Below are 51,940 nucleotides of genomic sequence, written 5' to 3'. Positions count from 1 at the left end.
TTTTGTAACACAAAAATACTATAGCATATATTAATGACTTATTTTTGTTTGAAGTTATTTTGTATTATAGTCTAGCCAAATAACTTCAGACACAAATTAAAAATTTTCAGATATAGTTAAAAATTTCATATTAAAATTTTTAAATAGTTTATCGAAATTTTAGACCGATTTTATTTTGTAAAAGATTATAAAAATTAAATTAGAGTACAAAATAATTTTAAAAAAATAGTTCAATTAAAGTTATTAGTTAATCCACTATAAGTTTATATTATTAGTATTGAGTATTCACTTGAAGAAAAAATCGCTTGATAAACATTTTGATGCTATTAATTTAGACCAAAACAAAGAATTGTATCATGTTCTTCTTGATCATGACTAGAAATAAGCTTTTCGATGCTATTAATTTAGATTAGTACTTCACAAACACAACAAATATATTATGTTTTCGCTTAAAAACTGGTTATAATTTTAGCTTATAAAAACCTATATTATATATTTCTACTTTACATGAGCATGGAACATAGTAGAAGAGTAGCTCTCTTTCGTGTCATTAGAATGTTATATATATAAATAATTTATGTTAATAATATATAACAATATCAACGACAAATGGCAAGTATATAGTGTACCTATGCCATGCAACGCCTCATCTCTTGCTATTTGACACGTACGCGTGCAATTCCACGTACACTCAATCTAAAAAGGTAAATTTCAGGTTCTATTCATCATATTGGATATTAATTAAAATTTACGTCGGTCGTATTTCAAAATAATATCGGTTTTTGTCACTCTACCAAAAATATTTTTATTTCTTTTGTTTTCTTTTTTCTCACTTATCTCTTTTGGTTCACTCTCTCTCACCTCAACGACTCTACAATCACACTAGATTTTGCATTTCAAATAGATCTGAGCATAATTTTTAATTTTTTTTTGCAATTTTTTTTTTCAGATCTAAAATTATGAAACCTACAGAACATTGACATTGCTCATTGGTGGTTCGATGGGACCTTCAAAATCAAAATTTTCATGAAAAAAAATAACTTTGCACGATGGTAGTTCGATGGTGCTCAATGCCACACTAGCGAGCTCTCTATTTAAGAGCCTTAAAAAATTATGTTTTTTAGCGAGTCCTAAAAGAATATTTTTAGGGCTCGCATTGCAAGTCTTGAAAAGTTTTATTTTTAGTTTTTAAAAAATTAGTTGGTAGGTTTTGAAGCCCAAAGCACAGTGGTGGTCACAGGCCGAGACCACGACAGAGCTTAGGCAACGGCTGCAGTGCCACCATTTAAAGGTGGTGGTTCGGAAAACAGACTATTGAGTTTTAAAGCCCAAACTAAGAAAAATGTCGTGGTGGCGGTGATTTAGTTTGAAATGACTCAGAATATCTCGGATCTACGCTTGAAGGTTCGAAAATCACCATGGATTCCGATGAACATTGACTCCCAACTCCAGTGACCATTGAGTCTGATTCTTTAGTATACTTTGAAGCCCAATAAGCAAGGAGTATGGTGGTGGTGGTAGTTCAACTCGTAGTGGCTCGAGGTGGGGTCGGAAAGTGCTCGGAAAGTTTGGGGGAAACCCAAAATCGCATAATTTCAAGTGCCCCGCTGAGGCCCTTAGGCCGCACATCAAATGGTGGTCTTTGAGGGTTGGGGGTTTTGGGGGAAGGCGCATTGACTAGGCTGGTGCGTGGCAGTGGCCGGCAATGGGAGGGCAACTGTTCGACCCTGGGAGAGACGACGCATGGAGAGAGAGAGAGAGAAAGGGAACTTCAAGAAAGAGAGAGATCTAAGGAGAGAGAGAAAAATGAGCTAAGTGATTTTTTTTTTAATTTAGTTATTAATAAAACTGTAATTTTTTTTCTTTTCTGATTTAATATACAATAAAACTTTTGTTAAAAAAATTATTCAAACTTTTAGGACACACATAAGTTTGTAGGGCTCGCCTTGCGTGTCCTAAAAGAAATTCTTTAAGGACTCTCAAAGAGTGTCCTAAAAAGTCTGGGAACTTTTGTTAAAAAAAATCAAATTTTTAGGACACACATCAATTTTTAGGGCTCGCATATAAGTAAGTACCCTAAAAAAAAATCCTAAAAGCCTGTTTTTGTAGTAGTGCTAGCTCAATGGACTCGATGCAATTATTGCAAAAAACATAATTTTTCACTCGGGTGTCTGTTTGGGGGTTTTTTTATTTTTATTTTGGGTATTTTTTCAAGCTCTACATGTTTGATATGTTCATATGCATATTTGTGAAGTGTAACACTTGAAAAAAATATAAAGTTTAAACATACCTCATGTTTAAGACATGTTTTGGTATGTTTTCAAGTGTTACACTTCACAAATATGCATATCACTATGTCAAACGTGTAGATCTTGAAAAAATACTAAAAATAAAAAAAAATCACCCCAAACGGACACTCGAGTGAAGAATTATATCTCTTATAAGAATTGCATCGAGTTCATTGTGCTGTCATCGAGCACCATCTAACCACCATCGAGCAAAGTTATTTTTTTTATGAAATTCTTGATTTTTGAAGAGGCATTGTGCACCATTGAACCACTATCGAGCAACGTCGATTTTCTGTATATTTTAAAGTTTTAGATCTGAAAAAAATTACAAAAAAAAAATAAAAAACCATGCTCAAATATGTTCGAAATACAATATTTAATATGGTAGTAGTGTTGTAAGGTAAGAGAGAGAGAAGAGAAAGAGAAGAAAAAAGTGAGAAGAGATAAAAGGGAAGAAATGTATGTATTTTTAGTAAAGTACCATTAACATTGTTTTAAAATCTTTTAACATGCCTCGCATATATTTTAATTATCGGCCAATATTAAGCATAAAATAAAATGTGAAATTTCACATCAGTCATTAGTAATTCGCATGGATATTTAGTATGTACATATCAATTGTCTTTATCATGTTAACCCCTTTTATAAGATTAAATCTCCACCGCTCATCACAACCCTTAAACGAAACCGTAAAACATGCAACAAGCAAAGGAGCTCCACGCAACCACCGCCATGGCCACCAAGCACAAGTACTCTTCGGAAGCTCAAGGACGACTTAGAGATAAGAAGGTGAAGGACTTGGTCGACAACAAGCGTAGGCTAGTGGAGGTGCCGTACACGGCATCCCTGGCTCACACTATGAACACACTGCTGGTCAACCGGGTGGTGGCGGTCCCAGTTGCGGCGCCGCCCGGACACTGGATCGGAGCCGGCGGGTCCATGATCTTGGATACTGACAAACAAACAGGTACTGTACGGAAACATTACATAGGGATGGTGACCATGCTTGATATCTTAGCTCAAATTGCTGATGCTGATGATGATCTTGATAAGAAATTGTTGTCTGTCGAGGTGTCATCGATCATAGGGCATTGTCCCGAGGGGCTCAGTCTTTGGAATTTGAACCCAAACTCTAGGTGAGTATCTGTTTCATCATTTTTCTTAAATTCACGCACGCTGAAAGTTGAGTATATCTGGTAGAATATATATGGTATTTTATGTTTCTCCGAATTTTTATGCAAAATATCATGCAGATCAAGCGATCATATAACCTTATATATTTTTTTTAAAGTTCTACATTCCACAACGTATGACGATCAGACAAACCAGAGTTAAGATTTTTTAATCCTTATTACCGAGAAGATTTTGTTAGTAAATTTTAATTAATTTTTCTAAAATATTCGTATAAAAAATTAAATTAAATAGAAATAAAACAAAACAACATAATACATTTAACAAAAATTACAATTGAAAATTCAAAACATAATAACATTTAGTTTCTGGTAAAAACAATTTGGCTAATTAATATTCTTATTTGGCAGCATACTGGAGTGTATGGAACTATTCAGTAAAGGAATACACCGTGCGATGGTACCACTCGACAGCCAAATGAACAACGCATCTGGTGTAGAGCTTGTAGAGTCGGCATCATCCTACAAAATGCTCACACAAATGGACGTGTTAAGGTTTTTAAAGCAACACGACATGGAGCTGAAGAGCATTACATCAAAATCCATCAAAGAATTGGGAGCAATCACTGAGAGTGTTTTTGCAATATCAGATCGCACCAAAGTTATAGACGCCATCAAGTCTATGCGAGTGGGTTTGCTCAATGCTGTTCCCATAATCAAAGCCCTGGATATCCCCGAAGAATATCACAAGCAGCTTATAAATGTAAATATTTTGTCACCTAAAAGCTCTGTTTTTGTATAACAATAATGTCATATTTAGCTATCCTAGTTATATATTGCATTGCAGGGCAGAGGTGGAAAGGTTATAGGAACGTTTTCAGCGATCGATCTGAAAGGGTGTAACTTGTCTGTACTGCAGACATGGCTGCCACTGCGCGCTCTAGAATTCACGACGGCTATCTCGACCAACCCCTTGTTCGCAGGGCATCAGTCGAATACAGAGCCCCAAAAAAGGGAACTTGTGGTTTGTTGGACTGAATCCACTCTTGCCCAAGTTATCGACAAGGCAGTCACTAACTATGTCCACCGGGTTTGGGTGGTGGATTCCCATGGTTTACTTCTTGGACTTGTTTCTCTCACTGACATAATCAGGGTGGTGAGGCACTCGCTCTTGTCCCAGCTAGTACTAGAATAAAATTGCTATGTTCTTGTGGTGTAGATTTAGAGTTGTTTTGTGTTGTTTTTCAGGTCACATGCTTTGTTCAAGTGCTTGTTATTAGGTACATTACGTCAATAGCAAAGTTCAGATTTTGTGCTCATAATTTTCCATGGCTCTGTTATAGGCAGCAGAGAATAACTAACATAACAATAAACTGAAAGTAACACAAAAAAGGGCCATAACTAACAGCATATTCTAACAATTAATGTAATATTACTGTAGACCAAACTAACTAAGCCTATATGAATTCAATATCTTTAGTTCGGTACATATCTTAATCTGTACAATAAATGAAAGAATATTTTTAGCATTTTCATTGTCCCGCGGCTCTAAAATTTTCCAAGTAAATGATCTATTTACAGGAAATACTTACTTAACATTTGTTCCAATAATTTGCTTCTCATTTTCTTTCTTCGAAGGATGTTTACCCCATTGGTAGTATGAGTTGCAGTATTAGTCTCATTCTAGGCTGGCTTTGGAATTTGAAAATTGAAAATCAACAAAATTGGCTTTGATAGTACACACTTTGAATATAGTCTTTTTCTAAACATTTCAATTAATTTTGGTGTGAATTTAATACTGTTAGTACTAGCTTAACGACAAAAACAAATAATAGATACGATGGAATTCACAGGCTATGGCAGATTCATGTTTAAGTTTGATTGAGATTGTGAAAAATTGTAGTGTTAAAATGAAGCTACTCTTTAATACTACTTTTTTGGTGTAAAATTATACAACTGGATGTAAAAGTGGGCACATATAGTTGTGAAAAAAGCTTAAAAACCATGCCAACTTCTTATACTAATTATATAAGAGAAGATGACAATATAAAAGAAGAGAGAGAATATATATTAAAAAATATATATATTAATATTAACGTACCAAAGGGTAGAAACCGTAATAAAAAGATTGGGAAAAAAAATCTGCTGTCCCAATTCTCTGTCTCCTCCATGTCCCACCAATTATTTTAAGACAACACATTTATGTATATTATTTTAAGATAACACATTTATGTATAGTTGAGAAAAGAGAAAATTGTAAATAATTTAAATATATATTAAATAAATAAATGAGGTGTCTTGGTGGGGCATGGAGGAGATAGGAAAATTGGGGACTGGTGATTTTTTTTTTCTCTCCATCGCGAGCAGAACCCCAGAGTCCTATCCATCGCGATGTTTCCGAGCTCGTGCATGGTCGCTTCGAGAAATAGCCTACATTCAACCTCCTTGGCCGTCGTTGAGGGAGGTGATCATCTGGGTTAGATTCCCCTCAAGAAGTAGAACGAAGCACAATCATCGATTTGATTCAGGAGCAGCTGGAAGCCGCTGCACAACGTGTAAAACACAAGATCAACTCTGAAGGCTATTGACATGGTTTTTTTTATTATTATTGATGGTGATGGAGACAGTGTTCTTCGATGTAAATTATGCATGTTGTGCTTGTGTTCTTCGCGACGCATGCCTTCTTTACATCAACTTCTCTGTTTTGATGCTCTTATTTGGTTTGGCTCTGATTTGGAATTATTTTGCTCTGTTTTGACTATTAAATTATATATATGTATATATATGAATCTATGTCTCCAAAAGATAATCGTAAGAGACCATGTTTCTGGTATACCCATCAACTTCTTCGAATCAATTGGACTGGGAAGCATCATTGGATTATTTGAAGACCGATGAACCTTTTGGCCCATTTATCTCTATACCCATAAATGAGACCATTGAAGATGAAGATCTAAAGTAAAATAAAGATGACATATGAATACTTAAAATATATATATATACATATATTTATTGGGAATTTTCGTACAAGTGGCCTTCACTTCTATGGGTGTGAATTTCATTATTCTCAACCTTTAAATAATTTTTGTTGTGATTTTCTTTTATGATCGTGTTTTTAAAATATTCTACAAATTTTTAAAAAATTTCGAATAGTTTACATTACTGAAAATTAAGTTCAAATATATTGTTGTACGCATAGTTTACAATACTGAAAATTAAGTTCAAATATGTTATTGCACGGACGTGGTTAATTATTTTGAATGCGTGTACAAAACAATATGTTTAAATCTAGTTTTTGGTACGGTAAACTATTCAAAATTTTCTGAAAATTTACAGATGCTCTAAATAGCTATAATATATACGGTCATAAAAAAAATTACACAAAAAATTACTCATGGGTTAAGAAATACTGAGATTTCCACCCATAAAACTTGAAGTAAAGTTTCTATAAAAAAAAAATTGTGCTATATTTATATTTATATGAACAAAGAAAATGATAAGTCATTCTACTTAGAGCACTCTCATCCGGTGCTCTACTTCATCTTTTAAAATACATCTCCAAAACATACCTTTTTTTATTTTACCTCTAAATTTTACATTTTACCATACATCAGATTCTCTATTTTTTTTTCTCTATATCATTTAAATATTATATTTTCAAATATTTTTTATTTATTTAAAATATTTTCTATAACTATCAATAATATCTTTATATATTTTAATGTTTACAATATCTACCCATATGTAATATCACATAATTATATTATAATTTAAATTTATCCAAATTTATAAGATAGACTAAAATATCAATTATTCTAAAAAAAATTACAAATAAGAAATTTTATTATTCTCAAAATATATTTTGTGAGTTTTCATTGGAAATATTAAAATATAATATAATATTGTAAATATAATATAAAATTAATAATATATTAGAATGAAGGATGAACAGTATACCATAGATATAGCTTTTTACTGTAGATTTAGCAAAAAAAATTTGTAAAATACCTCATCCGATATACACTTATTTTTCTTAGTTGGAGCTACTTTTTACAGTTTTTATTCATTTAACTCACCGGATGTGAGTGCTCTTACACGGTAAACCTTCCTTTTGTTTAGCAAAATAGAGAAAAAAATGTATAGTGACTATTTTTTTTATAAAAGAGAAGTGACTCTTTTTGGGGAAGGAAAAAATAAATAGAGGGTTTTATAAAAAAAATAATAGTAAATAGTGTCAGTTTCATCCATGTAAGAAGCCAGATGGCTCGTGTTGGAATTCTATCGGGATCTTTAGTATTTTTACAATAAAGTTGATATTTGGTATTTTAAGTTGTCCAACATTGACATGAGGTACCGCCTCATAACCTCATAATTAGTTAGTAATATATCATAATTTTTATTAAATTCAAATAAGTAGAATCTGATATTAGATTACTCAATAACAATATATTATATGATGTTGGGTACCAATAATGTTCCTTAACAATGTTAAAATGGTTAATCAGCTGTCCTAATTCTATTGGCCGGACAGAGAGAAGACAGGAAATTGAGAGACTATTTGAGTCCCTGTTTTACTAGTATTAATTTTTTGCTTAGCTGAATAAGAGTATACAACTCAATGACATAAATTCAGCTCTATTACTTATAATAGAAACTTAATCGGAATTTTTTTTCGCCTTTCTGTATAATCAGAATGATAAAATATCTTCTTACCAAAAAAAGTATCTGTAATTAATATTTTGGATGAATTCTTTTTATTGATGAACATATTAAAAATAAAAGGGAAATATTGGATTTTTTAATATACCAACATAAAGATTCTTTCTACTAATGTGTCCCCTACTATACTCTGGACAAAAATACCCCTGACATTAAAATATTCCTTCCCTCTCAGTTCGAACTCTTTCTTTAATGTCTCTCATTCTCTTGAAATACCATCGTTATGACCAAAATTCAAATTTTCATGATTGCATTCCAAAAGTATCGAAACATCATCGATTCTGTATCGAAAAACACCGTTTTTGGCCAAAAAAATCAAGTTTCATGATTGCATCGCAAGATTATCGAAACATCATCGATTTTGCATCGAAAAAAACATCTTTTTGGCCAAAAATCAAGTTTTCATGATTACATCGCAAAAACATTGAAACACTATCAATTTTGCATCGAAACACTATCGATTTTGCATCGAAAAGCATCATTTTGGCCAAAAAAATAAGTTTTAATGATTGCATCGCAAAAATATCGAAACACCATCGATTTTGCATCGGAAAAGCATAGTTTTCGATGCTCTTGCGATGCAATCATGAAAACTTGATTTTTTTTTGGCAAAACGATGTTTTTTCGATGCAAAATCGATGGTGTTTCAATGCTCTTGCGATGCAATCATGAAACTTAATTTTTGTCCAAAACGATGTTTTTTTATGCAAAATCAATGGTGTTTCGATGCAAAATTGATGGTGTTTCGATGTTTTTGCTATGCAATCATGAATTTTTTTTTTTGGGGCCAGGATGATGCTTTTTCAATGCTAAATCGATGATGTTTCGATGGTTTTGCGATGCAATTATGAAAACTTGATTTTTAGCAAAACTATGCTTTTTCGATGCAAAATCGATGCTATTTCACTACACTGAAATTTGACAAAAGCTATTTGGATGTTCATATTTCACTAAAATGTTCGTTTTCGATGATTTTTTTTATAAATACTTTCGGTTTTTTTTTTCGAGATCTACAATATTAGAATGAGAGAGAAAGTGAGAATGTGAGAGACCTTAGGAAGAGAAGGAATTCAGACTGAGAGAAAAAAGAGTGTTTAAATGTTTTGGAAATTTTTATGTAGAAAATTAAAGTTATAGTATATTTGGAGTAGAGACTTGACATTTTAAAAAATAGAGAATTTACTCATTTGGTACCTTATGTTTTTGCAAAATATCATTTTGGTACTTTCTGTTTTCAATAATGCTAATATGGTACCCTGTATTTTAAAAGTGTACATATTTGGTACCCTAAACTCAGATTTGACTGATAAAATTTTGTTAATATGATCAAACTGTCATTAATTATATGTAATTAAATTTAAATTTGTAACTTACATAATTGACAGCACTTTGATTAAATTGGTAAAATTTTATTAATTAAATTTGAATTTAGGGTACTGAATATGTACGATTTTAAAATATAGGGTACCGTATAAACATTATTGAAAACTGAGAGTACCATAATGATACTTTCAAAAAACATAAGGTACCAAATGGTTACCTACCCTAAAAAATATATTATAAGCTTGAATTTTCCCGAATAAAAAAACAATTCTATTGCTGCTCCGAATGATGGTGATTTTTTTAATTTTATATTCTTAGTATCATAGATCTACACTTTTAAAGGATGATGGTAAGAAAGTCAACTTTCACATGTTTTGCCTACTACATCACACGTGCATGTCAAGGTAATTTTTCCACTTTTGTCATTTAAACGAGTAGTCTGAAAAAAATAAAATTTGATTACAATAATCAATGTAACCAATCCAGACACACAAATCATTATTATTATTTTTATTTATAAATAATTACTTAGACTTTTTTTGAGTAAAAATAATTACTTAGATTTTAATCATTAGATACTTTATCTAAAAATTATAATAAGTGGGATAATTGCTCAAAAAATGATAAAGTATACTTAGTATTCAATGATTATTATTATTTAAAAAAAATAACTATTATGAGCTTGTATAATTGATTTCGTTTCCCATATTTACATAAGTAGAGCAGTCTATAAATGGAATATTTTGTAAAAATTGATTTACTTATAAATATATTAAATAATAAAGTGCAAGTTGTGTTTCTTAGTAATGCTACACACATTTTTTTATGAATAATTTGTAAATATAATGATGGAGCAAATTTGACAAGTTTTTTTCTTTCTAAACTTTGGACTATATAATTTACTATAGGTAGTTAAAAATATTGACACAATATTGTGATATTTGTGATTCGTTATTAGGGATGCATTTTTTTTTCCATAGGAATAGGTATATGCACAGACTTCCTTATGGGGCACGAATTCTTTATCTAAATGAAAAAAAAAGGTGGGGATGGGGATAATTTTTCATTCTCGAATGTTAACAGGGTAGGGATAGAGATGATACTCCCTGCCCCGATGCGACAGTGACCCCGTTCAATATTTTATTTATTAGTATCTTTTTTAAAAAATTATATTTTATTTGAGACAATATTTAGTATTTTAAATTATTAATATTGTGTAATATATATTTTATATAATTTATTATAAAATTTTAATCTAAAATGTATTTTTTAAATAAATCAATTTTATGTGGAGATTCTCCGTCAAGTCTCGACAAAGAATAAAAAAAAGGTATAGCCATGAAAGAGATCTATCGCTCAGCTGCTTTGTGTGTTATGACAACTATATTTATTGCCCGAAAGCGGAATGTTGCAAGAACGTAGGTGAGTGGCAAGCGTAGGAGGTGCGCCCGAAGGGCAGCAACAGAAGTATTGTTTCAGATGCCGTCACTAAATTTAGTGAGATTTGGAAGGTGGTGGTGTAATGCCCCAGATTCCCTAATGTGGTTTAGCGGCTGGATTTGTAGGCTGGGAGGGCCATAATTGCTTAATTACGCCATTAAATGTGTTTATGCATGTTTATGAGAATTATATTATAATATAATGTTACTTGTATGCATATCGATGTTATGTGTTGAGACCACATTATGATGTGGGTTTGCTCGAGCTATTCGACATGAGACGATCGTAGATTATTGATTAGCGGTTTAGTCACAACGGGATTAAGCGTCGGGACTTGGGTTGAGTCTCGGGGTGGTTTTGATGATTAGAGCGTTACCGGGAGATAAATGGTAACAGGATGTGAATTATTGGTGTTTGAGATTATTGAGAATAGCGGGAATTGAAGAGCGTTAATTATGATTAACGAGTTAGGAGGAAAGTACCAAAAATGCCCTTAGGAGCCTTTAGAAAGTATTAAATGACCTAGGGGTAAAATGGACATTTCACCCCTAGGATAGATATAACCCTTGATAGCTGAGAAAAGTGATGGAAAAACAGAGTACACTTTAGAGTTCTCCCGTACCTTCTTCTCCTCACTGTTATTTGTGGTTTTTGAACCAATTTTGAGGATTCAAGCTTAGGAAGCAAGCCTTGGGAGTTTGGGAGTGTGTTCCATCATTGAAGGCCATCATAAGCCAAGCTTTGGGTAAGTTTTTAACCATGGTTTTCTCTAGTTTGCTCTGTTTTGGTTTGTTTTGCAGCTGAGATTACTAGGATGGATTCATGGTTTTTGTTGGGAGTTTTGGCTAGGGTTCCCATGCTTGTGATGTTTGGGGTGTGTTAGGGTGGTTTTTGGGTTTATTTGGCATCAAGAATAGGCTTTGGAAGCTTGGAAATCGAGTTAGAATCAAAGGAGATGAAGAAGGTCGGTTCAGGGGTGTTTGGGCCTCGAGGTAGCGCTACAGCGCCCACCCTAGGGCGCTATAGCGCTCCTCAGGAGGCTTTCTGGCGCTTGGGAGGTTCTGTGTAGAGCGCTGTGGCGCTAGGGGTTGAGCGCTGTAGCGCTACCTTGTTCCTTCTAAGTCCTGTTTTGAGTGTTTTTAAGGGTTTTTGACTTGGGGTTTCAATCCTTAAGGCCCAGGATCGAATCTACTCACCGTGTGGGCATGTTTCAGGGTCCCGAGGGTGCTGCTTAGGTTAAGACCCTATTATTGTGGATTCTCATTAATGGAGGTTATAATTGGTTGTGATTAGGTAACCGCTAAGGAACTAAAAGGTCGATCGTTCTCAGGGGTCGTCTTTATCATATTTCTCGCTCGAACTTGAGGTAAGAAAACAGTGTATGAATACAGTTGCACCCTGTACAGGTATATGACATGCATGGTTTGATATTGAGGCGTGTTGGTTGATATATATGAACGTGGATTTCATATTAAATGCTAATGAATGCTGATTACCTATTTCAGACACTGACTAGTCAGGGACCAACTCTAAAGTCGATGATCACGCATTGAATGGCCCTATGGCATTAATGCGGGACCGACCCTAAGGTCGAAGAACTTATAAGTGCTTGCATGGTCTACGACCAGATGTCTATAGCCAAGGTATACGGCCCCGGTGACCGTTAGTCACGCGGCTAAGGGACGTTGTCCATAGTTACGACTCCAGAGTCGTGAGGAAGGTTATGTTGGTGACTAATCACCATACACCTATCTTGATCAATTTATGAGAGGATCACTTATCAGTTAAGCCCTGGTGACCCTATCGTCACATGGCTAGAGGGAGCGCTGCTCGTTATTGTGACTGTTGGCTATTGTCACCTATTTGTTGGGCTGATAGTCCTGGATGATTACTATGATCGTTGTTGACATTATATCATGTTTTATTTGTGTTTTCTTGTTGGGCCTTGGCTCATGGGTGCTTTGTGGTGCAGGTAAAGGAAAGGAAAAGCTTGGCCAGCCTTGAGCGGAGAGCTTGGGCGATGTGATGTACATACAGGGCCGCTTGACCGCCACGGTCAAGGAGTTCTCAGAGGGACTATGGGTTTACCCTATTTTTGCCGCTTAGGCCGGCGGGGATTGTAAATTTGGAACTGTAGCGACTCTTTTGTATTACGAACTACTTGTAGACATTTTGAAAGGCTCATGAGCAGTTTGTTTACTTAATAAAATGCACCATTTCCTTTTTGTTGGTTTTTCACCTTAACCTGATATTAACACTTAGATCACGTTTTTAACCAAAGGACTCGGGTAGCGGGTCAAATTTCCGGTTCACCGTTTACTGTAACTGTTCTGGGGTAACCAGGGCGTTACAGGTGGGGACTTTGACTATCTTGTATATTGGGTGAAGAGAAGGGGGTAGTAGGCTTAGCAAGGCTCAAACCTAAAATAAAAGGGTTATGAGCAATACGTTTCAATAAATTAAGCTATAGGCCCCTACAGATCTCTACATGCAATTTGCTCACTTCCTGAAGAGCCTTCCCCATATGGTGTTCGGAACCCAAAGACAATTGTTGAGTGAACTGTATCCTCTTTGTGTTAGTTGACCTAAGCCGCACCATTACTGCTGGGTAGGGATCAGCCTCCAAGGCATCCTTACCAATTTCTCGTCAGAGTGCATTCCTATTTGTCACTCTATAATAGCAAAATGGTATGTGCACTCAAAATATGTCACATCATTATATAATATTTGATTGCATATTTTAGGGTGATGTCTAAAATATAAGCATATAAATAAATATCTTCCATGAAACATATAAATATTTATGATGATCATATCACCGTCCAAAAAAGGAAGAAAAAATCATCAATCAAACGGCTGTTATGTCACATGCCCTACTCCCTTCCCTACTACAACAACATATTCAGCGGCGACCACATAAGGATTAAGGAGAGAGAATACAATTTTCAATTTTTTGCTGTCCTTTCTCTTTCTCTGGACATCAAAATATCGACTCATGTATACTCTGTGGCTGAAATTGAAATGAATAAATAAAAAACAGAGAAATACATGAGCTAACAATAATAATATTAATATATTCGTGACCCATATTAAATGCAGAATCTTCTTCCAACGTGTCAGACGTATGAGTTTCAAAGTGTACTCGTGACACCAGATTATTCTGACTCAACCTTCCCACTCAGGAGTCAGGACTCAGTAGAGTAGACTCAGGAGTCTGAACCACGTCAGTCAGTGGAGCCCTCTTTATGTTATCATATTTCCAACGCCACCCACTTTTTCTTCGGAAACTCCGTCCCAACCCCCATTTTCCTCATATTTATATCATTCTCACCCTTCCTTTCCCTTCCCATTGATTCCACCATTTTATACTTATATAAACTCGCATTCACTCCATCTCCATTCCCCATGAACGGCGTCGTATCGAACCCCTCCTCCGTCACACTCCTCACCCTCAACAACAGGCGACCGCGCCCCCAATCCGACGACGGACCCGACATGGGAATGGCTAAGAAGGGACAGGCTGTCCTCAATGCCAAGCCCTCTTTCATGACCTGGACCGCCGATGACTTCCTCCACGTGGCCAGGTTTCATTGGCTGCCATGCGTCTTCGCCGCGGGGCTCTTGTTCTTCATGGCCGTGGAATACACGCTCCGAATGGTCCCCTCCTCATCGCCGCCTTTCGATCTGGGATTCGTCGCCACTCGCCCACTTCATCGGTTGCTTTCTTCCTCGCCTCAACTCAATACTGTCTTAGCTGCCCTCAATACGGTACCGTTTTTTAGATTCAAAATCTAAATATAACCAATAATGACATTTGGATTATGATGTTTTTTTTTCTTCGAACAAGTTTGGTTTCGATGTTTTCAATAGTGAAAACATTAATGAATTTATTTCTAATCAAAAGATTTAATTTTTTTCTTAATCAAATGAAAATGAAGTATTGGAGTTTATGTGGTTTTGGTATATATTTAGGTGTTTGTGGGGATGCAAACGACATATATATTATGGTCGTTTTTAGTAGAAGGGCGTCCAAGAGCTACAATTTCAGCTCTTTTCATGTTCACTTGCCGGGGAATTTTGGGTTACTCAACCCAGCTTCCATTGCCTCAGGTAATAATATTTTTCAATTATTAATTTAATTGAATTTTTATTACCCATTAATATTATTAATCAAAGCAGGGATTTTTGGGATCTGGGGTTGATTTTCCGGTGGGGAACGTGTCGTTTTTCCTGTTCTACTCCGGCCACGTGGCCGGGTCGGTGATTGCCTCCCTTGACATGAGACGGATGAAGAGGTGGGAAATGGCGCGTACGTTCGACGCTCTCAACGTGCTCCAAGCCGTGAGGTTGCTCGGCACTAGGGGTCATTACACCATTGACTTGGTCGTTGGAGTCGGCGCCGGTATGCTCTTTGACTCACTCGCCGGAAAATATGTCGAAAGCAAGAGAAAATTGTCAACAACTACTACTACTACTAGTAATGGCAAAGAAGCTTCCTTTACTTGAAGGATCAGGAAAGAGAATTTGGAGTATTTGACTGATAGCTGTCTACTTTCTTTAATCAGATGACAAGAACAGTAGTCATGAAAAAAAAATTGTACAAAGAATTAGGCAAAAGCTTTAAGCTTTTAGTTTGCTTCACCACTTTTTATTGGTTGTTATTTCTCGTTGTAGAGACCTTCATCTGATTTGATTTGATTATAAGTTTTGGTTATCTACTTCAATATTTAATATCAGTATAGATATAGAATATTTTAATAGAAGAAAATAGGAACTTAACTTCTTGGGTGCTTCATATTTTTCATCTTTTATGTTTGAAAGAAATTTACTCGTGGGGTCTTTCCAGCTCTGTGAAGGGAATTCTCTGTCACAATTAGGACAGCTTTTATCAGATTATTGTTCAAGAAACGAAATTTCAAAATTTTCAACTGATCTGTCACTTTCATTTGTGATAATGAGGAAATTTACAAACTATCCTTGTTACAATTTTGAATCATTTCGACCAATCAGGAATGGTTTTTATTTCTGAAATTGGATGTAGAAGTGGTGAAGGGGGATGAGAAAAGTTAAAAAACTAGTTGTCTTTACGTTTGGTAGACGAGTATCCACTTTAACTTGGCTTCAAGTTCTAATATGTCATTGTCTAGCCTCTTATAAACTTCTAAATGGCATTCTCTTTAGTTTTATTAGATAACTAACGATAGGATTGTAAAACTAAAATCCCTTCTATGAACATCTTGGTGCAAACTCTAAGGGGCCGGAGACACATCCCGGATTGGAACATGTGGCAGCTTTCCCACCACATTTATGAGCATCTAAATTGGTTTATTTAGTGTAACTTTTATTGTTTTAGTCGGAATGACAATGTGTAAGCAGACAGATTGGCTAAAGATGCTAGAGTTAATGGCATCAATTTTGTTGTTCACCAAAGGGAGGAACCCCCTTCTGTGGTTCCAGCCATGTTGCTGTAGTTTCAAGGAACCCCCTCCTCGACATATTATACAAGTAATACTTTATTAGCAGTTACGTATATGATGATAAATAGCATTGTTCTTTCTTTCCCCTATACATATATGGCCAATCGAGAGACCAATACAAGAATTGCTAGCAATAGTATAATGACAACTACCAGGAGCTAGACAGTGCTTAGTACAAGGTATTGGAATGTTCAAGTGAAATTTCTGTGTATGAATTCAGCAAGGAAAAAGCTGCAAAATACTACTCTGAGTCTGAATCAATAGGGCAAGTTCCATCATCTACATTGGCAAAAGGGTCGTACGTTGGCGAACTAGGGTCTGTGCATCCCAGTACAAGATTTAGGTCGCAACGATCGCCCTGCAATCACATTTCGATTCGAAAAACTAAGTTCGAGTTTCTTATGATGCCTGGTCTAGAGGGACAAAATAACACCGAGATGTTGAACATGATAAGAGTTTTTCTTACCCCTTCAGCTGACAAATTCCCAATCATAGCACATCTTGTTACGATTATGCTTGTGTCTGGAAATATTGCTCTGTCACATGCACCTTCCTTGCTCAACTCCTCTGCTAGACCCTGTCATTAGATAGATCATCATTCAGTTAAAGTTTTTTCAGTTGAAAAGTCTAACCCTCGTCAATTTTGTTTTGGCATAAAATCAAGCAACCGATTTCTCCAATGAAATTCCAAGTTTTTCAAAATTTCATATTGTAATCTTGTCTTGTTCAAGGGATAAGTCATATTTCTAGAGGTTTGGTTTGCTGACTTTTCAACTATACTATCTACAACATCTTCTGTTTCCAATTTTCTTTGAGTGGCATACTGTTAACTGTCTTAAGGTTAGGTAGATGTATTCTGAATTATGTGAGAATGTTGTAGAATTACCTCATTAAAGAATTCAATAGGCTTGTTTCGCCAAGATTTGGGAACCTGAAATTGGAGTCTGTAAGGACCATCCCAATCAACTCCATTTGTGAATGAAAAGATCAAGTTCATAGCTGCAAAAAGATGGAAAATCAGTTGGAAACAAATTTCGATATCTAAGGTATGAAAACTTGTTAAATGGTACTCACCATGCTTAGGAACGCATATTTGGATACTGTATAATGGAGAATCAGCTTTTCCTCTAAGTTTCTTTTGCATCGCCCTTGGCTCCCCACCACACATTATAGGCTGGTTAAAACCTCCTGCAAATTGAAAATTTTGCTTACGAACCAGTTTAGTAACTGTAACAGTAGTGTCAAAATAAGTCATCAAAGTGAGATAATATATTTCAAGTCTCTCTAACCATTAAATGCAACACCGAATTCTTGGCTTGGAACGAGCTTAGTTGCGTCTGGATTGTAGAAGATCTTTACTCTTTCTCCCTGTCAAATTTTTGAATGCTATTACTAAGAGATGATGACTACAAAATATACAATATATTCTTAGAAGTGAGCAGAAAAGGCCATACAGCAGTGGGAAGAAGACCATTCATTGTCTTCCAATATACAGGAGCCTTCCCAAGTTCAAACATAGCCCAGCTTGGCAAAGTGAACCTGTAAACGAATGAAACCAGGTTAAACATATGAACAAGTGAATACTATCAAGGAGAATAGTATATGGTTTCTCAATCCTGCTTAAGAACTGTTGTGTGTTTCACTTTGAAAATAAGAAGTAGAGCTATGCTCAATGTCAATGCAGGCCCTATCTGGATTTTACAACGCAAAAAGAAGAGTAAAATAACAATAATAGAAAGAGAGAATTGTAAATCATACTCTTTGATTTCCTCCACAGGGTTTGTGGCTACAGTTGCAGCAGCATACACTTTCCCACTGGTTCTGACAAATTTCTTCTTCTCAGGGATACTTCTTGACAGTGAAGAACCCATAAAATTGCTAGCTGCATCAAGACATGTCCTATGCTAAGTACATGAAATGATGAAATTCTTCTTAAATCAACCAAAAACCAATTCTAATTCGCTTAGATCTCCAACTACATACGAGTTTTAGCTACATGAATCTCTCTCTCTCCCTGGCTTCATTTTTATGTAAACAAAGAGAAACCAGTTTATGATGATTGTATCCAACCAAATCATTACACTTCTTCTAACAATATTGTCTGTAACTTTTTTCCATTAATAAATAGTATCATGTTCTTCTCTTTAACTTGATTGAAGGAAAAAAACTCTTACAGCATCGTTCTAATTGGCACAAATTACAAGTAGCAATCGAAGTATCCTCAATTGACAAGATAAAAAAAATTAACCAAAAACATCAAAATCTGGTTAGAGGGTACTAAGGACGGTGGCATACCTAGTGGGTTTGGAACAAGTTGACTGCCCTTATTGGCAGAAAGAGAACAAACGGCCGAAAAGGTTTGGGCGGAAGTTGCAAAGATTGACCCATTCGCTGTCGCCATGAATCACACTCACTCAAGAAATCAAGGCACAGAAAAGTGAAGAAAGAAATGGGGTTAAACCTCTACACTAGGCACTAGTCTTTATTGTTTAAAGAGAAGATGAGCAACAACCAGAGACACAAAATTAGGGAGAAATATCTATCTTATATTCATTAACAGACAAAAATCTCAAGTGAATATTATCTTCAAGGATAAAAAATATCTGGATCTTATTACCTCACTATCTGAACACAACTCTAAAAGGACAAAAAGCCAACTGCCTTATCTCAAATCTCAGCCTTTTGTCTCTTTCTTATATATTACCGAATTCAACAATTTATGAAATTTGACAAACCTACAAAAACCACATAAACTTTTTCCCGCAATTTGACAAGAACCCCACCAAGAATTCGAGCTTATATATCACACACAATATTAAACATTTGATACAAAAGACATAAACAAGCTTCTCCCTCCATGGCTTTGCTCACCTCTCCACCGTCCAAGCCCAAAGCCCACATTTTTGTTCCTCTCAGCCGCTCAAGTCACCAGCATAGAGGGAATGTAGCTTCTCTCCGGCCAGTACCCCAGCTTTCTATTTTTCCAAAGTTTGGTACAATTAACGAGTCAAAGCCTGAAAAACTATTGAGAAATACAAAACTTTTAAGGAATTTTCATGTCAATAATGATAGAAGAATACCAGTTTCTAATGCAGCATTTACTGAGGGTGCAGAGCCAGCAAATGGGAAGAGAATTATATTGTCGGACGTGGTGGTGAAGCGTCCAAGGAGAGTTTTTTCTGGGAGGAAATGGAATTCTATGGATATGAGCACTGCTGGTGTTGTTTTGGCAATGCATTTGCTTAGTCTTTTTGCGCCGTTTCATTGTAATTGGGCTGCGTTTTGGGTGGCGATCGCGCTGTACATCGTGACAGGTCTATTTGGTATCACTCTGTCATTTCATAGGAATCTTTCTCATCGCAGTTTTAAGCTCCCCAAATCGCTTGAGTACTTGTTTGCTTACTGTGGAGCTCTTGCTCTTCAGGTCAGTTTCAACTTTCATATTAATTATCATTTTTTATTGAAAAAAAACTGTTTTTTCTTGCCTTTTTTATATATTGCTTATTATATATTTTTTTTTGGGAGTAGGGGAATCCAATTGATTGGGTGAGCACACATAGGTACCACCATCAGTTTTGTGATTCTGAGAGAGACCCACATAGCCCAACTGAAGGTTTCTGGTTTAGTCACATGAGTTGGCTATTTGATACCAATTCTGTAGCTCAAAGGGCATGTATTTTCTCTATTCTTCTATCTCTGTCTATACTTTTTATTCAGAGCACATAATCTGATATAACATTTAAATTGTTAATATTTGCAGTGTGGGGGTCCAACCAATGTTTCAGAATTAGAAAAGCAGACTTTCTACAAGTTCCTTCAGAGTACTTACATTGTTCACCCAATTGCACTTGGAACTCTGCTATATGCATTTGGAGGATTTCCTTTCCTGGTGTGGGGAATGGTAAGAGTTCAATGTTATGTTATATATTCTAGTGAAGAGGAAACCACCTATTATTTCATGAAAGTAGGGAGATTTATTTGTCTGTTTCCTATTTTGTTGTTTTGTTTTGCTCTAACATAAATTTGGAGCTGTTGTGTTGTTAAAATTCAATGCTTACTGTTTCCTACTTTCCTCCTAAAAGAAGCTTAATTTACTTCTGCAGGGTGTGAGGGTCATATGGGTGTATCATATTACTTGGCTAGTTAACTCGGCTTGCCATGTTTGGGGGATGCAGGCATGGAAGACTGGTGATTTGTCCAGGAACAATTGGTAAACCTAAACTTAGACACAAATTTTTGCAAGAAAGAAAGTTGTGCAGAATAGTTAAGTTTAAGAATATTAAAATTGGTTCAGGTGGGTGGCGTTGCTAGCATTTGGCGAAGGTTGGCACAACAATCACCATGCTTTTGAGTACTCAGCAAGGCATGGCTTAGAGTGGTGGCAACTTGACATGACTTGGTATGTGGTGAGGCTTCTCCAGGCCCTCGGATTGGCTACTGAAGTGAAACTACCTACTGAAACTCAGAAGCAAAGAATGGCTCTCAACAACTAATATTATAGAATAGTAAAAAATTGAAATATATATGGTTAACTATATAACAGCTTGAGAGTTTGCTTATCTCTCTCAACAAATTATAGAGCCTTGTTCTCTATTTTTATCTGTACTGATAAAGAGGGTATGCGGCGGATAAGAGAAATCGCTGTACAAAGTTTGGTTGTGGCTTAGTCTTTCATACTAGTGTGAATATGGTCCTTCCTTGGTCTCAAGCGTTAAGGAAGGTGGTCCTTATCTGGATACAAAATATCAAAGATTTGAAGAAAAACTGTTTGAAATATACATATTTGAGAAGGGGTTTAAGCAAACAACATAAGAATGCATTTAATATGGCGTGTTCTTCTCCTTTATTTATTTATTTAAAAAAAAAACTTGATTGATTAATGCAAAATTTCATTCATTATCTACCCACAGCAATTCTCAAAATACTCACCAAGAGTAATTTTTGTCAATAATAAAGCTACTTGATTCTTCTATGGACAAAATGACAAGAAGACCACCAGAAACCCGTATGGCACGATTAAAATTCTTATTAATCGCTCTCTAGACAATGCAATAAGCTCAGTCCCTGCCCGATCATGTTCCTTCTTGTGCACAAGGCTGCTTCCCCATTAATACTGTGTTTTAATGCATTACAAACGAAAAGTTGCAGTTTTTCTGTATACATATTTTATTTAAAGCAAACAGACCTTTGTATAACTTCGCAGTACACATGTCTTTGTATTATTCAGTAAACAGAGAACTAGACACCCTCTTGGATAGACGATACCGTTCCTCCACTCAGCACTCAGTAGACTCAGGAGTCTGAACCACAACTTCGAAGCCCTCTTTATGTTAGCATATTTCCAACGCAACTCACCTTCTCTTCGGAGACTCCGTCCAACCAAGCATTCGAGCTTAAATATCCACATAATATTGAACATTTGACACAAAAACAAACAACCCACTCCCTCCATCCATGGCTTTGCTCACCTCTCCACCGTCAAACCCCAAAACCAACATTTTTGTTCCCCTCCGACCCTTAACTCACCAGCACAGAGGGAATGTAGCTCCTCTCCGGCCAGTATCCCACCTTTCTATTTTTCCAATGTTCGGTATAATTAATGAGTCAAAGCCTGAAAAACTTTTGAGATATACTAACCTTTTAAGGTATTTTCAAGCAAATAAAAACAAAATAATTTGGCCAGTTACTAATGCAGCATTTACTGGGGGTGCAGAGCCAGTAAATGGGAAGAGAATTTTATTGTCGGACGTGGTGGTGACGCGGCCAAGGAGAGTTTTTTCTGGGAGGAAATGGAATTCTATGGATATAGGCACCGCTGGTGTTGTCTTAGCAATTCATTTGCTTAGCCTTTTTGCACCGTTTCATTGTAATTGGGCTGCGTTTTGGGTGGCGTTCACGCTCTACATTGTGACAGGTCTATTTGGTATCACTCTGTCTTTTCATAGAAATCTTTCTCACCGCAGTTTTAAGCTCCCCAAATGGCTCGAGTACTTGTTCGCTTATTGTGGAGCTTTAGCTCTTCAGGTCTGTTTCAACATGCATTTTGGTTATGATTTTTGGAAGAAAAAATTGATCTGATTTTTATTACTTATTTTTGGAGTAGGGGAATCCAATAGATTGGGTGAGCACACATAGGTACCACCATCAGTTTTGTGATTCCGAGAGAGACCCACATTGCCCAAATGAAGGTTTTTGGTTTAGTCACATGAGTTGGCTACTTGATACCAACACTGTAGCTCAAAAGGTATGTATTTTTTTATTTACTCTTCTTCTCTCTAACTTATATTCAAAGCACTTAACATTTTGATTGTTAAATTTTACAGTGTGGGGGTCCAAACAATGTTTCAGATTTAAAAAAGCAGGCTTTTTATAAGTTCCTTCAAAGTACTTACATTCTTCACCCAATTGCATTTGGAGTTCTGCTATATGCACTTGGAGGATTTCCTTTCCTGGTGTGGGGAATGGTAAGAATGATTTTTTATCGTATTTTCTAACAAAGAGGAAACCGCATTTTGTTTTTTAGTTATGCTTTAGCATTAATTTGGAGCTGTTGTGTGATTAAAGTGGGATTTGAATATGTAAAAGTGAATGCTGTGATTGCGTTGTGTTAATAAAAGAATTTTAATTCACTGCAGGGTGTGAGGGTTGTATGGGTATACCATATTACTTGGCTAGTTAACTCGGCTTGTCATGTGTGGGGGAATCAAGCATGGAAGACTGGTGATTTGTCAAGGAACAATTGGTAAACTTAGACACAAATATTTCTAAGAAAGAAAGCTGTGCAGAATAATTAATCTTTTATAATATTGGTTCGTCAGGTGGGTGGCATTGCTAGGATTTGGGGAAGGTTGGCACAACAATCACCATGCTTTCGAGTACTCAGCAAGGCATGGGTTAGAGTGGTGGCAACTTGACACGACTTGGTATGTGGTGAGACTTCTCCAGGCCATTGGATTGGCTACTGAAGTGAAAGTACCAAATGAAACTCAGAAGCAAAGAATGGCTCTCGTCAACTAACCATAGTAGACTTACCTTATCTCTTTCAACAAATCATAGAGCCTTGTTCTCTATTTTTGTCTGTGATGAAGAGGGTATGCGGCGGATAAGAGAAATCACGGTGCACCGTACAAAGGTTGATTGTGGCTTAGTCTAGTGCGAATGGTCCTTCATTGGTCTCAAGCGTTAAGGAATGTGGTCCTCATTTGGATACATAACACCAAAAAAATGTTGAAAAACTGGTTGAAATAATTGAGAAGGGGTTCTAGCAAAAAAATTCTGCTAAATTTTGTTTGGCAATTTAATTTTTTATGATAAAATTATGTAATTTTAAAATCGGTAGTGATTAATTCTTTTCTATTAATTTTTTTAATAAAATTCTGATAGCACGCAGTCCCCAATTTTTCCAAAATGTATCAATAAACTCCCCAATTTAAATTTTGGAGCACGTGAGTCCCCAAATACTACTAATTGTTATACAGTAATCCTTTGACCTCATTGACCGTCCAAGAACCGTTAATGACTCACAATCACTATTGATGCCTCTGCCTCATTCAATGGAAGGTTACTAATGTAATTATATGTAAATAATAGTGTTTTTTTTTATTAATTTAACAAAAAAAAGCTTAACAATTACTTCCAAATTATAATAAAAATGCACATTTTAATTTTTTATTATGAATTTTTGTTTAACAAAATTAAAAATAAACTAAATGGTTACTTTTTAAATACTACACATAAATTACTTATTAAAATTATTGAATACACTATTCCATTTTTTTTTAATACAAAGCATAAAAGAAACATTTTGGTTAACCAAATATAAAAGAAACTAAAATATTAATTTAATTGTGGTCACCTCCTTTGGCAACAGCGAAAAAACTTATGCTTCCCACATATCAAAATAACAATTTTGAAGAATACGTCGCGATAGTACTACTCTTGAGTCCAACGACGAACAATGTGGCTGAAATTTTTGTTTAAAATTATGGAGAAAAGATAGAAAATAGAGAAAGAAAAAATAATATAATATTGTATGTATATATAGTTATTCATATTATATATATAAAAAGAAAATTCCTACCAAAAATTCATAAAAGACAAAAAAAGAATAATTAGCAATTTTGCCTCCGAACTTATGACACTATCAGATCGTGCCCCCCTAAAATATACGACCTCTTAAAAATTCTCCCTAAATTTTTCCATTACGTAAACATAGTCCTTCTGTTAACTTCTGTTTCATTTTTATGTTTAAACTCTGATGTGGCATTGCCACATTAATCCCGTGTGTAGAAAATTAACATTTTTGCCCCGTGAACTTTGATTACTACAAAATTGTGCTCCTTTTCATTAAAAAAAAATTAATTAAAAAATCTATTTTTTTTATTAATTCTTATGATAACAATTCAAATATTAATTGAAATCTTAAAAAATTAAATAAAAGTAATTTAAAGGCTAATAAAATCTTTAAAATTCACTATAGATTAAAAAAAAACAAATATCTAACAAATATGAAAGAAATATCAAATTAAAAATCACTCTAGATATTAAAAAATCAAATATAAATGAAATAAACAAATTAAATATAAATAAAATCTTAATTAATTCAATAGACCTATAGTAGAAACATATTTATTTTTGTTGTAAATTAAAAATAAACGATTCCTTCGCGCTAGATTTTGAATTTTCTTATAATTTTTGCACAACTCCATTCATTTCATTTTCTTATAATATTTCTATTCTTTTCTTTTCTATTATTTTTTTAAAGAACGAAGATCCGTATAATGTGATTTGGTAATGATCAAAGTTCAAGGGCCAAAAATGCTAATTTATCAGAATTTACAATATCACGTCAGCGTTTAAACAACAAAATGGAACGAAACATAACGAAATGACTATGTTTTCGTAAATGATATATTTCAGGATGAGTTTTTAACATGTCGTATATTTTAAAAGGCACAATCTAGTAGTGTCATAAAATTATGAGACAAAAATGCTAATTATTCACAAAAGAATGCAGAAATCAAAAGAATGCAAAATAGAATAAAAGAAAAAGAAAAGTAGTTAATGCATATAGGGAGATGAGAGAGTGCAGAATAGTCAGAAATAAAAAAAATAGGTAGGGAAGAGATTGTGTAGTAATAAATAATGAATTTGTGAAAAAATAAAAAATTGTATGATAAAGTTTTGAAATAGGGTATAAAAAATGGTAAATTTGCAAATAAAATAAGTAAGGTGATTATTGTAAATAAGATATAAAAAATAGTACACATGTAAATTTTCCAATAAAAATTCATGAATTTTGTTATTATTGTAGAATGACTCAAATAAAAGGGAAAATGAAACTTTAAAGATTAAACCACAAAGATATTAATAAAGAACTTTTTTTTTATATAAATATCACCAATAAATAATCATTTAAAAAAAATTACATATCTCTTGGCATTCAATTATTATTATTTTTACTTCAATTAACCATTAAAACTTATGATTGCACAGAACATATCAATATATATTAACAGGGGACTTATGTTTTCTAACTTTATATTTTTCTTTCAATTATTTTTTGCGCTGACCTTAATTCTTCATTAGTCTGTCATTTTCTTCAATATGTATATTTTTTTCTTTTATTGTTGGGTTTTTTTTAGCAGTAGTCTCTATTTTTTATACTTTGTAACACTTAGATTCTGAAAGTTGATTTTGTATTAGTTATGTCCTAATATTATCAAATCGTATCATTTAGATCCCCAAATGTTATTTTTATTTATTTTTTCTTTCAAAATACATAAATAAAATACAATAAATGGTGAATTATTCTTAAAAAAAAAATGTACCACAAAATTATGACAATACAAAACATGATATTGAAAAAACATATATTTTCATGAAATTTTAAAAAATATTTAATAGTTTTACAAATTAAATTAATTTTTCCTGGAAAAAAAATTCTTATCTATATATTTTTTAATATAAATAATTGAATTATTACGAGATTATCAATATTTATCATATACATATTTATTTTATTTTTTAATTTTTTTATAATGCAACTTATAACTAATCATATATAAATATATATGCACATAAATAACTTTGTAAAGACTATTAAGTTTAAAAAAATGTATGAAATAAACAAGCATAAACATAATACACTACTACAAAAATAAGCTTTAACCTCGGTTTTTTCGCTTGTTATTCTTCGGATCTCGTGTAGATATTAACCGAAGTTAATCCGAGTGAAGTTAAAAGTATCTAAAAATCGAAAGTTATCATTTATCTTCGATTTTTACATAATAACCGAAGTTAAATGTATTTTTTCCTAAAAAAATATATTTATTTTATTTGTATTATTAATTTGGTATTTTATAAAATATTTTAATAATTATTTTTTTAATTCTCATTCGCAATTATTTTAATATTAATAAATATATTTGAACATTCCAATAAACTTAAAATAAAATAGAATTCACAAACTATATAGACTTATTGTACATATTGTTATATTATTTCATATAATATAATATTAGATTAAATAATGTGACAAAATGTGATTTGTCACATCTTGTAGCATATTATTGAGAGTCACAAAATTGGACACATGTGTGTGCCCAAATGTGACATATTTTGGAGTTACAAAATAAGTTACAAATTTGTTACTCCCAAATATTACCCAATAATGTGTATATTATATGTTACACATTTGAGATTGGATTTCACAAAATCATGATAATATATGACTGTTGGAGACATATTTTTAACTCACAATATGTGTTTGGAGGTTACAAAATCATGTAGGAAAGGATTTGAGACGTTTTGGAAAAATCACATTTTTGGCTGAAAAAAGGCTGTGGCCGTGGCCACTGTCTTTCCCTGGTCGCGGCCTGGGGGGACAGAGGCTAGTGGTCGCGGCTAGTGAGGCTGACAGCCTATGTGAATTTTCAGTTTTTTCCAAATTGAATAGTTCTAACATCCCGAATAACTCCCAAATCTCAATTTTAATTCCATAAACATCCAATTAAGCATTGGTAACAGCCATGGGGGTTGGTGGAATTTGAAATTCAAAGGGGTATCTCAAACTCTATAAATAGGAGTCTAATGCTCACTTGTAAGATACACCATTTTTTCATCCAAAAAGCACTTGGCTGAAAAATACACCTTAAGACTTGATTATTCCAGAAAGTATTTCCAAAAATATGTGAGAGATCCCTTAGTGCTTGAGTTAGGGGAAATAAGCTTTTGGACAAAGGTTTTAAACCTTGTTCAAGTTGGTGATCCCCACTACTCTACACTTTGGTAGTGTGAGATTTTTTTGTGTTTTCATTATTTTGTTCCTCTTGTTCTTCCTTTTTACTTGTATTATTATAGTATTGAGTTTGTAATCTTCTTCTTCTACATCTTTCTATTTACTTGTATTTTGAGCAATTGAGTTGTAATATTCTTTTAATCAATCATCTTCTCCATTGTATTTTTTGCATAGAGTTGTATTTTGGTTTTCCATATTTCCATTGAGCAACAAATACATTTTTTCCTAACACATATATTTACGCATTCATACAGAAATAAAAACTAAGTACCACACAAACATCTAAAGTGTTCATACAACTAAACATGTGAGTTCACTTAAGTAATTATTTGAAATATTGAAATTTCTTAAGTATTAAATATTTTTTCAAAAAATTTAGCCGAATTTCCCCTATAAATAGGACTACCCAAACCTATTGACATTCAATTTACAACTAAAATTTGCAACAGTTCACAGAGCAAATAATCATAATCATGTCAAGTTTATCAGAAATTGGAGGAATACCTAATACCAAAAAGCAAACCTTAGTCTCCAATTACAATAGAACTCATGTTAATCAATTTGCATCGAAACACCATCGATTTTGCATAAAAAAAAACATCGTTTTGGATAAAAATAAAATTTTCATGATTGCATCGAAACATCATCGATGGACCATCGATTTTCGATGCAAAATCGATGGTGTTTCGACGTTCTTTCGATGCAATCATAAAACTTGTTTTTTGGCCAAAACGATGTTTTTTCGATGCAAAATCGATGGTGTTTCAATGCAAAATCGATGGTGCATCGATGATATTTCGATGCAAAATCGATGGTGTTTTGATGCAGAATCGATGGTACATCGATGATGTTTCGATGCAAAATCGATGATATTTCGATGCTGTTGTGAAGCAATCATCACAATTTGTTTTTTTGGCCAAAACGATGACTTTTCAATGCAAAATCGATGGTGTTTCGATGCCAAATCGATAGTATTTTGATACAAAATCGATGGTACATAGATGATGAAAACTTGGTTTTTATCTTAAACGATGCTTTTTCGATGCAATTTCGATGCTCTGTACTGAAATTTGACGAAAACTTTGGATATTCATATTTTTTTCACTAGAATGTTGGTTTCAGAGGATTTTTTTTTTAATTTTGGTATTTTTTCGAGATCTACAAGATTAGAATGTTAAAGAGAGTGAGAGAATAAGAGATGTTAGATAGAGAAAGTTTGGATTGAGAGAGAAAATGAGTATTTGAATATTAGTGTAATGCCCTGAATTCTCCGATGTAGTTTAATGGCGGGAATAGTAGGCCGAGAGGGCTATACTTGTTTAATTATGCCATTAATTGATCAAATGCATGTATATGTGGATTATATTATAATATGATGTTAAATGCATGCATGTGAGTCCATATAATTACAGGGGTGTGATGGTAATTTGGCTCGGTGAGGGTAAATTGTATATTTGTATGCATGTCGGTGATATATGTTGAGACCACATTATAATGTGGGTTTGTTCGAGCCATTCGACATGAGACGACCGTGGTATGTTAATTAGCGGTCTGGTCATAACAGGTTTAAGTTCGAGGCTCGGGAGGAGTCTCAGGGTGATTTTAATGATTAGAGCGTTACCGAGCATTAAAGGGTAATGAGATATGAATTATTGGTGTTTGAGGTTATTGAGAATAGCGGGAATTGGAGAGCGTTAATTATGATTAACGAGATAGGTTGGAAATGATAATTTTTCCCTTGGGAGACTTTAGAAATCCTTAATTGACCCAGGGGTATAATGGTCTTTTTACCCCTAGGATAGATATTAACTGAGTTCAACAATAAAATTGATGAGAAAAACAGAGCAAGTTCTTGAGCTTACCCGTTCATTCTCCTTCCTCCATTTCCTTTGTGATTTTTGAGCTCTTATTGAGGATTCAAGCTTGGGAAGTAGACCTTGAGAGTTTGGGAGAGTGTTCCTGTTTAACGCCCAAACGTGACTTCCACTTAGCGGTTATCGTAGTATAGATCGGGCGGTCGATTCCACAAGGAGGCAAAGAAATAAAGTTAATTAATAAATAAATGTTAGAGATAAATAATGTTAGGAAAATGGAACAAGTGATATTTTTGTTGTTTTTGAAATTTAAAGGTTAGAAATAAAGATAGAATAAAGTGTGATGTAACAATAGGTAACAAGTAGGAAGGATCAATAGTCACCAATACGCATACTTATTTATTTGGATCTTTGATTCACAAAAGTTACACAAATGAGAAGTTCACATCCCAACTATTCATTTGGAAGATTTAACATTGAAACACAAATATGTTTTACAAAAATGTATTCAAGTAATTATTATTCTTTACCATGGAAAGATGAGATAAGTCTTATGAGAAATCTAAAAATGACATTATACCATTGGCAATAATGCAATAAAAGATTGGACATAAAACCTAACACAAATATTATTTTTACTATTTATAAAATACATAGAAAGAGCAAGACTAATTCTATATAGATTTTAGCAAAAGTACATATATATGAGTGAGATGGAGAAAATGATAAAGATATTATCTATATTATTTTCACTAATTTGATAATACATAGAAAGTGCATTACAAAATCTATATACTATTAGTAAACATAAATATAGATAATAAGATGAAGAAGTAGAGATGAAAGAAAATAAATCACTAAAATATATAAACTTTAAGCACATGGTGAATCAAAAATACAAAACAAAGTCATAGTGCATATATGATCATCATAACCTTCCTAAGAAGGTTAGCCTATTATGCTAGACATTATCATGAAATTCTAGAGAGAAAATAAGAGAAATGAGACTAAAATTTGGTAGAGTTTTGCTACCTAAAAATTACACACAAAATGTGAAAGAAGAGTCCCTATTTATAGAGGAAGAAAATGACTAAAAAGAAATTAAACAACAAAATGAGGTTTACAAAATAAATCTGAAATATTATTAATAAAATATGATTTTGACAAATCAAATATTATTATAAATATTAACCTAGTTATTTTGGTGTATGGTCAAATGCCCTTTTTCTAAAGCACCAAAAAAGATGAGTTTTAAAGCTCAAAATGGTAATTTTGCAAGGCCCAATACCCACAAAATATGGGTTGAAAGTGGATGGTGGCAGATGTAGGTTTTGACCCACTTCTAGCTAATGGGGAGGTGTCACGTGGCACTGGCTTGAAGATGATTGGGCTGCTTCAAATGGGCCTGCGTTGGCTGTTGGAGAATCTGGCTGAAGAGTTGCTAGGCTACTGGGTTGCTTCTGGTGGGCTTCAGCTAGGGAGAGTTGGGCTGGCTGGGCTCTTGAATGGCTGCTGGAGTTGTTTGGGCCATTGGAGAGCTGAAGACTAATGATGCTTCGGATTGGAGAAGCTTCAATGTGAAGGAGGCAAGGGTTGTAGAAGACAGGTGGCGCTGGATGTGGAGAAAGAAACCAGGAGGGCCTGGGCTGATTTGGGCCTAATTTTGGGCTTTAATTTTGCAAAAATGTTAACTTTTTCTCATTTCTTCAATTTTGTTTATTTCTTTCTTCTTTCTTTTCTTTATGACAAAATACATCTTTAATTCCTACAAAATAACAATAAATTAAATCATAATCAAACATTTTCATTTATAAAATAAATTATATTAATTCAATGAAAATATTAATTAAACTTAATTTATTTTGGCCATTAAAATTAATAAATAATGCATTTTTCACCACTAATCAGTTCCACCATTGAAGAGCATCACAACCTGAGTTTGAGGTAAGTTTCCAGCCATTAGTTTTCTGGTATACTCTGTTTTGATGTTAGTTTTCAGCTTGTGATCTTATTGTGGATAGTTGGAATTGATGGAAGTTTTGGTTGGGGTTTCACTTGGGTTTTGATGAGGGAGTGTTATAGATCAAGTTTAAGGGTTGTATTAGAGGTTTGAGTGGTGTTTAAGCTTGGTTTGAAAGGTTGGTTCCAAGAGAAATCGCAAGGGAAGAAAAACAGGGATTTTGGCTGAATTGGAGGTTGGGCCGTGGCCCTTGATGGATGCTGATGGAGGCCGCCTTTGTTTGAGGGGCGGGCCGCGGCCCTTAGTGGCTTTTTGGCCAGAAATGGCTTTTTGGCTCGGGGATGCTAGCCTTAGGCCTCGGGGCCGATCCTACTACCCGGTTTAGTAGTGTTTGATGTCTCGGAGGCTAGGTTTTGGTTTGGGAACCTTTGTTATTCATTTTATTGATGGAATCCCATAATTGGTTATGACCAGGTATCCGCTAAGGGTTAAAAAGACAAGTCGTTTTCAAGGGTCATTCTTACATTAATTCTCGCTCGAACCAGAGGTAAGAAAACTGCACCCCATATGTGACATGCATGGTTATTCTTGAGGCATGTTGATTGTGTAAATGTGGATATGAATTGATTACTGTTATCCCAAAAATTTGAAAAGAATGACGTGGCAGTAAAATTGGCACATGGCATGAGTTAGTGGGGTGATCTGGCTTAGTAATGGCCCAATACATCAGTTAAGGAATTGGACAGATAGTCAAGCCAGATACACCCGACCGAAGAGAATATTTGGTCTGAGGGTTGCTTGGCTCAGACCCCAGTTTGAAGACCCTAATAATTGATTTGGAGCCAAGTCCAAGAAGTTGAAGGGGAGGTTTGGATTTTGGTTCAAAGGATAAAAGCATTAGGTTCGATCAGACCTAAGCTTAGGGGACCTCTTGTTATGTTTGGCTCGAATGTGTTCAAAGAGAATGACCAAGGCTCAAGTTTTACTCAAGGGGAAAACCACATAATGGCCGATCGGGTATGTTGTGGAAGAGGTATACTTGGGCTTGAACAAAGTGAGAAGGAGGAGGAAAGTATACCTCGGACCACCTTGGTCCGAGGAGAAGGTTTTGAGGTCCGATCGGACAGAGGTTGAAAAGGAGAGGCTCGGACCATTTTGGTCCGAGGAGAAGGGCACTATGTCCGATCGGACATACCCATAGGAGAGGTACCTTGGACCATTTTGGTCCAAGGAGATGATATGTAAAAGGTGGCTCGGACCACCCTGGCCCGAGGAGAAGAGTCCAAGGTCCGATCAGACCTTGGTTGAACGAAGAAAGGCTCGGACCATTTTGGTCCGAGGAGAAGAGCATTATGTCCGATCGGACATGATGCCTATGGGGGGTGTCTTGGACCACTTTGGTCCGAGGAGGTGGCATGAAGAGATGGCTCGGACCACCTTGGTCCGAGGAGGAGAGTGCAAGGTCCGATCGGACCTTGACTGAAGGAGCCAAAGAGGGTGGTTTGAACCACCTTAAGCCAAAGAAGGAAACTATTGTGTCCGATCGGACACAATAAAGGGGTATACCTCGAATTTGCCCGAAGTAAGAAGCAAAGTAAGTACCCTCGGACCACCTTGGTCCGAGGAGAGCCAAATGTACATGACCTTTGGTCCGAGGAGAGCCATGCACATACCACCTTTGACCCGCGAAAAGCTTGAAGAGTAATCAACATGCATGAGAGACTACGTCAAACTGCCCGAAACTACTTCAGTGAGAATTGGTCTAAGCATCCGGGAATCTCTCACACTTCACTTGAATTTAGGGATCAGTTGTATTTTAAACATTTATTTTGTAATATAAATATAAGGTAAATAATGAAATATCCCTATCAAAAGGGGATATCAGTTAAGAATCCCAGGTCTATAAATAGAGAGTTGGGAGGATCGTAAAAGGACTTTTGGAAAAATTAAGAGTTAACCTGTGTTCTAGAGAGAAAAAGTGTTTTTCCCTGAGAGAACCCTTTTTTGTATTATGGAATATTTTGCACTGAAGAAACTCAGTTGACACTGTTCATCTGATCTTGAGTGTGAATACAGTAATATAATCTCTAAGTGGATTAGGCTATTACCGATTATCGGGGCTGAACCACTATAAAATCTCGTGTTATTTACTTTCATTGATAAAAACTGTCTGTTGTCGTTTATTATTCTCTTGAAGGCTTGTCGTAGTTGACGTTCTTACGTTGTTGGCTAAAATCACAGTCAACAATTACCAAATGCTTAACAAATCTTTCTCACCTGTGCATGGTACTGACTCATTAGTCAGATTTGGCAAAGGTGCCAGTATCAACTGTGAAGCTGTGATTTATTAGTCAGGTTCGGAAGTGGTACTGGGCATTGGTCACATAGTGCTGACTCATTAGTCAGGGCGGCCTTAGCGTGTTCCACGCAAGCCAACAAAGATTAGATCTAATCGATATTTGCATTGGATGACTCAAAGAGCATTAATGTCGGACCGACTTCAAGTTCGATGAATATTATAAGCGCTTGTGTGACTTACCCATCAGTCACTCATCTGTTAAGCTAGAGACTTACCCATCAGTCTATCATCTATTTAAGGCTAGTGGCTTACCTAGCAGCCACTCTTCTGATTAAATTAGTGACTTGCTTGTGTAATGCCCCAAATTCCCTAATAAGGTTTAGGACCTTGATTAGGAGGCCGGGAGGGCCATAATTGCTTTATTGTATTATTTAATGATAATATGCATGTTTAGGTGTATTAAATATGCATGTGAACCCATTTGTGATTAATTGAGTGATTTTCATATTTTGGCCATTTCGGGCATTTTTGGCATATATGTGAAATGGGCGTGGTGCTTTATTATTATTTGGTTATGCCAGGGTTACCTAGCACAAGACGATCCTAGGAGGTAAGCTAGTGGGAAAGTCACAACGATTTTTAAGCTTGACTTGGAGTAAGTCAAGGGGTATTTAGAGCATTACCGGGTCATTGGGTAATGGGAATTAATATTTGGTGATAAATTGGGAGTTAGTAAGATCAGGGGGAAATTCCGGAGGTTTTGGCTATTTTTTCCCCGGGGGTGTTTTCGGGACCCCGAGCATTAGGATAAGGGTTGAGGCTACTTAAGCTTGAAGTAACATTTTAAAAGAATAAAAGAACGTTCTGTACGTTCTCTCTCCCTCTAAGTTCCACTTTCGTCTCCCGATCGCTTTTTCGAAGGAAACTTGAGTTCTAGGACTCGGATTCAAGCGAGGATCGAGGCATAGCGATCCTAGGAAAGATTAGAAGCTTATTAGCCGGAGGATTTAGTTGGAAACAACTCAATCAGAGGTAAATCAAGTTTTAAGTTCTAAGTTTTTAAAGTTTTTAAGCTTGAATTGGATTTTGTGTTTTGATGTGTTTTTGGGTGATTTGAGACTTGGGTTTTATGGGTTTTGGATCATGGGAATGTTTGGGAACTTTGATTTTTGAGTTTGGAGATGTTTGGATATGTTTATGAAAGGATTTTAGATGAAGAAATGGAGAATTTTTGGGCTGGGTTCGAGGTTGAGCCGTGGCTCTGTTCTTGGGCGCTGCGGCTCAAGCTTGAAGAAGTTGCTGATTTGGTGCTGATGGGCTATTTGAGCTGCGGCTCTATGGGGTAGCGCTGAGGCTCTAATTGCTGTCAGAGAGCATTTTTGGGCCTGACTTGAGTGGGGCTGCGGCTCTAAGGGTTGGGGCCGCGGCTCAAAAGAGGAAAAGTGACCAAAATGGGTTTTTAGTCATGGGAACTTAAACCTTTGGCCTCGGGATCATTCCTACCACCCGGATTAGTGAGGATTGATGTCTTGGAGGCTAAGTTTTAGTTCAAGGGTTGATTTTAGAACTTGAACTCATTGGATCACCATTTGTGGTTGTGACTAGGTTATCACTAGAGGCTTGGAATCGGGATCGTGCTTGTGGCTCATTTGTTGGTAGCCTGTGCTTGGACCAAAGGTAAGAAAACTGCACCCTGTGTATATGTGACATGCATGGCTATTATGATGCATGTTGGTTGATTAATGAGTATGACATGCGTGGTTATTTTATGATGCATGTCGGTTGATTATTATGTATGACATGCATGGCTATTCTTGATGCATGTTGGTTGACTATTAAACGTGACATGCATGGCTGTTATTGATGCATGTTAGATTGCTGGATATTGCAGATGATGCATGTGAAACATGTGTTTGGGACATGCTTTATATACTGAGTATGATACTGTTCAGAGCTTGAGCCTCTGTGTTTATGCATGGCCCTAATAGCACTACTACCTGTTTGGTAAGCATGCTAAATGCCTCGTTTACGGATGTGGAACATGTGATATGTGATTGGTGGCATGTCTTACTTGTGATTGACCCTGACTAGTCAGGGACTGACTCTAAAGTCGAGAATTTTGCATTGAATGGCTCTATAGCATTAATGCCAGACCGACCCTAAGGTCGAGAAACTTATAAGCGCTTGCCTGGTCTACGTCCAGATGACTATAGCCAAGGTATATGACCCCGGTGACCGTTTGTCACATGGCTAAGGGACGTTGTCCATAGTTTCGACTCTAGAGTCGTGAGGAAGGTTATGTTGGTGACTAATCACCTTGCACCTGTCCTACACAAGCTTAAGTCGAGAATCACGCATTGAATGGCTCTATGGCATAAATGCTAGACCGACCCTAAGGTCGAAGAACTTATAAGCGCTTGCCTGTCTATGACCAGATGTTTATGGCCAAGGTATATGACCCCAGTGACTGTTTGTCACATGGCCCAGGGACGTTGTCCATTGCACGACTCTAGGGTCGGGAGGAAGGTTATGTTGGTGACCATTCACCATGCACCTGTCCTAATCAAACTTATGAAAGTATCACTTATCAGTTGAGCCCTGGTGACCCTATCGTCACATGGCTAGAAGAAGCGATGCTCATTATTGTGACTTTTGGCTATTGTCACCTATTTGCTTGGACTGATAGTCCTGAATGGTTATTATGATCGTTGTTGATATTATGTCATGCTTTATTGTGTTTTCTTGCTGGGCTTCGGCTCACGGGTGCTACGTGGTGCAGGTAAAGGCAAGAGGAAGCTGGACCATCCTTGAGTTGGAGAGCTTAGGTGATGACGTGTACATATGCAGCTGCTCGTCTGCCACGGCCGAGGTTTAAAGTGGAACTAGGGTTGAACCCTGTTTTGCCGCTTAGAACGGCCTGTTGTAAATATTTTCTGTAATAGACTCTGAAATTATATTTTCGGGATCCCAATGTATATATTAAACGTTCTAGTGAAGCGTTACATCTTAACCAAAATGTTTAATCCCTAAACCGCTAATCATACTTAGTTCACGATTTTGACCAAATGACTCGATTAGCGAGTTTAGCACTGTTTACAAGGCACACCGTAACGGTCCCTGGAGTTTGGGACGTTACAGCTTGTCAGTCACTCAGTATGGTTTTCTAGTACCTCATGTGATATTCACTCATCTATTTAAAAGCTATATACTCTGTGTGATTATAATGATAATCATTTGATAATGTTTACATATAATGTTGTGTTTTCTTGCTGGGCTTTGGCTCATGGGTGCTATGTGGTGCAGGTAATGGAAAAGAAAAGCTCACCCAGCCTTGAGTGGAGAGCTTAGGTGGTGATGTGTACATATGCGGCCGCTTGACCACCACGACAAAGGAGTTCTCAGAGGAACTAGGGGGGGTTTACCCTATTTTTGCCGCTTAGGTTGGCAGGTTTGAAATTTTGAAACAGTAATGACCTTTTTGAGTTGTAAATAACTTTGAAATGTTCTTGTGGGCCCATGAACAGTTTTATGTATTAAATAAAACATATCCTTTTCTATTTGCTGATTTTCACCTTAGCCTGTTAATAGCACTTAGAAAACGTTTTTAATCAAAGGACTCGGGCAGCGGGTCAAATTTCCGGTTCACCGTAACGGTTCTGGGGTAACCAGGGCGTTACAATTAGGGGTATTTTTGTCTAAAAAATTAAAATTGTCATATATTTTGGATAGTAACTTATGGTGGCATATTAAAAATTTTCACTAAGATATTATGCATATAACATGAAATTTACCCTTGACAATGGTTGGTACGTGGTGAGACTTCTCTAAGCCATCGGATTGGCTACTGAAGTGAAATTACCTAGTGAAATTCACAAGCAAAGAATGGCTCTCAACAAATAATTATATAGAATAGTCAAAAATTGAAATATATATAGATAGATGTTTACTCGAAATTTGTTTAATGAGAATATTACAAGAAATGATAGAATTTGTAGCAATTAAACTAAAGAAAAACACACAGAAATATTGTAATGTGGTTCGTCTATAAAATAATCTATATCCACGAGATACTATATGAATAATTAGATGAACTGAGTTTTCTCAAAATAATAATTTCTCTATAGTTTGACAGCATTTCAATATTATGATTTCTCGTGAAAAATGCATGCAGTGGTCTTTATTTAAATTCTAATAAACTAATATACTACTCCCTAAAAATATGTGGGAGGCTAATTAATAAATAATAAAATAAAATAAAAAATGACTAAAACCTCCCCCTTTAAATAAGCCAAAACTCATTTATACATCAATCAGATCTTTCACCGAAGCAATCTAATCGAATTCTACCAGACCCATATAAATTCGTTTACACCGAACCAGCTCCAAGTCCTTGTCATTTAACTGTGATAACAATAGAGTCTTGTTCTCTTTTTTTTTATCTGTGATGAAGAGGATTTAATAAGAAAAATCAATGTGCACTGTAAATAGTTTGTTTGTTGCTTATAGTCTTCCATATGTGCTACTAGCTAGTGTGAATCCTTGGTTCCAATCCAAGCGTTATGGAATTGCGGTCCTTTGTGTACAAAATGTCAAAATTATATTTTGATTGAAAGGCCTAGCTAACCGAGTTCTACTTAAACGATGAGTGTTGTTATTTTGCATCTTTAAATTATTTAATATTGCTATCCATAAAATTAGCATTGGTGACGTGGCAAGTGATCCCTGGGCACGTGGCTAACACCTGGAAACGTTCTGCTAGAGTATCGACCAGAGGACACATTAGAAGTAGTGCAAGCTTGTCTTACCTGCGACCAGTCTGGTCGATAGTTCCGTGTACAAGGCGATATTAATGGGAAGATCTTTATGAATCCCGAATTTATCTCACACAATCTTCTGAGTATCCGATTATTCAGGAAAGAATATCTGTAACAATCTTTTGTAATTCCCCTTGAGCCTATAAATAGCAAGAGATAGGTCAAGGGAGATGACTTTTGACTTTTGGAACCGTGAGAGATTATAGTAATTATCCTAGGAATATTGTATTGTTCTTCAGAAGTGGTGAAACTCATTGAACTCTAGTTCTTTGATCACTCTTCTGGTTTTTATATCAATATCATTCTAAGTGGACGTAGGTCATTACCAGATCCTGGGGCCGAACCACTATAAAATACTGTGTCTTATTTACTTTTGTCATTACGTTCTTCTCATCTCTTTCATTTATATCAAGCATATTCTGACTATGTGTCAGTTGGCCAAATCGCGGGTCAACAAATATTATTTCAGGTGATATTTTATGATTGGTTAGTGATAATCTATAATACTTATTATATTAAAATGTGTAGCATTTAATATTAAATTGCACCAATCATATTATGACATCTCTTTGTAGTGTTGGGCACCACTCATACACTTTAATAATTTTCTTAAATAATAGAAGGGTTTATACCTTTTTGGACCATGTATTTTGTCCCATTACCTGTTTGGACCCTGTGTTTTGACAAATTATTTTTTGGACTCTATGTTTTGTAAAATGGTTAAAATAGAACCCTAAACCTGATTTTGGTCAATGTTTTCCCAACTAAAATCACAAATAATTTACTAAACTAACAATTCAGAACAAAAATAAAATCATTCTGCTTAAAAACTGTGTTGTTATATTCAATTTTCTTTCATCAAAATTGAGTTTAGGGTTCTATTTTAACTATTTTACAAAATATAGGGTCCAAAAAGTAATTTGTTAAAACACAGGGTTCAAACAGGTAATGTGACAAAACACAGGGTCCAAAAATGTATAAACCCATAATAGAATATTGCTAAATGATACTAATAGTAACCAACAATACAAAAATGTGGCATATATACTACTATTAAGAGTGTTTGTTTTGAGTAGTTGAGTTATTTTAGAAAGTGTAGAGAGATTTATGATGGAGGTAATATTAAATTTTTGTGTAGAAAATTGGTCATTTTACCCTTAAAATACATGCGGGCTCACACAAACTATTAACTTTACCCTTTTAAAATTTGAATCAAACATAAGAAGGAATTTAGATTCTCATTACCACATTTACTTTACCCCATACCAAACACTCATTTAGTGTAATCCACACTCTAATAGTTGGGTGAGCCGGCTGGGTAAGGGTCTTCAGCTGAAGATCTATGAACGACCCGCCATGGCTTCCAAAAAAAATTTAGTTATAAATTATTATTTTTTATGTCGGTCCCCTCTCAAAAAAAAATTAATTTGGTCCTGGCCCTCTTTTATGGAGTATTGATGTTAATTTTTTTAAGTGGTTATGGTAGTTGATAGCAACACTTGTTAATCTAGATTTTGTTTAGAATCAATTTTTCTACGTACAACTAGTAAATCAAAACATATGATTAAATTGTATGCATGTTTGGCCAACTTGTATATCAACAAGTGGATGAATGTAGATTTATAAGTAAACTTTGTGGTGTACATGTAAACTCTAATAATAATAAAAAATATTTAGTTTTGAATTAGTATATTCTTGATTAAAGAAATTAAGTGATATTTTAGAAAAGGTAAGGGAAAATATTAATATTGGAGAAAAATAAGGGAAATTTTTTATGAGGAAAATAATTGATAAGAAAACTTTATCGTGCGCCTAGCTAGCTATAGCTCTCCGCTATTTTCAGTACTAACTCATTCTTCCCATGCACAACAAAATTATTTATAAAATTGGTTACTCCTGTTATAAGGTTTTTGAATTTTTTTTCATTCCATATTAAAAAAAAAAAGTTGCAAAATTACAAAATATTTCATGTGCGTTTTGACAAAGCATACGAAAATACTACAATGTTGGGGCAAATTATGAAAAAAAAACACCCTGTGCTTTCTTAAATTATATTATTAATTACAAATAATGTTATCCCAAATTATTATACTTGTTTATTTTTTAATTTTATGAATGAAATTTGCTACGCATAAGTTTATCAATATATGACATACTTATTATAATATACTTTTTCAACTAATTTGTACCCAACACGTGATTTCAAATTTATGAGTACATTACTTATTATGGTTTATATTTAGTGGTTTCCAGTAATTTAAAAAATATATAGCGCTAATATTCATTTATTAAGGGCATGTTCGGCAATTGTTTTTTAATCAATTTTCTGTTTAATTAATTAAAAATATGAAAATAAAGTGGGAAAATATGTTCGGTAAGTATATTTTTACTTTTTGTTTTATAAAATTTTAATTAAAATTTATGAAATTTTGAAAATTGAATTTTGTTGCTTTTACTTTTTTTTTAAATCACTTTTTCATTTCTCTCTCTCACCTTCCTCACGCAACACAACAATGGTGATTTCTTCCACTCTCCAAGCCCAGCCCTCTCCCGGAAGCAGTAGTGTTGGTCATGTCATCTCCAATGATGATAAGCTCTTGTTCTTAGCACATATTTTCTATGTGATTATCGAGAAAATGATATCTGTATAAGTATATAAAATCATCTCCCTATATATATATATATTTAAATGTAGTTTCGTAGGTTAGGCGCGTTCGAAATGTGAGTCAGAGAAACCAATGAAGAATCACTTTCTCTCCCAAACGGTAGTAGCTTTCACTTTTGAATCTTTCTCTTTGAAGCATCTATGAAGTTTCTCTTCCAGGTAAAGCATCTCTCTTAATGCGTCTCTCTCTTTAATATTGCGTCATAGTTGAGAAAATTGACAAAAGTAAACGCAACTAATGTCCCTTCTTTAAAATCCCATTCCTCTAAAAAAAATGGAATATGACATTTTTGAACATAATTTCAGTGAAGCTAGGGACTCGTTTGAGAAAGTTTTCACTAGATATTTGGTTTTCCAATATATTTGTGTGGTATATGTTATGCTTGTTTTCTAATTTGAATACTGTAAAGATCTGTGAAATGGTCACTGGCTTTACTTTATTGAATTTTCTCACTTTACATATTTAATGCCCATAACATGTTTGAGAGAATGCCTCAAAGAGCGACATATAAGTGTGTGTGTGTGCATATATATATTTATTCAATTGGTGTTTGATCTTCAAGAACATGTTTATTTCTACACATAGCAAGTGAGTTTACTATCTCTCTCTCTATATATATTTATAGTTAAGCTAGGATTAATAAAGTTGGTTTTGTATAGACCTGAAATGTTCTTTGTATCATATTTGATATTTTTTATATAGCAAATGATGATATTTTAAAGGCACCGTGAGGCCGCAGGCATAATTAGGAAAGAAAAAATGTGTTATGTTCATTAACAATCTTCACACAGGAGCTGGTAGGCTTGGAGGAACAACACAGGTTACACTCAATAACTACTCTCATGAATTAATTTAACAACATTTTCATGGTAATCCAATCTTTGTGAATCAAAAGTTAACTTGATGTATTATTATTGTAATTTGATCCCTTGACCTCAACTTAGTAATGTACTGGAATGTAAAATTGATTGTTGTTCATTTCTTACATCTTAAGATTTTTGGGGTGAGTGATAATCTAACATAGTACCTTAATAAGAAGTTACAAGTCCAAAATTCTAGCATTACACTCCTGAATTTTAATGTAAGCCAGAGTTGTTATACATGTCAGCATAGTGAACATAAATTATTTGTGCTATTGTGTCTACAAACAACTTTGGTGCCCTAAGAGACAAAAGAAGGACCCCCAACATTTGAACAGCCAAAGATGACTCTTGAAAAGCTTTTTGAGTATGGAAACATGCTTGTAGAAGAGCAAGAAAATGAAAAGAGAGTTTAGTTTTCAGACAAGTACTTGAAAGAAGCAGCTCTTGGAGAGGCAAATGAAGATGCCATTAGCTAATGATGCACGTATTTTTCTAGAATGTGCCACAAACTCAGATTATGGATTTCCAATGCCGCCCCAAGGTAAGTATTTATCAAACTTATTATGTTGATTGACATTATTTTATATTAAATATCTATGAGTAAAAACTAACATGAATTATCATTGGATCAGGAAAATATTATTTTGTTGATTCTGGCTATACAAACATGTCTGGTTTTCTTTCGCCATATCGAGGGGAAATGTATCATTTGGGTCAGTACACAGATCTTAATCCCATAAGAAAAAAAGAGTTTTTCAATTATCGACACTCTTCCTTGAGAAATGTCATTGAGCGGTGTTGAAGGCGTGTTGAAGGCTCACTTTCCAATCATAAAGCAAATGCCTTCATATGATCTAAGAATACAAAAGTACATCGTCATTGCTTGCTGTGGGATTCACAATTTTATAAGGACAAATGCAGAAGCAGATGTATATTTTGATGGAGGTGAAGGAAATTCTGAAGTATAGGCCACTACTTTACAAAGCACGGATGAAACTTTGACTAATAGTGTAGAGTTTGGTATTTCTAGAACTCATATACGTGAAATGACTCATGTTCGTGATGAAATTGCTGATCATATATAGAGAGCAAGTCGACGATAGTGACATTGAGTAAATACATTAGTTGATTGTTGTGACTCGTTTAATACTTTACTTTAAGTTTGGACAATTATCAATTTATACGTTTTTATTTTACTATCTAGACTTTATTGATTTTGTGTTATCTCATGGATAGATATTAAGTTTTGAAATTTGAGATTACTTTTTTCTTATTTTTTATTTTAAAATAATAAATAGTGGTCACAAAAAATATTTTTATTTTTTAGTTTAGAAAATGAAAATAAAAAATAAATTTTAAAAAAAATGTTTACCAAACATGTTTTTTATTTTTTAAACAAAAAATAAAAATAAAAGTTACCGAACACATTTTTATTTTTATTTTAAAAAAACAGAAAACAAAAAATAATTAACAAACGTATTTTTATTTTATAAAAATAAAAAAACATAAAACAAAAATATACTTTTATTTTTGAGTTTAAAAAATTTAAAAACAAAAGTTTTACCAAACGCAACCTAAGTAAATTAAGGGATATATACTTATTAATTTAACTCCAAAATTTTGGTGCATCCCTAGTGTACACCTATATTTTCAACATGCGATTCTTAATTTGAGGCAAGGTTTTTGGAAAGATGAATCAGAAACCCAGAAACCAAGCAAGCATATTTGATAACATTTTGTTTATTCCACCATATGAGTGGGTGAACTATTTTTCTTCGGACCAGCTTTTGATTGTCTCTGTAAAAAGAGGAAAATAACGATAAAATAATCATATCCAACTCATGAGCTTCAAGTTTTGAGGCTTAATTAAGGGTATAATAATAATAATAATATTCTAAAATATAGATTTGGATATAAAACCCATAAACCATTGTCTGACTTGAAATACAAAACAAACTTTCCAATTTTTTGGACTTATATATCTTAGCTTGTTCTGTAGAAGTCTTCTAATAAAAATGTTAATATATAAGAAAAGGTTCAATTACACACGCATATATAAAAGTTCTCGAGCAATGAGTCCTCACTATATAAGTATAGTAGTCTACATTCCCTAATGACCCAATATAGTTTTTTCAATGACTTGTTACATATAAATTATGAGTGGCCTCCTTATAAACTTTATTCTACAATAGCATTTGCAATTTCAAGGCAGCAAGGTTAAATAAAAAAGATGAAGTTTTGTTCTTGTTGATAAGACAAAAGAAGAGAATATATATATATATATTTATAAATATATGTTTTTTTTATAAATAGATATAATGACTATGGTACATAAGCACGGGAGCACAAAAAGCAAGATAGTTATGAAGTAGATGTTATAAAAAAATAAATAATGTGTGTGGGTTCCTTTTACATTTGCATGGGTATGAATGATCGCCTTTTAAAAAGAAAAAATGCTTCCTATTACCAAACATTTTTTTTCTCAAAATAATATAATCTGTACAATAAATAACCATTTCTCAGTTCTTCCCAACAGTCTTCTTACGTCATTACAAAGCATGCTTTCAATATTCTTCTTATTATAGCATTATTTTAATTCTAATCTATCAATCTCTCTCTAAATAAATTATACTTCTATTAATTGAAAAAAAACTTGAAATTTGATGAGATTTATTACATGTAGGTGTGTATGCCATAATAAATTTGAATGAGGATGGTGTCTTTCGTATCTAAATTAAGTCAGAGAAAAATGTGCATTCTTTCTACACACAATCTCTCATAATTTACCATATAGGTATTAAAATATGAGAAGATATTGACACATTTGTGAGAATTGTGAATTACTCTAACTTATTAACACATTTCTTAAGTATTATATATATATATAATGTGACTATGTATATAATAATGAACTATGGAGAGCTATTGATGATCTATTATATGATATAAAAATGAGAGTAGCCAAAACAAATGATAAATTAAACTATGCATCAGAGGTTGCTTACGTCAGTAGAATTAGAAAGCATGCTCTTTTCATGTGACCAAATCGAGGTTAGTGCAAACAAAGTGACATGCTTTGTCCAATTATTATACTTTTAACCCATATTCTACATTAACACTCTTCGTGCACACTAGTACGGTTTAAGAATATAATCATTACCAATTAAGGACATATATGCAACTCCCCAAAAAAAAAAAGGTTATAGTTTGTTTTCTTGTTACATTTCAAACTTGATGAGATGATAGCTTCTTGCTCTTTGTTTTGATCTAAAATTTTAGTGTATACTTCAAAATTTAAACTCCCAACTAAATAGATCAAAGAAGAAAGAGTTGATTGCATATGGGTGGGTGGGTGGTTGAGATGCAAATTATCAACTTTTCAAGTGGAATAATTAGTGGCTTATTTCCAAGTTGATAGGGAAAAGGAAAAGGAAGTAATCAAAACAAAAGTAATAAATATTATTCTCAGTCTTTACCCATATTGAGAGCATAATAATAAGTGGTAACTCATGACTATTCTTAATTTTATGTGTCCTTGGGAGTAAAAACCAAGGAAATAAATTAAATATGGAGAGAAACAAAAGTCATGGCCTATAATTTTGTGCTTCTATCATACCCTGAGTAGTCTGACTGTGAGCCAGAGTGACCAGTTCCCCATCACCAACCCTTTTGAAAAGTCCCTTATCATGCTCTTTCTCACAAAAAGACAAACTTTGAGTAACACCCACTTCGCCACGTGGCAATTCAACCACACAGATTGTCACCACACCAGCTGTTACTCACAGCCTTGTTTGCCGGGGGATCATGGTCATGGGCCTGCTCTGCTGCAACCTCACCACTCAACTCACTCTTCCACACACCTCAATGCACCAAAGGTTAAAATAAAAAAGACCAAAACAGGTCCTATACAAGTAATAGAGTGAACATTTTTCTCGAAATGTAAACAACATAAACAAATGTAAATGTCAAAAGGCGCTGCAATTTTGCGTATGTTAAATATTTTTTTACGAAATGGGTTGGGTTTAACTGGAAACTGACATTTTACCGGCTGCAGGCAGTTGTCGGTTGAGACTGGAGAGACTGAGCTCTCTTTCTCTCTCTCTCTCTCTCTCATCGCCGGGCCAAACCCTGGCGCAGCACAGAGGGACAGCACGCGAGGTGACTGGTTAAGGGAACAGCAGGTCACCACCCCCCTCACCCACACTTTCCTCCTCACTGCTCAGCCCGTGGCCGTAGTTTGTAGGCTGGTCCGGTTGATACCCCACATTCACCTCGATAAACAGCCAAATTGCACGCCCTTCTTCACCGCTACACTAAAAAAATAAATAACCATATTCTCACTATCTTTGCCTTAATTTCACTCTCTTACAGTAAGTCAAACGGGTCCATGACACGTCATCAAAGTATCACCGACCCTGGAATGTGCATTACACGCTCTCTTCTGATGAGTTTCTATGTTACAGTTTGAAATATAATATTATATATAATTACTCTATTGATTGGTTCTGGAATATAAATATGTAGTATGACTATGAGTTGAGACTGAGCTCCTTTAAATCCCAGGTGGTATTCCCGCTCTAGGAAGAACAAACACTTTAAAAAGAAGTGAACGTTAAACCCCCTGAAACAAAGTAAAAGGTATCTAAGGAGTGAGTTGAGAAGTAGAGTGGTACTGGTATATACTACTAATAGCATTACTAGTACAGTGTATAGTACTTTTGGTGTCTTTTTGTAATTGTAGCGGTTAAGGTGGAGAATAGCCAAAACGGGTTTGCCAGTGTGGATGTTGGGGTTGGGTGCGGATCGGTTGCGGGCCGACATGAGTCGTTTGCTCGCACTACTCTTTCACCAGGTAAATTTTTAATACATTTACATTTATGTATAGTTTGCTACCATTTACAGTCTCTTGTATATGCATATGTATATATTAATTGATTCTGAACGTGGTGCGTGCATATATATATTTGTATTTTGATTTTGTTTAGGGAGTATTGGATGAGCAATTCTTGCAGCTGCAGCAGCTTCAAGACGAAAGCTCACCCAACTTCGTGTCCGAGGTCGTAAACATCTACTTCCACGAGTCTGAAAAACTCTTGAGAAATCTCAGAACCTTACTGTGAGTATAAATTGATAAAGCTCTTCTCTTTTCTACCCCATAGAATATTATAATCTGGTTACAAATTATTTATATGGATATTCATGCAATGAGTAGTCGAGGGTCTTTTTTTTTCCTTCAATATTATTGCTGGGGGATAATAAAGTGTTCATATTTTGTCATTTTAATTAAATACCTTAAGATTTTGTTTTTTTGGATAATATTATTTTATTAGTAGTATGAACACAATGTGGTCATTGACTATTAATGTAAATTTATATATATAATAAATATAGGATGGATAAGGAGTTTTCGGACTACAAGAAAATGGGAATTCATTTGAATCAGTTCATGGGAAGCAGCTCCAGTATTGGTGCCAAAAGAGTCAGAAATGTATGCGTTGCCTTTCGAGGCGCTTGTGAACAAAACAACCGTGCCGGGTACTATTTCCGAACTCTAGTACTTTAAATTATATGTGTTCACACTAATTACTGCAATCCAAAATTACTATAAAAGGTTTGACCATTTAATTTTTTTAATGATAAAGAGTTTGACCAGTATGCTATTTATTTTTAGGTGCTTGAGAGCTTTGGAGCATCTGGAACATGAATATTGTTACCTCAAGAACAAATTACACGAACTATTCCAAGTAAGAAATGACTCAAACTTACTATACATCAAACTTTTATTGGGTTTCACTTTTTGCAGCCTTTTTGCATTGCATTTTTCACTACTGATATGGGATTATGTATTATGATAATGCAGTTGGAGCAGCAGCGAGCTATGGCAGCTGGAGTTAGGTATCCAATGCAAAATTAATATCATGCAAGCAAAGTCTTGGAGAACATAATTTTAATCTAACAAGATATCTTGTGTACGGGCCTTCAAATTTTCTTGTGTATGCTCTTTTTATTTTTAACTCAAAAACAAGCTTATTCAGTGTCAAGGGGAAACAAAGTACTACTAGTACAGAAGTAGAAGAAAGAAGGGTATCAAAATAGATCAGAAATATTAATGGCTAAATATTTATCTATCTAGCTACCCACCTGCCCTTTAATTTAATCCTTATTAAATTAGTCCTCTATATATATTTATTTCTTTAATTTGATCTTTAATATGCTTGGTTGTAACTGATGATCATGATCTGAAAGCAAGATGACTTTAATTTTGCTGTTGTGTTGTGATTCTCATATCAAAGTTTTGAATGTCAGCTTTAAATTATGAGTTAATGCTGGGAGTCCAAGTAGAGAGCTGTCACTTGTCACATATATCAGATCTATTTGTACACATTTCATATTATATTTCATGCATTTAGCAGTGAGTAAAAGTACGAAAATCGGCTCTGTATATCTCTTTATTGAGTAAAATCCCATCAATCAACGTATCAATCAGTTGGGGCTTTGGACTCCGAATCGAAGAAGCTGTTTATAACGTTGAATTCTTGATTTTGAGAGTCAAAAAGGTTATATGTATATCGGACCACATTTACAAGTTTGACTGTCTATAGCACTATTACACATGACCCAAGTCATTTTTTGCTTTCTTATTCGAACTGACTTTTGGTCAGGGCGGCGCGCTGCCTATATATGTATAATGTATCTCACTGCACACACACACACACACACAGACGTACGTATATATATGTATCGTCTTTTGTTTCACTTTTCATTCCATCGTCCAATTTTCAGGGATCCTTTAACATCTTTCATACCTGTCAAAATAGTTTCTGTGAACATATTCACGAGCAGTATGCAAAAGGTTTAATGTGTTGTTAAAAAAAAAACTGTGGTACCTACACATATGCATGTTACAGGTCACAATTTAATCCAAATTTTCAACTCACATGAAAAGAAAGCAATATGACCCAAAGTGAAATGGGCTTTGGATCTTGCTGAATATCCCAAAACATTAAATTATATGTAGACCTCACTACTTTGTCCTTTAGCATTTTCCTATATCAGATAGGGTTCACCCCATCACTACATCAAAGTGATTTGATAACATTGTTGATAATATAATCAATACTTATGAAGGTCTCAAAATTCACTTGAATAAAGGAATTACTCAAACAATTACAAATTTAAATAGTTTTTTTTTATCAAAGTTATAAATGCCTAAGATACAAAAAGTACGATACATTTCAAGTAAATTATGAAAAATATCATCTTTTGTTATCTTGTAATGACTTTTTTTTTAAAGGGTACCACAAGAATTTATATAGGTACCTCATTAATTAAAAAAAATAGATTTTAAAATCATTTTTAACACTTTTTTTAATATTGTTTTTGACATTTTTTAATTTCAATTTTTTTATTAATTTTTATAATTTTATTTTATCTTGCTTTCATAATTTTAAAAAAAATAATGTATATTATTTTAGAAAAAAACTCTTTACTTTAACAAGTTTATATATTTTTTTTATTTAAATATTTAAAATATATATTATTCATATGTATATTTTAGAATATAAAATTTAAAAATAAAATTGAAAATGTGAGTTTAAGTTGAAAAACATATATTATATTAATTTTTAATAAAAATAGAGTGTGATAATCAAATTTTAAGTGCAAATATAATGCCTTTTTCAAAATGCCAAAATTTTCATGAACATTCTGCAAAAGTCGTTTCATGTTTTCTTAATAGTTATGATTGTGACTTTCATTTCTTGAAAAATAAGCACATCTAAATTTTGGTTTGCCGACTAAATAATTATTTGCGAACTCTAATATTAATAATATGAAAATATACGCGTGGACAAAATTTCTAAAATTTCTTTCACGTTTTTATCAAAAATTGACTTAACAAAGCAATAACTCCACAGTTGTTATCGGCTTTCGGTCTCACAAAGGCCCAGCAATAAGCCCATCTCACACCGTCTTTACAGGTTGTCATAAGGCATTCAAGATTGGGTGGCTAAATGCATTAATAATATTCTTCCACATATTTTCATCCTCTTATATGGGACTTGTATTGATTATTGAGCAATGGACATGGTCATAGCTAGCTGTGATTTGTCAGAAATATTCCTCAAATTTTATTTTCTTCATGATTTGATACTTTAGTATTTCTCGAACGGAAAAGGAAAACGTGCTAAATTGTTTGAATTCATAATAATTAGGATGCTTTTGGTTGTATATATATACGATATGAACTTATTCCCTTGTTTAGTCAAACCCTAACTTAGCTTGATTTTTTAATAGAGATCGAGAGAGATAATTTATATTATACAAGCCTCTCATTTTATTTATTTTATTTGGTGATGAGATTATGAATTTATTATGGATTGTGTGATCTTAATTAAAAGAAATAACACACGGTAATTTAACACTATAAATGGCTGAGAATGAAAGCGTGTTTTGAAATATTGATTTACAGAGTTAGGTGGAGGTGGTGAATGATGTTCAATCAGAAGTTTTTTTTTTTTTTAAAAAATAATTATAAATTATTTACAGATAGAAGAATAAAACTGTAGCTAACTATACAGTGTATAAAGTCAATATAGTTTCCCTTGGGGAGGTAAGGTAAGCTATCAAATTGTGATGTTTTATTGGTCAAGTCATCTAACCATACCAAAAAATCAAACCCGTGTAACTAAATATATAAAAGTATTTTCATATATAATAATGAATATTGAATATATATTTTTTCTATTTATGAACATATAGTATATCTTTCCTATGCTATCATTAACTTCAAATAGTAACATTACACCAGCAAACAATTATTTTGTTTAATTTTTTTTAGTGATATTCATTTGTCAAAAAAATATTGATTTGCTTATTTCTAACGATAGTGACCATTTCTTTTTTTTTTTTTTTGGTGGGGGCAGTGGCCATATATGTTATATGTGGTATAAATACATTATATGTATATATATAAATATAAATATTAATCCATAGAAAAACCATGCTAGAAGGATGAAGTCACTACAAGAAATATGTGTATCAGCGGTGACGCCTGCGTCACTGAAAAAGCGACAACATATCGCAGCAAATACGTTGCCGCAGAAAAATTGTGCCTAAAAGCTCCTATCAGCAGTAACACAGTGTTGCCGGTAATGTCTAAAAATTATCGCAGATTTGTGTCGATGTGGCTTGTTTCACTAAATTATTTACGACGACAATATGAATATCAGAGGCGAATTGTGTCACTGTTGATGTTTATTTTATTTAAAAAAATAAAAAAAATAATTTTTGTAATAATGAATTATAAATAATTAAAAATTAAAATATTATAAAACATCCATAATTATATAATAATAAAATGTATCAATTACAGTTAAAGTACATTAACATACTAGTCATCCTTTCATAAATCACTAGCATCGTCCGTACCGTTACCCCGTGGTGGCTGGGGTGGCTGTGGCAGTTGCGGCCATGGATACTGTGGAGGTACAGTTGACGACCTTGCTTGTAATGCCCCGAATTCTCCGATGTGGTTTAATGGCAAAATTAGTAGGCCGGGAGGGCCATACTTGTTTAATTATGCCATTAACTGATATTATGCACGTATACGTGAATTATATTATAATATGATGTTAAATGTATGCATGTGGGTCCACGTTTTGAATTACAGGGGTGTGAATGGTAATTTGGCCCGTTGAGGGTATAATTGTATATTTGTATGCATGTCGGTGATATGTGTTGAGACCACATTATAATGTGGGTTTGTTCGAGCTATTCGGCATGAGACGATCTTGGAATATTGAGTAGCGGTCTAGTCACAACAAGTTTAAGTTCGGGGCTCGGGATGA

At 34.2% G+C, this 51,940-nt stretch overlaps 6 protein-coding genes and 1 long non-coding RNA gene across 8 annotated transcripts; 6 read left to right on the top strand and 1 right to left on the bottom strand.

The window, feature by feature from the left end:
- Nucleotides 1-2,875: 2,875 nt before the first annotated feature.
- LOC133796397 (SNF1-related protein kinase regulatory subunit gamma-like PV42a) lies at nucleotides 2,876-4,900 on the top strand. Its single transcript, XM_062233887.1, has 3 exons — nucleotides 2,876-3,424; nucleotides 3,830-4,181; nucleotides 4,266-4,900. Exons 1-3 carry the CDS (start codon nucleotides 2,985-2,987, stop codon nucleotides 4,611-4,613), a joined length of 1,140 nt encoding a protein of 379 aa, XP_062089871.1. The 5' UTR covers nucleotides 2,876-2,984; the 3' UTR covers nucleotides 4,614-4,900.
- Nucleotides 4,901-14,236: 9,336 nt separating this feature from the next.
- Nucleotides 14,237-15,614, top strand: LOC133796396 (phosphatidylcholine:diacylglycerol cholinephosphotransferase 1-like). The gene is made up of 3 exons (XM_062233886.1): nucleotides 14,237-14,668; nucleotides 14,873-15,010; nucleotides 15,080-15,614. The coding sequence occupies exons 1-3, from the start codon at nucleotides 14,306-14,308 to the stop codon at nucleotides 15,404-15,406; spliced, it is 828 nt and encodes a 275-aa protein (XP_062089870.1). The 5' UTR covers nucleotides 14,237-14,305; the 3' UTR covers nucleotides 15,407-15,614.
- Nucleotides 15,615-16,395: 781 nt separating this feature from the next.
- On the bottom strand, nucleotides 16,396-18,898 carry LOC133796395 (protein POST-ILLUMINATION CHLOROPHYLL FLUORESCENCE INCREASE, chloroplastic). The gene is made up of 8 exons (XM_062233885.1): nucleotides 18,673-18,898; nucleotides 18,136-18,259; nucleotides 17,832-17,916; nucleotides 17,667-17,745; nucleotides 17,452-17,565; nucleotides 17,264-17,376; nucleotides 16,844-16,954; nucleotides 16,396-16,735 (listed from the first exon to the last, which is right to left on the bottom strand). The coding sequence occupies exons 1-8, from the start codon at nucleotides 18,776-18,778 to the stop codon at nucleotides 16,619-16,621; spliced, it is 849 nt and encodes a 282-aa protein (XP_062089869.1). The 5' UTR covers nucleotides 18,779-18,898; the 3' UTR covers nucleotides 16,396-16,618.
- A 103-nt stretch (nucleotides 18,899-19,001) lies between these two features.
- LOC133796394 (palmitoyl-monogalactosyldiacylglycerol delta-7 desaturase, chloroplastic-like) lies at nucleotides 19,002-21,203 on the top strand. Its single transcript, XM_062233884.1, has 5 exons — nucleotides 19,002-19,801; nucleotides 19,906-20,046; nucleotides 20,138-20,278; nucleotides 20,481-20,587; nucleotides 20,672-21,203. Exons 1-5 carry the CDS (start codon nucleotides 19,235-19,237, stop codon nucleotides 20,868-20,870), a joined length of 1,155 nt encoding a protein of 384 aa, XP_062089868.1. The 5' UTR covers nucleotides 19,002-19,234; the 3' UTR covers nucleotides 20,871-21,203.
- A 137-nt stretch (nucleotides 21,204-21,340) lies between these two features.
- LOC133796393 (palmitoyl-monogalactosyldiacylglycerol delta-7 desaturase, chloroplastic-like) lies at nucleotides 21,341-23,859 on the top strand. Its single transcript, XM_062233883.1, has 5 exons — nucleotides 21,341-22,401; nucleotides 22,481-22,621; nucleotides 22,701-22,841; nucleotides 23,013-23,119; nucleotides 23,196-23,859. The coding sequence occupies exons 1-5, from the start codon at nucleotides 21,832-21,834 to the stop codon at nucleotides 23,392-23,394; spliced, it is 1,158 nt and encodes a 385-aa protein (XP_062089867.1). The 5' UTR covers nucleotides 21,341-21,831; the 3' UTR covers nucleotides 23,395-23,859.
- Nucleotides 23,860-42,404: 18,545 nt separating this feature from the next.
- LOC133796392 (uncharacterized) lies at nucleotides 42,405-43,354 on the top strand. Its single transcript, XR_009875434.1, has 2 exons — nucleotides 42,405-42,633; nucleotides 42,725-43,354. It is a non-coding gene; the product is annotated as an uncharacterized LOC133796392 (long non-coding RNA).
- Nucleotides 43,355-46,678: 3,324 nt separating this feature from the next.
- LOC133793591 (pseudo histidine-containing phosphotransfer protein 6) lies at nucleotides 46,679-48,179 on the top strand. 2 transcript variants are annotated; one of them, XM_062230905.1, is made up of 5 exons: nucleotides 46,679-46,944; nucleotides 47,078-47,142; nucleotides 47,484-47,627; nucleotides 47,764-47,836; nucleotides 47,953-48,179. In XM_062230905.1, the coding sequence occupies exons 1-5, from the start codon at nucleotides 46,876-46,878 to the stop codon at nucleotides 48,004-48,006; spliced, it is 405 nt and encodes a 134-aa protein (XP_062086889.1). In that variant the 5' UTR covers nucleotides 46,679-46,875; the 3' UTR covers nucleotides 48,007-48,179. The 2 variants fall into 2 exon arrangements, with proteins under 2 accessions (XP_062086889.1, XP_062086888.1); XM_062230904.1 differs by having other exon boundaries at nucleotides 47,078-47,208.
- The last annotated feature ends 3,761 nt before the right edge of the window (nucleotides 48,180-51,940 follow it).

This window comes from Humulus lupulus, chromosome 8 (assembly GCF_963169125.1).
Source record: "Humulus lupulus chromosome 8, drHumLupu1.1, whole genome shotgun sequence".
NCBI lineage: Eukaryota > Viridiplantae > Streptophyta > Magnoliopsida > Rosales > Cannabaceae > Humulus > Humulus lupulus.
Note: the sequence above shows the minus strand (reverse complement) of the source record. Positions and strands in the feature narration are given on the sequence as shown.

Coding starts and splice junctions, on each gene's coding strand:
- LOC133796396 (XM_062233886.1), top strand. CDS start 14,306: ATGAACGGCGTCGTATCGAACCCCTCCTCCGTCACACTCCTCACCCTC. Junction 14,669..14,872: donor TCTTAGCTGCCCTCAATACG/GTACCGTTTTTT, acceptor GTATATATTTAG/GTGTTTGTGGGGATGCAAAC. Junction 15,011..15,079: donor CCCAGCTTCCATTGCCTCAG/GTAATAATATTT, acceptor TAATCAAAGCAG/GGATTTTTGGGATCTGGGGT.
- LOC133793591 (XM_062230904.1), top strand. CDS start 46,876: ATGTTGGGGTTGGGTGCGGATCGGTTGCGGGCCGACATGAGTCGTTTG. Junction 46,945..47,077: donor TCGCACTACTCTTTCACCAG/GTAAATTTTTAA, acceptor GATTTTGTTTAG/GGAGTATTGGATGAGCAATT. Junction 47,209..47,483: donor AGAAATCTCAGAACCTTACT/GTGAGTATAAAT, acceptor TAATAAATATAG/GATGGATAAGGAGTTTTCGG.
- LOC133796394 (XM_062233884.1), top strand. CDS start 19,235: ATGGCTTTGCTCACCTCTCCACCGTCCAAGCCCAAAGCCCACATTTTT. Junction 20,047..20,137: donor CCAATTCTGTAGCTCAAAGG/GCATGTATTTTC, acceptor TAATATTTGCAG/TGTGGGGGTCCAACCAATGT. Junction 20,588..20,671: donor GATTTGTCCAGGAACAATTG/GTAAACCTAAAC, acceptor AAATTGGTTCAG/GTGGGTGGCGTTGCTAGCAT.
- LOC133796397 (XM_062233887.1), top strand. CDS start 2,985: ATGCAACAAGCAAAGGAGCTCCACGCAACCACCGCCATGGCCACCAAG. Junction 3,425..3,829: donor AATTTGAACCCAAACTCTAG/GTGAGTATCTGT, acceptor CTTATTTGGCAG/CATACTGGAGTGTATGGAAC. Junction 4,182..4,265: donor ATCACAAGCAGCTTATAAAT/GTAAATATTTTG, acceptor ATTGCATTGCAG/GGCAGAGGTGGAAAGGTTAT.
- LOC133796393 (XM_062233883.1), top strand. CDS start 21,832: ATGGCTTTGCTCACCTCTCCACCGTCAAACCCCAAAACCAACATTTTT. Junction 22,842..23,012: donor CTTTCCTGGTGTGGGGAATG/GTAAGAATGATT, acceptor AATTCACTGCAG/GGTGTGAGGGTTGTATGGGT. Junction 23,120..23,195: donor GATTTGTCAAGGAACAATTG/GTAAACTTAGAC, acceptor TTGGTTCGTCAG/GTGGGTGGCATTGCTAGGAT.
- LOC133796395 (XM_062233885.1), bottom strand. CDS start 18,778: ATGGCGACAGCGAATGGGTCAATCTTTGCAACTTCCGCCCAAACCTTT. Junction 18,260..18,672: donor ACTTGTTCCAAACCCACTAG/GTATGCCACCGT, acceptor GTCTTGATGCAG/CTAGCAATTTTATGGGTTCT. Junction 16,955..17,263: donor CTATTGAATTCTTTAATGAG/GTAATTCTACAA, acceptor ATCTAATGACAG/GGTCTAGCAGAGGAGTTGAG.